The 72,089-nt window shown below is 29.1% G+C and overlaps 3 protein-coding genes across 9 annotated transcripts; all 3 read right to left on the minus strand.

Moving 5' to 3' along the window:
* Positions 1-20,663: 20,663 nt before the first annotated feature.
* On the minus strand, positions 20,664-25,312 carry LOC107409467 (uncharacterized). Of its 7 annotated transcripts, none has more exons than XM_048476170.2 (6): positions 24,877-25,312; positions 24,557-24,703; positions 22,601-22,857; positions 21,704-21,791; positions 21,096-21,162; positions 20,664-20,995 (listed from the first exon to the last, which is right to left on the minus strand). In XM_048476170.2, the coding sequence occupies exons 2-6, from the start codon at positions 24,610-24,612 to the stop codon at positions 20,942-20,944; spliced, it is 522 nt and encodes a 173-aa protein (XP_048332127.1). In that variant the 5' UTR covers positions 24,613-24,703; positions 24,877-25,312; the 3' UTR covers positions 20,664-20,941. The 7 variants fall into 7 exon arrangements, with proteins under 7 accessions (XP_048332127.1, XP_048332126.1, XP_048332124.1 ...); XM_048476169.2 differs by having other exon boundaries at positions 24,790-25,312; XM_048476167.2 differs by having other exon boundaries at positions 24,557-24,685; positions 24,790-25,311.
* Positions 25,313-38,524: 13,212 nt separating this feature from the next.
* Positions 38,525-41,558, minus strand: LOC107421206 (phospholipase D alpha 1). The gene is made up of 3 exons (XM_025074482.3): positions 41,472-41,558; positions 39,524-41,393; positions 38,525-39,172 (listed from the first exon to the last, which is right to left on the minus strand). Exons 2-3 carry the CDS (start codon positions 41,328-41,330, stop codon positions 38,919-38,921), a joined length of 2,061 nt encoding a protein of 686 aa, XP_024930250.3. The 5' UTR covers positions 41,331-41,393; positions 41,472-41,558; the 3' UTR covers positions 38,525-38,918.
* A 23,670-nt stretch (positions 41,559-65,228) lies between these two features.
* On the minus strand, positions 65,229-72,060 carry LOC107421205 (phospholipase D alpha 1). Its single transcript, XM_060817029.1, has 5 exons — positions 71,982-72,060; positions 71,750-71,879; positions 68,094-68,147; positions 66,064-67,933; positions 65,229-65,901 (listed from the first exon to the last, which is right to left on the minus strand). The coding sequence occupies exons 2-5, from the start codon at positions 71,834-71,836 to the stop codon at positions 65,471-65,473; spliced, it is 2,442 nt and encodes an 813-aa protein (XP_060673012.1). The 5' UTR covers positions 71,837-71,879; positions 71,982-72,060; the 3' UTR covers positions 65,229-65,470.
* Between the last annotated feature and the right edge of the window lie 29 nt (positions 72,061-72,089).

Here is a 72,089-nt window from a genome sequence, read left to right on the forward strand (position 1 = left end):
ACAAAAAAATATATATGTGATGAATGATTGTTATATGGATAATATTACGTAAAAATTATATGAAATAGTTTCTCATGAAATAGAGAGGATAAAGGATTGTGAGAGTTTTAATTGAATATTTGATATTTCTTACCGCATCTTTGCTAGAATTAGTTTATATGCAATTCTTTTTTCTTTTTAAAATTAGGGGTGTTTATCACCTTGAAACCCACCTATTTTGGTAATAGTTAATTTGATCCAATTGTTAATTAATTTGATAATTTTTTATCCAATTCAAATCAATTTTAATATTAAATCCAATCTGATTCAATTTAATAATAATTAATTTGAATTGGATTAGTTGGACAACTTAAAATTATTTTGAAATTAGAATTTGTACATCGTAGATTTTATAATTTTAAATTTTAGATATTTGAAACTTTAAAATTTCAGTTTTTATTCGTGTAAATAGCATTTTTTTCCTATTGAAATTTCTTAATATTTTAAAAGATAAAAATATTTATTTTTAAATTAGATAAGTAAAACAAAATTGGTTAAGCTATGTATCAATAATAATTAATTTTTAACTAAATAAAATAAATAAAAAAATTTCAATTATTTTTGAAATATAGTTTTTTAATTATTTATATTTAATCCATTTGGTATAGATCAATTTTATCAGATTTTATCTTTTAAAACTGATCCAATTCAAATTGATTATAAATTTTAAAATTTTGAAATCCATTCAATCTAATTGCTCTAAAATAACCAATTTAAAGAAATTGAATTAGATTGGTTTAATTGTTAATTGATTTTTTTGCACACCTCTATTTTTAATAAGTTGAAAAAGAAAATTTTATCATCAGCTTAAATTAAGGATTTAGTGACTATGCAATTAATGTAATGTTTATTAATAGGTTGTATTAAAATCATTTAGCTCATTTGAGGTTATAATTTGGCATGAATTTAAGAATGATATTTTTTATCATCATTAATGAATAATTATCGATAGAACTTACATTGTCAAATAACAAATTAAATATCTATCATTAAACAATAATAACAATTAGACAAAAGTGATGAGAAAACATCCCTAATAAATATTATTTAATGTTTTAAAATTAAAAATATTATATAAGAACACTAAATTTATACTATTTTTTTTTAGCTATTATATAAGAACACTAAATTTGTACTATTTTTTTATAGCTAAATAAATTTGCACTATTTTGTCAATTATATTGTCATATCAGCTACCAATTATACCGAAAATGATTACTATCACTATTATCATTAGGTTTTCATTGTAAAAGTCATTGAACATGGAAAGGAATGGATGTGGATGCAACCCATTCAGAAGCTGCCTGTGAATGCAAATGCAAAATTAGGCCTACAAGAAAAGAAAAGAGAGAGAGAGAGAGAGAGAGAGAGAGAGAGAGTCGTGTCCACTCATTCTAATTCTGATCCCACAGGAGATTTCTTTAGGGTTTAGGTGGGAGGGGACGCAATCCCACAATTTCTTGTCCCTCTTGGGCCATTATGTTTGTGCTGATGACCATATATTACATGGCATTATTAAATTTTTTTATTTTTATTTTCTACTTTTGTAAAAAAGGAGGGTTTATCTTCAAAGTAACTTTTGTATATAATTTTTGAAATCTGGCAATTATAAATGATTTTTTTTTTTCAAAATCCTTTTATATCAAAACCGTATAAGCGTGTATATATATATATATATATATATATATATATATATATATATTTTTTTTTTCTCTAGAGGATTATGATCGTATTATCCTTTTTTTAATATTTCTAATTTACTGTGTATATCTTATTTCGTATAGGTTTTAATTAAATGAAAGAAAGAAGGTATAGATAGTACATAAGCCATGAGATTTAAAGATGCATTAAAGATTTTATATCAATTTAGTGAGATGCTAAAACTTTAAGAAAGTAAAGTGAACTTTGTCATAACTTATATAAACTGCAAATATATTTTTAAATCTTAATCTTTAAAAATATTTAATGAATAACAAAAGAAAATCCAGATGAAAAATCTATTAAAGTGTCTTGATGAGAGATTGATTATATATATAGATATATAAAATAATTATCTAAGTCAGGATATCGTGATTTTATAAAATTAGGATACAGTTTGTAAGAAGTTAGACTGAAATAAAAATGATTGACTTGTTTTGATTGATTTTGAATTATGCAAAAAAGTTAAGCTAAAGTGAAAATAATTGATTTGTTTTGATTGATTTGAGGCATATTCTGACTTTATAAAATCAAGATATCTTGACTGGATCATAACTATGTATATATATTCATATGCAAGAATTCTCTAATAAGGAATTATTAACTTTATTTAATCAGGAAGTTTTATATGACAAGTGTTATTACATCCCATCTAGGGTTTTAAATTTGAATTCAAATATTAATTATCACTTTCTAAATTATTAAACTGTTGTCATATAAACATCATTAATTTAATTAAAACAGAGATTCTATAATAAAAAATTTACTTTATATATATATATATATATAATAGTTCTACAATGTGAATTGACCTTAATAGGGACCACATCTAAATCAACGATTTTTTTTTTTTAAAATATCAACTTTGCTGTTTACATTGTATATACCTACACAATCCAACATTTTTTTTTTCAAAAAATATTAACTTAAATATGGTTCCATTGTAGAATTTTTCTATATATAAAACTTGAATAAATTAGAATATCTTAATTTTAATAAAGTGTGTAAATACATATATCATTAGATCTATTGAAATGTATGGTGGGTTGTTCTTTATTGAGTCAGGGTACTTTGATGTACATATATTTGTCTGAAAGTCAAAGAAAGACAGTATGGTCAAAACTGGTTAGTTACATTCTTGGACCGTTTATCTCAATCTCAATTTAATTCCACCATTTTGAATGTTCTATTGATGAGTGCTTCAATTTTAAATTTAGTCCGTTTCAATTTAGACTTTACACTTTCAATTTCTTTAATTGAGTCCTTAAAGTTCTTTTTTTTTTTTTTTCCCCTCCACTATATATAGGTAAAAAATTGAAAACTATGATCAAAATAAATGTCTTATTATAAATCCAAAAACTATTATTACCTTAAAAAACTAAAGTTCCCTATTATAGGGATTAACTAATTGCGGTGTATAATTTGAAATAAAACTAAAATTGAGGATTTCAATTAACAAATTTGAAAATGAAGGCCTATATTGAAATCAAAAACAAATTGAAGCACTGAATTGAAAAAAATTTAAAATTGTTAATCCTTAAGGATTTTGTTTTGGCAATAATTGTTGCCCTTAATATAGTTTATCTATTAATTCGAGCATATATATCTAGCTACCCATACATATATATACACATTATTTGTGCTGATGCAAGTGCATGAATTTCCATGAAACTTTGCTTAATTATTACACTAATATTATACATATTCGTACATTCATGTGTAGATACTCTTTGCTGAAATACTTATAACTTTATGCTCTCTCTCCCTTCCTAGTTGTGATTTATTTAGTAGTAAACATATACCAACTTGCTAATTCCTCATGATTTCCAACTCTGCAACTCAGAAGGGGCATGTTATCTGATCCATCTTTGGAAGACTTGCTTCTCGCTGTATTTTCTTCGTACCTCCTATATAATTCCTACTTGCACATTTAATTAATAAACTAATTAATTGTTAGACCCAAAAAAAAATTATTTATTAATTATGAGAATCTCAAGTTGAACTCTAACACACATGCAATGGAGAAATCATCCATCTAGCAAAACATGAACAAGTGGGCCGGCCAGTTTCATTAGATTAATTAAGTAAAATTAAACAATAATCTTTGATTAATTACAAAACACTCATAAAAAGCAAGTCTAGTTTGTTTCTTAGTATTTTTGTTAGCTGCCAGCTTTCGGATTTGACAAGTTATAGTTGTGATTCCACGATTGTTCACTTGGCATTGTAATTCTCACACAAAGAACCTTATTATTTGGTCACCCTGCTCCAAGATATCATTGCTAATGGATTCAAAACCATCTAAATCTTATCTATATTGTGGAATTCCTTATGACCAAACTTATATGTATATAGTCAACAAGGTAGATTTATTTCCAAACTTGTGAATTTTTTTTTTATTTCTAGGATTGAGATAAGGATATTTGAAAAATCAGATTTATTTGTCTAATCCTAGGTTACTGTCAAGGGAACAACTTTAAACTTAATTTTGGCCCCTCCCAAAAAAAAAAAAAAAAACATTTGTTTACAAATTTTCTCTTGTACCTCTTCCTTTTATGGGTATTTGGAATTGTATATATATATATATACCTCTTCCTTTTATGGGCATTTGGAATTGTTACTATATATATATATATATATATATACACATACATATATTAGAAATTCTATGGTATGAATATACACACCATAGAAATTTATTGATACAGTTGAAAAAAAAATTATTTTTGCCAATAAACTCCAAAATCTATCGATGATTTATTATTATTTTTTTTTACAGTAATACTACAGGTACTAAAATGGTCACCAAATTTATTTATCAAATAACATGTGTTAACTTATTATTGGTTGAAATATTCGTATAATTTAAATATGAAAAAACGAACCCTTAAATGGATAGTTAAATTATAAAATTAAACCAATTAAATATTCTCATATTAATTACTACATTATTTGGTAAATAAATTTGATGATTAAGTATGGTATCATTGTATATGTTTCTATCTGCAAGTTTCTATGATATGGATATTCACACCATAAAAGCACTCTATATATACACAAGCTTGAACACATCAGCATATCTTAATTAGGTAGATTGATCATTTATACTGCATCCTACTAATACAAATTAATTTCTTGACTTTACAAATGATGTGATAATTGCTATATATATATATATATATAGAGGAATTTTCAGGTCATATTAGGACCTTGTAAAGACTTAAATTGCTTTTAAAAACTTAGATTTAAAAATGTATTTGACGATTATATAAGTTTATATAAAATTTATTTTTCCTTCTAAAATTTTAGTATTTCACTAGATTTATATAAATTTGATATACATTTTTAAATCTCAGCTTTTAAAATAATTCAAAAACTAATATAAAGACTTTGATGATAATTAAAGATTTAGTACATATATATATCCATATAGAAAAATGTTATTTGTTATCATTTGTAATTATATAAGTAGGATTCATATGTTATTTAACAATTTAACTAGTTGTCTAAAAGAATTTACTTTTTCAAAATAAAAAATTAATGCGTAATTAAATACAACAATTAAGTAATACCCATGTCAATAATAGTCCTATTATGTCATTGGTGACGAATGAAAAAACTCATATTATAAACATATAGAGAATTTTGATCTAATAGGTTATCTAACTCATTATTTATTGCATGATATTGATGTGAAACAATATTAAATGAAGGCAAAAAAGCATAGGCAAGAAAATTTTATATACCTTTTTCTTTTTTGAAAAAAACTATATTATCATCACACCATATGACAATTTAATAAAGTACCATTAAAAAATTCACTTTTCCGTACTAGATTTTTAGAATTAAAAATAAAAATAAAATTTTTAATGTTATAAATTAATATTATCATTTATTATTTGACTCGTAAATAGTCAACAATAAGGTAAACTAGGTAGCCTACTAAATCAATATATATATATATATATATAAATTTTGATATTTTGATCAACATTTAGATTGTTTTCAGAATTATAATTTAAAAATGTATTTGAAGTTTATATGAATTTAAAAAAATATTAGAACATTAGGAGGACAAAGTCAACCATATATGAACTCATATAAATTTTAATCTCATTTATTGAAGCAGTACAAAGATTGATAAGAAAAGTCCTAATTGAAAATCATCAAGACTATTATGACTTAAGAAATATATATATATATATATATATATATATATATATATATATATATATATATATATATATATATAGAGAGAGAGAGAGAGAGAGAGAGAGAGAGAGAGAGAGAGAGAGAGAGAGAGAGAGAGAGCAAGGGAAAAAGAGTTATATTCTTACTAAAACCACGATGGTGGAAAATTATCATAACATTTATTATTAATCTTTATATTGCTTCAAAAGTTGACATTTAAAAATATTTGAGTTTATATGAGTTTTGTATGTGACAGTCTCGCATCATATGGATCCATCTTGGAATCATGATCTCCCTTTCCTTTGACCAATGGATCCTCGAACCAAGCAGTTTTGCCTCCACCAAGCACTTTAAATAGCTCTTAAATACTAAAACCTTAGAAAGAAAAATTAAATCTTATATGGACTTATGTAACTGCCAAATGCATAATTAAGTGCTTGGTGTAATCCAAAAACTAATAAAAGAGACTTTAATGGTTTTCCATAACGGTTTTAATGTAAAAATTTCTATATATATATATATATATGAAAAGAGAAAGAGATAGAGAGAGAATCTTTAATCTAATTAAATCAATGATGCTTATGAGACAGATGTTTGTTAAACTAATTATCAATTGGTATTAGATTTTAAATTTAAAAATCTAGATGGAATTTGACTACTTTAGTACATATCATATAAATATCCCTGATTTAGTGAGTGGAGAACAATACTAGAGATACAAATAAATTTATCAACATGTTTACTAAGTAATCAGATATTATTATACTATTGGTTTATATAAAGTTATAATTATCTCTTAAATGGTTATTTTATTTATATTTAGGTTATATTAATATTTCAACAGATAAAACAAAACTAGGTCAACTTACCATATCATCTTGATAGATAGGGTTTTTGTACCTCTAGTTTACTCTAATTTTAACTTTAGAGATTCTCTCATTTAAAAGCGAGAGATTCTTGCACTGCTAAATTTATTTTATACAGTCCTATTTACATAAATTTACCAAAATACTCTTACAAATTAAATATTTTTTATTTTCAACTTTTTACTATTTCACCTTTTTCACAACTACCATGGCCAGTGGAGAAACGATGGCAACTGCTGTAAGGTGTATGGAAAATCCCAGCAAGGCATCGACAGCTTTCCCCCATCTATGGCTCCTAGTTTCTTCCACATTTTTATAATTTTCATTTTTCATATTTGTGCATATTTTCTTCCATGCCCATATGCCAACAGGCTGAAACAGCCTTTGATGATAGGTCTATGGGTGGCCTACTTTGAAGATTCCTACCAAAGCCTTGGCATCGACAGTCCTTTGTTGCCAATGGTTTGGTTGTTAGCAATGCCAATGGTTTGGTTGTTAGCAATGGGTGGTCAGTGGTATGTTGCCGCAGGCAGCTTGTGATCTTCTTGTTTATTATAATAATTTTTTTTGAACACCCTAGATTAAGAATTGAAAAGGAAAAAGATAATAGATTAAAAGGTATTTTAATAAATTAAATTTAAATAGAATTGTATAAAGTTTTTTTGAAATTGTAAAAAAAATCTCTCTTTAAAAATTCTTGTAGTGTATAAGTGATATATATAAGATTCAATGGTGCAAAAAAAATAATAATAATAATAATAATGTGGTTTAAAAATCGTTGTGTTCATGTACATCTATAAATTAAAAATTTATAAACATATATACCATAAGATAAATATATATATATATATATATATACATATAATAGATAAATATATCAGTCAATGTCTTATCTAATTTAAAAAGAAAAAAGATGCACATTTCTAATGGCATTGTATTTGTCATTGCAATGCCAAAATATAATACATTTATGTTTTTTTGTGCTGTTTAATGGCACATTGGAAAAAATGTCAAATTACTTTTTTGGTACCAACTTGACATAAAAAATGCAATTGGTATTTTTTTAGTAACTCCAGTACAACAAAACCTGTTGGATCTTCATGATTAAATAATATAATTTTTAATTTTTTTAAGCGTTGAAATTTAATGGAAGTGAGATTTAACCCACTGTTTTTTTTTTTCCACCATTTTTGCCAGTACTATTTTTTATCACATGCCATTAGATAAGCAATGTTAAAATTTAATATTAATATTGATATTTATTATTAAAAAATACAAATGTTAAAACTTAAAATATCAATAATAAAATAATATTTATTATATAATATACATATATAGTGTGTAAATATATTATTTTTTGTTGATTTTTTTTTTTTTTGGTAAATTATATTTTGTTGATTTTAATATATAGAAAGACGAGAAGAAAGAATTGCACAGGAAATCTTGTTTGTTTCCATGGAAATGAAAACATTATGGATGGCCATTGGCCCTTAAAGGTAGGTTCCTTTTCACTTAAAAAGAAACAAAAACAAAGGATATAATGACAAATGCAAGCTGGATTGGCCTTTGAGAATATACAAACCATAAAGTATAATGTAATAATCAAAATAATATAATTAACATGAGCATGCATTGGATTGCATTGTGTTCAATTACAGAGAAGAAGGGGATGTACCAAGTCAGTAGTCAAAGTTGTTTCATCACCGCGTGATAAAAATATGACCGCCTCACCACGTGATCTTTATATGAATGCCTCTGACTCAGGTGCTCCAATTCTAATATTTTATTCTTCAACTCTCTCTCTCTCTCTCTCTCTCTCTCTCTCTCTCTCTCTCTCTAATTGGCCACCTCATTTTTCCCTTATTTTTCTATCAATATTTCTTACTTATATTCTTTTTCTCTCTCCACCCATAAGTCTAATTACCTAATTTCAGAATACCCTTTTTTTTTTTTTTTTTTTTCTCTTTTTTGTTTCGATCATTGGATTATACGGAAAAAATTTTATATACAGCCGCTATACCAATAAATCACTCATAATCCAATATTCAACAAATCAAAGTAAATTATATATATATATATATATTTTTTTCAGAAAGCTGTTGTTGTTTGTCAATTTCAATTACAAATTAATTTGGCATTTTATAATGTTTTAGGTTTTTCAGCAAGCCAATCAATTTTAGTGTGCCACATCATTCTCGAAGCATTTTATAAACTGCAAGGTAAAAGCATTTAATATTTTACTTTTTACCCAATTTTGTTTCAATTTATCAACTTGAAAGGTTGATTCATTCATCCTATTGCTGCAATCTTGAATCAATTGTGGTTAAAATAATATTTGAAGAATGCTAAATTTTTACTTTAAAAAAAAAAAAAGAGTACATAATTTTTTATCATTAAGAAAAAAGATACCATTCATATAGTGAAAATGAAAAACTATTCATTTTTTGGGTAGTTGGGAGAAATAACTTTTAATTAACGTTGGATAAATTTAAGAAGAGTAATAATATGTATAAATAAACTTTATATTGATATAGTACACTTCGAGGACAGCAAACGGTGCTGATCATAACCTTAGGAGTTTACAGCAAAATAGGCAGGTGCAACTAGTTTAACTAGCTCAATAAATGTTAAGAGGTACAAAGTTTTTATTCTTTTCCTTTTTTTGTTTTGTGTGTTGTAAAATTTTAATTGAATCTTTTCCTTTTAACAGAATTGGGATCATATGCAGTAGTACGGATCATTATGCAGGTTCATTGATTCTTAAAGCCGACTTTAGGTTTGGAATTTTCAATTAAAAAGCATTATTATTATTCAAAGTCACTTTTGACCCACCTGGGTGTACCACGCCCATTATGTATTTTTATGGTCCAAGTATTCATATAACTTTCGCTAAAAGCATGAGGCAAAGATTAATTTAAGCTTAAAAACCATCCATTTGAAATTAATTTATGTTTACATTATTTATTTTCCAATATTATTACACCCACTGGGGTTCCATCCATGCATCTATGTACGTGCGTTTGCACATGGTTAATATTAAATTTAACCACATATATTATTTTATTGTTTTTATTAGGCTAATACGAGTTGGATTAATTAAGCCACCAAGTTGCAATTAAAAAAATAAAATAAAATGTTGGGGTTGGGGTTGGGGATCATTGAAAAAGTAGGTTGCCACCAAGTTGAAGTACTAATTCAGCACGCGCGAGTGCACACACACACACACACACGCACATATATATATATATATATATATATATATATATAAAGACTGATGTTAGGATGACTAATTCAGCATATATACATATATATGTATAAGCACAGCTCACTCACACACACACACACACACACACACACACACACACACACACAAATATATATATATATATATATATATATAAAATTCACGTTAGGATTAATTAACTTTTTAAAAATCAAGTCTTAAATTTTGATTTTTGATTCTTTTATATTTGAACTGGATTTTTTCATTTTTTAGTACCAATTGATAGAAGCAAAAGTTATGATTTTAAAAAAAATTAGATTGTAATATGACCTAAGACTAACAGAATATATATAATTTTAGAGATTTAATATGATAAGAATCTTGTGAAAGATTAATGGAGAAAGACTCAATTTTGCTCTTATTTGTCCATTTGCATCATCCAACCAATGATACATTATTTAAGAGTGCGAACATAACATCACTAGTACATCGAATTTTATTTAAGCAAAAAAAGAAAAAGAAAAAGAAAATAGTATATCGAAATTTATCAGAACTTCAAAGCTAAATATGTTTTGTGAGAGTAATATGAAAATATGTGATCTCCTACGGAGTTTTCGTGTTGCGTCTTTTTCTTTTTACTTACTCAAATGAAAAAAAAAAAAAAAGATACATCAATTAATTTTTTTTTATTTTTTAAAAATGAAGAAACCTAAACATAATTATTTCTCAATAGATTTTAAAATTTTTTTATTAAAATCTAACCGTATATTTAGTTAAGACTTTGTAAAAATCTTTGAAAATCTGAAAATTTTTAAATAGTTATCAATCTGGATGAATTTTGATGGATTTCATAGGATTTTGAAAGGGAAAATAAAAATAACAATGTCATTTTAGGATGAAAGTTTTAAATGTATTCAATTTAAGGTTGGATAAATTTTAAAAGAAATTATAAGTTTAGAGAGTATCCAATTTAGATTTTAAAGAAGTCTATATAAATTAAGAAGTATTTTATTCAAATTTTAATAAATTTTAAAAAATCCTATTAAATCCAATTGTGTAATCAATGAGGACTTTGTAAATGTTTTTGAAAAAATACTTACTAACCTGGATAAATTTTAAAAAATAATGAATTTTTAAAGAATTTCATGGGATTTTAAAAGAAAAATATGAAAACTTGTCATTCTAAAATCCTACCATCATTTCAAGGATTTCCAAAATATTTTTATAAATTCTATACAGAGTCTATATAATTTCAAAATCAATCAATCTCTTATTAAGACACTGTAATGGATTATTTGTCAGGACTTTACTTATCAGTCTCTTAATATTTTTATGGGCTAATATTTAAATATGTATTTAAGGTTTTATATAAGTCTAATAAAATACTAAATTTCTAATTGGGTAAAGTGAATAATGTTAAAACTCGTATAAATCCTAAATATATCTTTAAATTTAGTCATTGAAGAGATCCAAGGTTAATAAAAGAGGTTCCGATGGAAACTTCATTTGCCTTGATAACAGACTAACTATTTCATAACAATATATAAATTTTTTAAAATTTATAACTCCTTTTATATCTATTAAACAATTATTACGCAAAAATGAATTATCCTTAAGAGATATTCATGCTTTTATGGCCCATTTGTCATATTATATCAGATTATATTAAATTGGATTGGATTGGACCATTTTAAGTTTAGCCCAATCAAATTGCACCTAGCTAATGCTAAATAAGAATCTCATTGACTTGAATGGATTTTGAAAATGATGGATTTAATGAATTTCATGAGAATTTAAAAGGGAAAATATGAATAAAAATGTCATTATAGGATGAAAGATGTACATGTATTCAATTTGAAGTTGGATGGATTTTCAAAAGGCTTTAAAGTCTAGGGTATTCAATTAATTATATTGTAAAGAAATCTATACAATTCAATAGGTATTCTATTCAGATTTTATAGATTTTTAAAAAGTTTATTAAAATACAGATGTGTGTTCAGTTAGGAATGTATAAAAGTCTTTGAAAATCTAAAGGTATTCAAAAACTTATTAACCTTGATGAATTTTAAAAGATAATGGATTTAAAAAGGGAAATATGAATAAAAATATCATTATGAAATTCTGCCTCCATTCCAAGGATTTTCAAAATTTCTTATAAATTATATATAAAATCTATACAATTTCATTATAATTTATTAATTGTTTTAAAATTGCAAATCCTTTTAAATCTATTGAAACTATTATTACACAAAAATGAATTATCTCCAACATACAATCATGCTTCCATTGCCTATTTACCATATTACATTGATGAATTAGATTAGTTGGATCACTTTGAATCTAGCCCAATGAAATTGCACTTAGCTAAAGGCTGATTGAAAAGATTTAAAATAATGAAAAATCTAATCCAATCTAATATTGTTCCATTCACATATACGGGTCCTTTTAGTTAAGTTGCACTCTAATTTCAAGACATTTAAAAAGAAAAAATCCAATTGCACAATTTTTATTTATTTATTTATTTATGAACATCGATGTTAGCTTTAATCGAGAAAGAAGAAAGTGAACAAATTTTGAATGTTTTTTTTGGTAATAAACAAATTTTGAATGCTAAAAAAGTGTATGAGTAGATGGATGCATCGCCACCCCTAATCGGACTGAAAAGTCATATGAAATATGTGAATGTGTGTGGCGTGTTTCACATTTGATAATGGAAATTGGAATTAGATTCAAAGGAAGGCGTTTTGGCTGCATGCATTTCACATTTGATTTATAATGAGTGTCTTAAGTTTCAACCATGTTTTAACCACATTATAAGTCTTTTCATGAGATTCGTAACACCAATAATTTACCTCCAATTAATTATTATCATCCTTTCATCTTTTTTTAATTTTTACTTTTGTTCAATTCTTCAGACATTGAAAGTGCTTAATGGGGCATATGTTGTATAAGATAAGATGGGCCAGGGCAGCCCACCAACTATCAATATTCAATTTCTATGATTAACTTCACATAAAGTTACAAACATATAAGAAACTATTTCAGCGAAAAAAAAAAAAAAAAAGTCACAAACATGTGAGACACTAATAATTTCAAATACATACATACATACATACATACATGAGACACTAATAATTTCAAATATATACATACATATGTACATGCATATATACATACATACATATATATAGATATATATTTATATAAGAGACTAATAAGATTATAAGAATGGCCAAAGCAGATACTAATTAATTACTTTTCTATTTTACTTTATATTATGTATATAATTTTCATGATTTTGAGATTGGTCAAAAAGGTGTTTAATTATAAAAAGCTAAGGAACAAATAATTAGGTTTAGACTTGTGCCTTTTTTTTTTTTTTTTTATAAGAAAGCAAATATTAAAAGTTAATCAATACCTTTCCCATCGATCTGTTGATGAAGTTATATAGATTTTTCTATTTATGCATATTATATATATATATATACACAATTAAACTTAAATTAAGTCTTTAAAAAGGACTAATATTAGGATTTTCTTTTTCAACTTTTAAATTACATCAATATTTATTTTAAATAGGATTTTCGTATGTCAATAAATCCATATTTCATCATTTTTAAACTTTAATTCCTAACATTTGAGTTCATCAAAGGGTTAATAAAAAAATATCTAATATTAAAAATATCATGTCGTTCTTATGTGAGCTATATATATATATATTAGCAAATATATTATTATATATTATTATTGATAAATACAATTAAAAATATTAAAGTTACCCAATTAAGTAAACAAATTGTCCATACAATTAATTGAAACACCAAATGAATATTTCAAAATGAATACATACATATATATATATATATATATACATATATAGTCTTTCTATGGTCATGACGGTCCGCATCAGAACCAATGAAAATGCAATGTTTTTAGGACCAAGGAAAAGGCAAAAATTTTTGGAAAAAAAATGTCGCCTTTTTTCTCATACAGATAGGGAAAATGCGATTTTTTTTTCCCCCTAAAAAACATCGTCTTTTTCCTTGGTTTGCATCAAGACCGTCCTGACCATAGAATTATCCTATATATATATATATATATATATTTGTAGTTATAGGTATAGTCCAGATAGGTTCTAGCTTCAAAATTTTATCTAAGTGAAATCCTCTCAATTTTGTATTTTAATATTGAGATTGTGGAGTTGGGAAATTAAAATTACATAGAATAAAATGTTGAGTAAGATTTTGTGTATTGATAGTTTTTATGGTTCAAAACATTGAGTTATAAGTTATGTCCATCTCAATTTGTGCTAGAACATTAAGAACAAATCTCTATTCAGAATGGTAAGTAACTTAAAAATATTTTATTATTATTAGGTAATTAAACCCAAATTGTTTCACATAGTATTTTTTGAGTAAATTCAAGTTTTTATTTTCCTTAATTTTCATGTTTTTACTTGAATTTATGCTTTAGGTATTTTGAGTTTGGTTCAAAAATGATTTTTACAAAGTTTTTGAAAGTCAAAATACCATAGTTGACCAAGTTTGACTCGTTGTTCAAATAATAATGATTGTTGTTTGAATAATCATTCGCCATGTGTCAATTGAAGACTGATGAATTTAATGTTGTTTGAACAATGAACTTGTCATGTGTCATTTTAACATTGATGGATTTAATATTGTTCGAACAATATATTATCATTGTTTGAACAACATTCGAATACGTGTCATTTTAGTAATTGTTACATATCTTTGTTTGAACAAAAAATCAGGTTGTTCGAACAATGTGTTGATTTTTTTTTTTTAATTTAATCCTAATCTTTTCACAAGATTTTTATTAAAGAAAAGTCTTAAAGTCTTTCATTGTCCGCTACAACTTAGATATTACCAATTTGCAGTGTTAGAGACACATAGATCCAATCCGAACACTATTTATTGATTGTGTTCATTATGAGTTGATTCGATTCACATTTAGGTGAGATTTCTATTTGAATTTTTCTTTGGGTTTCTTGACTTTCATTTTACCACCTAATGAGGGAAACACTTAGAATTTTCCCATATGTTTAACACGTCTAAACATTTTTGCTTACCATACTTATGTGTTACTCTCTAAAATTTGTTGCAACAAGGCTTGGAGAAGTTAAGCCTTTGTGAGGGAGGCCTTGAAGATGGAGTTGTAGTGTCATTCTTACTAGTGGTTGTTGTGGTAATATGGGCTTAAGGCCACTGCATTTTGAAATAGAAGATTAAGTCATCTATTATCATAGTGGATAGTAATGTTGATATTGTTTCTTGACTTTCATTTTAGCACCTAATGAGAGAAACCTATAGAATTTTCCCACATGTTTGACATGCTAAACACTTTTCCTTACCATACTTATGTATTACGCTTTGAAATCTATTACGAAAAGACTTGGAGGAGTTAAGCCCTTATGAGGGAGGCTTTAAAGATGGAGCCGTGGTATCATCCTTATGAGAAATGGTCAGTATGGCGATCACTTGATCACTTTACATTGTTTAGAAATGCATTTATGGTTTACTTGATCACTTATAAATGCATATATGGTTTATTGGATCTTTATTGGACTCATTTTTCTCAAATATAGTTTTAGTATATGTTAGGTCTAAAATATTGATGATTTTATGTCATATTTATAGCTTAATATTTGTTAGTTTGTGTTAATTTGTTATGAAAAAATACTTAATTATATATTTTTCTTAATCTAGGTGAAGGAGGAAGAATTTCAAGAAAACAACCATCAAATGAATTCCTTGAGTCGAATTATGATGGGAAGCAAGAGTATAACTCAAATGAACTAAGCATTAAAAATATTCCGAAAAGATATCTTGAAAATTCTATAAAGATTTTGCCGGGAATTTCATTGTGGACGTGGATGTCATATGAATCCTCATGATCTGACGATTCCAAATGTCACATTAGTTTTGGATTTCGAGGTGCGAGCAAAAAAAATATTATCATTTAAAGTTTGGAATTTATAAAAAGAATATTTTAGTTAAATCTTCACTATTGATTAAAAGAGAGGATCAAGGCAATCTAAAAGCAATAAGTGGCGATAATTGGTTAATTTATCATTAATGAGGCACATGTCATGTCTCATGCTTCATTAATGATAAATTAGACTAATTAGCTATTTTTTTTATAAGGAATTAGAGAAAAGGAAAGTATTGGGGAGCAAGTAATATCAAGTTTACTTTTTAAACATGAAATTCATCAAACCCTCTTGATGGATTAAAAAAGGTATCGTGTAAGAGTCCCACATTGAAAATTAAAAGAGAAGAATATTCCCAAGGTCCTATATATAGCCCCCACTTCATTGAAGGAAAATACATAAGTTTAGAGAGCTATTTAGGAGTTTTTAGGAGGTTTAAATAGAAACAAATCAAATTTGGAAGTTTTTTAAATTCTCTTAAGAGTTTTAGGGTTTTAAATTTTAGAGTTTTGGGAAATGAATTAGAGAGTTTGGAGAAAAAGACTGTGATTTGGAAAGCTCTTAGAGGAGGATTTCTTCAATAGTTTTTATTCTTTTATATTTTCCCTTTAATTGTGAGCTTTATTATTTTTAATAATTATGGATGTTGATTTTTTTTTTCCATGAACTAATTTTCATAGCTGGGGCTATGATGTAGCCCTAACTATGAAGGTTTAATTACTTTAACATATGTTAAGTTTTGTTTAATTAGTAATATATTTTGTTAATAAATCATTGATATGCTTAATGTTTTCATAGGCCGGAAGGAATGAATGATTTTAATAATATTTGAGCTTGAAAAATGATAATATTATGGATCTACAATGATTTACATGAATGCATAATTGATTGGAAAATAATTATGTCTTATGCCATATTATTTGCTTAATCTATACTTAATGAATTTGCATGATTTAATTTATAGGCCGAAAGGAATAAGTTAGGTCGTGTGCAAATTATCAATTGTAAGTGGAAACTACTTTTGATTAATTTTGTGATTAAGTGTGGTAAATAAAATTACTAATTAATTAAATTCACATATTTAAGAAATTAAATTGGAATATTTAGTGGTGAAATCAAATGCCTAGTATTCATAATTATTAAATTCTCTCTTTACTTGAAATTCATTTAATTTTAATTGATTGATTTTGATTAATTTAGTTTATTTAATTTTCAATTGTCATCCTAATTTTTAGTTCAAATATTGACAAAATCTAATTATCTTTAGTACTTAATTCTTAATCCTTTGGATACGACAACCCTATTTCTCCACTATATTACTTGAAAACAATTCATGCACTTATGAGTTGATTTTACACATCAATATATCACCAAATTCGTAATAACCTATTAATTAATTTTTTAAATATCAACTTTTGAAGTAATTTAATGGCCAACTAATAAAGAATGACCTAATACTAAAGCTTTCAAATTGATTTAATTTGAACTTGATTATATATGTGTATATGTTTGATATAATAAAGGATTTAATGAAGTAGGTTACAATCATCTACAACTATCAGATCATATAAATTATACAGATCTAACGACTATGAATGCTATTCCTCACAGATCCTTTTCATAATTCTCCACTTTATCAAAACTGTAAATATGTATATATGTATATATTTTCTAGTTTACATCAAATCAATGCTATATATATATATATATATATATTTTCTAGTTTATATTAAATCAATAGTTACATTTATAGATTACTTTAAAATTTAAAATTTAAAAATGCATTGGTTTATTAAATTAGTAAAAAAAAAAAAAAAATCCTAGATAAGCAAAGATAACATGCTTATTTAAATTTCACAATCGAAATGATTTAATGATTAACAAAAAACCAATGGTAAAACTATCTAGGCGATTTTATGTGAGTTTGCATATGAATTCTTGATGACCACCAATGCATATTTCAATTTCATCATTGAAACAATCCAATGATTAACAAAAAAACCAATTATAAAGCTAACTAGGCAATTTTTATGTGAGTTTGCATATCGTATACATATAAAAGTATATAATATGGGAACATATGTCATGTCAATTGCTACATAGAAAAAAGTTTCTTGAACAACTTTAAAAAAATTGAATAAACCACAAATAGTTATTAATATTGAGTCTCACATACATTTCAGGGGTTGCTCTTTTCCTTGCTAGAGTAGCCTTTTTTTTTTTTTTTCAACAAAATAAAAGTCAATTTTAATCTTTCACTTAGTTTGAGTTCAATTGTTTGTTTATATTGGAGATAATCTAGATGACAGTGATTATTACACTTAATTCGATCAAGTCTGGAACTAAAAATATGTCCATTCCTTAATATTATTATATTCCAAAAGAAAAAAAAAGTTGATTAGGTATATATATAAACTAAAAAGGAGGGGATCTCATCAAAACCTAATCGAATTAAAGGGCTACTTTTTTTTTTCCCCACTTATCGTAATTTGATTTATTTTAAGTGATAATACATTTTCATAGACTTTTTAAAATTCATTAAAACTATTAAGAGTTTGTCTTTTTTTTTTTTTTTGGTTTTATTTTCAACAAAATAAAAATCAATTTAAATCTCACTTGGGTTGAATTAGTTCAATATTATATTTTGCTTGATAAAGCTGATTAGGATTATTTTCATTGGAGATAATTTAGATGATAATAACCATAAGGTTAATTCAGTCAAGTATGGAGCTAAAGTATGTCCATCCTCTGATATTATCATATTCCAAAAGAAAAAAAAAAGAAAAAAAGGTTAGATTAGGTATATATAGCCTGAAATGAAGGGGACCTCATCAAAACCTAGTCGAACTAAGAGGCTGTTTGTTTGGGTTTTTTTTTTTTTTTTTTTTTTTTTTTTTTTTTTTCACTTATATCTTAATTTGACTTATCTTAAGTGATAATGCATTTTATCTTTCTTTGTTTTTTAATCTTAATACTTAACAAAATAATTTTTTATCCTTTATATTTATCCTATTCTAAAAAGCAAAAACTTCTCATTTTGTCTTAATTCTTAAATGTTTGAGTGCCTTTCTGAAATTTTGCCAAAAATTACCCTTGCTGAAATTTTATTTCCTAAACAAATTGTGACTCTGTCTCATTTGCTCTCGCTCTCCTCTGAATTCTGCTGTCTCTCGCCCTCCTCTTGGCCACAAATCTCACTGTTGCTGATTGTTGTTTCTCATCATCATAACCGTCTATAATTGTTTGTCATCTTCTGTAGCCTCCAATCTCTTCTGTAGCCTTCAATTTATTTAGTTTTGTTTGAAAAATATAAAAACGAATACAATACATTATGATTCAGTATAATTTATACAATTTTATTGTGTAGTATATATCAAACACCATATAATAATAATAATAATACAGTACAAATTATTATAATACAGATTAATACAACACAACTAACACAATACAAATTAATATAATACAGCATACCAAATATATCCTAAAAGTTTTAATCAGGTTGAGGTAAGGGAAAAAAAAAAAATATAGACCACTAAGATGGTTTGTCAATCAGTCACCCCACTAAGGAAATGATTTGTGTACTTATTTTTTATCATTAGAATTACTTGAATTTAAAACTTCACGTAGAAAAGACTGTGAATATTATAACTATGCTGTTTTAGGAGGGACAAAAAATTTCTTGCTTATGTATATTTATGATACTTTATAATTAAAAATTTGTAATTATATTCCTAAAATTAAATGGAATTAGACAAGACGGGGTAGGGAATCCATTGCCCGGCCCACTAGAGATTGCTCAGTCCTTACCCTGCTCTTAAATAGAATGGTCTGGACAAAGTTAATGTCATATTCGATCAGGACCCAAGTCATAACCAAAATAGAGGGTTTGAGGACCACGCTAGCTAAAAGTCTCGCCAGCCGAATAAAGAGAAAGCCCTTTTTTTTTTTCTTTTTTTTTTTAATAGATAATTTCATCTTTAATTTTAATACACAATATACATGTATATTTTAATTTTTTTTGTAGCATTCAAGTCCTAAAATTTTAATTACTAAACAAATACAAGAGAATAAAATTGTTTCTCTATAAACTGAATCTCAAAAAACTTATTCATGAGAGTTAATATGCCTTTAAACTTGCACTAACGAAACATAACCTTCAAGAATTTCATTTTTTATTTCTTGAAAAAACAAATTTCTTTTAAGAATTACATTCTTAACATTCTTTGGTATGAGCTTCGTGATGGCATGAAGTATGGCAATAACACAAAGCAGGTTGCTTTTTTTTTTTATTTTTTTAAACCTAAATCTTTGGCATATGGAAATTTGGACTCTGGATTGTCCAAGAGAGAGTGCCTGGAGACAGCTGAAAAAGAGTTATAAGTGCTGTGATCAATCTTTCATACAGAAACTGGTGTTGGCCTGAGCTCGAGCAGTTGGGAATATTATAAAAAAGCATTTAGGAAAAAATACGAGTTATTGTTTTGTTTACAAAACAGCATTTTCTTCGGTCTTTTGCAAGAAAATGAATTGTTCGTAGTTTTGCTGCAACACCATGCTTCACTTAAAACACTTTCAACCTTCTATGTTTATTTTGTAATCATTTATTAGAGCAAAATTTGCTGCTTAAGAAGCCTATACCATTTATCACCAATATCATTGAAGGGGTTTACTTTCTTTACTTAAAGCCTTCTAGTGATAAAAAGCAAAACCAAAATTATAACAATAATAATAAATACAATATACTCTCACTGAAATCTTTTTGAATGACCAGTGAGCGATAAGTTTACACCTGAGTAGGCGGCACAAATGCATTTTCTGATTTCAACCAGAGGAGCCTAATAGAAATGAAACTGGACAAATGATGACCAAGCGAAATTGGTACCAATACATATCCATTTAGAACCCAAGGACTTACATGGTGAGAGAAAGAGAGACTTAAAATCATTTTAAAGTTTTCGAGGTTTTGGTTGCTCAATCATACAAACCCTCCTGATCCCAAACATCGACGAGAAAGTCAACCATCTCCTGTTAAAAATATGTTTGAAACATCAAGAAACCGAAGGCTAACATGTCTAATAAGTAGCAAAATAGTGCAGCAAACAACCTGGAGGCAGAGCAAACTTACAGCAAGAGGGATGGGTTGAGGAAAATACTTGCTGGTTCCAAGTAAACTCTCATATGTAGCGTTCCAACTGTAGTACAGAATGGAAAATCATATACAAATACAGTAGGCTCTGATAGAAGACGAGAAAGCTGATACTTGAAAAGATTTTTGTGCACTTGCTCATTCAACAATATAACCAGTGCAATGGAGAATTTTCTATAAAATTCAAAAAAGGAAACAAGAAAGAAGAAAAACGAAGAAGAAGATGAAACCTTCATCACTATCAATCTATAATAATTGGGAAAAGGTGATAACATACTAGAAACTGGTCAAGCACAAAATCTGGGCAAATAATATTGCCTACAAACCATGTCTTATTCAATAACCCAACGCATGCATCTTGGTACCTCAGGAAGTTGAGCAACAAAATTAACAATAGATGAAAATGATTATTATCCAGCTTCTGAGAAAATACCATCACCAATAACCTAAAATATTCATCTTGAAAACTCATGAGGTGCAACAATGAAAATTGACATTTGGGGGGAGGGGGAAAAAGAAATGAAATTGTCAACTAAGATTGACCACTTTGTACAGTTAAAAAAGGTAAATAAATAAATAAAAATAACCTCATCCTGGGTTTTCGATTTTGTGGCCGTTTCTGAGAATTTTTATTTCCTACCCATTGTTGCCTTGTTTGGTTCCATAGAAGAAGACCTGAATCCATTGATTTTGTTAGATGCACTGGACGAAATGTATGCAGCAGTTTTGAAGGAGCACCAAAAACATATTATTCATTTCTGATGCAACAACTTAGTAATGCTTGACAAGGCAGAAGCCATTTCTCGTTATTTTGATATTTTAAACTACTTCTGCATTTTATTTTATTTTACTTCTTTGGTTTGTTTCAAGCTTACTTCACCATGAAGGATTATACTAAACGCATTGCTTAATAAAAAGGTTTTTCTTCACAGAGCTTAAAGATTCTAGGTTATTATTTTGAGATAACTTTTGTAAAAGTTCAATGTACAGAATATAGTCTGAAGTTCTGAAACTTAAAGCTTTATCTCAATTTGGAGGTTTATTCCAGTCAGACTTCTACACCAATTTCTCTCCTTCTGTAAGACTAGACAACGATTAAATTGGCTACTTCTGCACAAATAGAAAATGCAGATTTTGAGCAAGAAAGGGGTGAAAAAAAAATGTAAAAACATGGTCCTTTGTTCATGTTATTGAAGAGAAAAAATTGGCAAATATCAACACTGCTCAAACCTTACAACAGGCACGCAGCTCTTTCTCCTACAAGGTTTGGTTTTTGAACCATGTCTAATAAAAGCTATAAGCCTATAACTAATAATGAAAACCGATGCTAAGTGCAGGTTTTTGTCAATTTGAAAGCTAAAAGTAGGTGACCTCAAGGATAGAAGGATGACATAGCCAAATCCAATGCAACACACAAAAACCAGTTTAATTGGCAAGACAAGTTAATAGCCAAAAAAGATGAGATGCCAGTAACATAAACTTGCCATGATTTACAAATTCGGGAGGGTTGAGAGTGCTGGTAGAAGTACTCTGGGGATCAAGGGCCTGGTTTGATGTGCTAATTAATGAGATACTTCTTTGGGACTGGAGTGCACTGTTGTCCATATCAAGAGTGCTAGAGCTCCAGATATCCTCCGATACGCTAGATTTTCTCACTGCTCGACCTTGAATTTTCAGTCCCTTTGATGGCTCATCCACCGCAATAATTAGTGTGGGTTTGGTAAAGCATCCAAGACAGCCTCTGCTCTGTTTTGAATCAGGTTTGACCACAAAAATGATTAACACCCCTTATCAACTTAATCTACTAATTCAAGCGCGAGACTATGTTACAGGATTGTAAAAAGAGAACAAGAAGTAGTAAATAATATAAAATGATAGTAACTACAAAAGACAGAGTATTCACTTCAGACAATGCAAGAAGCAGAAAAAATAAATGAAATAACCAAGCGACATGCATTTTACCAAAGTCAAATAAGTGCTTAAATTCCACCAAAGATCAATTAACATTTTTCTCCTTGGAAATATTTATTTATTTATTTATTTTTATACAGAAACAATAACATAAACTGCTGATAATACACAACTTCAGAGAAAAGTTCAAACAACTGATCACCATATGAAATAGATGAAACGAACAAACTCTAATCAGTAATCACATTGTTGTGACATCAGACTTTATGCTCATTTGGAAATATAAAATCAAATAATATTTTTCAATATAAACCCAAAAAAAAAAAATTTCTATGGAAAGAGTAATATGAACTGCTGATAATACACAACTTCAGAAAAAAGTTCAAACTGCTAAGCCATATGAAATACATGAAATGAACAAACTCCAATGACATGGTCATCACATCATATTTTATGCTCATTTGGTAAGAAGTGTGAAAACTTACAACCATAAATTCCCATTGTATTAAAGATACTAACAGATATCATTCATAATTCCCAGGCTTCTGGTAAACTTATCCACAAGCCTTATGCAGAGAAAAAAGGTTCTGGAAAATTTCCTTATAAAGCACAAGAAAATCCAGGTCCCTAATATTACTAGACATTAACCAGAAAGAAAAATAGCAACGTATATTTGTTTTCTCTTACACTGAAAACTCCCCTCCATTTATCCTCGACCTTCTCCACAATTAGACGCACAAGAGCTCGAAAATAAGCTCCAGAAAACACTAAAAATGAGCAGCAAGGTTTCTTCCCAAAGCATCTCTCCGTTTGGGACAACAAACAACATTTAGAATACATAGCGCCTCTAGAATTCCATCCAAAACCAAACATGAATGCTATAACCAAACACCTAAGACTTGAAGCAAAGAATGACAAAATAAAAAAAGCCCCAAATATCTCCCTGTACACTTACACACGCTCGCTTAAGAAACAAGCAAACAGAAGTACGAAGCTTCCAAACCAAGCTAAAGAAACACAAGCTACAGAAGAAAATCTTAAGCCCATGTTTGGCTCCCTAGAAAGTTAACTAATCGTAAATACAGATTAGATGTTTGAATATTTTATTTCTCGTTCCCAGAAAGAGATAAGTTCCCCCGACTTCATTTAAATGGTTACAAAATCATAGAAGATATCAGACTTTTGTTTCTTTTGAGAGTCTGGATAACGAGAAAGCCTATTATTTTTTATTCTTTACTAAGCTACGAATCATATAAAAACTCATATTCCCCCCCCCCCCCCCAAAAAAAAAAAAAAAAAATCATATAATAACTTAAGGAAATCGAATATGAGAAACCCAGTTCAAATTTTCCTAATAAAAAGAAAAAACAGATTCACCCAAAAAAAAAAAAAAAAAGGAATAAAACCAGATTAAAGATCTTATATTTTATTTCATTTTCCTTTATTTTCTCCGTTACCAAACACATCCAAGAACACCGGAAAAAAATAAATAGATAAAATACCCGAAGAAGAAACCAAAATAAACTCACCCCATGCATGCGACAATACCAGAGACCCAAGACGGAATGTAAGTACTGCTTTGCATTTAAAGTTGCCAAACCAAAGACCTCCCAAACAAAACCCTAAATTCAGGAAGGAGAGCAACACCCCTGAAACTCCTGCACATAAACGGAAAACTGAAACCCAATAAACACCCAATGCGTAAAACAGAAGAAAAAGCAGGGAAATTCATACTCTATAATTAAATCAAACAAATACCAACCATTTTCCGTCGAAAATTTCCAAAGAAAAACTTTTTTTTTTCTTTTATTTTATTTTATTACAAATATATGAAAGATCTGCTAAAAACCTGAAAAGTAGCATGATTGGAAATCAGGTACTTTTCCTGAGCTTTCCAAAACAGTGACAGTTTTCCCTTTGGTTTCTCATTGAGCCAGCCAAAGGGTGCTGTCTCTAACACACTCTCTATCTCTGTCTCTCTTTTTCCTCTTATTTTAGTATCTTTTTCATGACTCTGTGATTTACAGGGAGATGAAAAAACAGGAAAGATGGTTATTGCTGTCAGGCACGTTTGTTTTGGTAGGTTACAAGTTACAACAACCGCTGTGATTTGTTCTGATTTGTTTTGGGGACTCTTGGGGATGTGGGAATTTTGGACGGTGAAATATTATTAAGGATATTAATTGAAGGTTTTGCAACTCCTATTTTTGGGTCATTCTTTCTCATAATTTTGATTGTCTTTGCTACTGTTTTCCGTTCCATATACCGACTTAATGATGAAAGATTGACAGTATTGATGGTGAGCATTTTTATTTAGGAGAGAGATTTATGTACCACATTGCCCACCAAAAAAAAAAAAAGAAAAAAAAAAAAAGGAAGAAGGATATTATGTACCAAAAAGTCTATTTATGATGTCATATTTTTTTTAAAAAAATTAAGGTAAATATAAAAAGACCAACCTCAATTTTGTAATTTATGTATATTTACTTCTTTAGTCCATTTCTAAAGTTTACAATTTACCCTTTTATCTTTCGACGCAACACACAATAAGGTAAATGATGTAAAAGCAGACCTAATTGTGTAAAAATCTTGATGAATTTACCTTTGTTTTGATTTTAGATAAGAGTGATTCAAACTCTAATTTTTTAACTAGTAGTTTTATTATTAAATTATTTTTAAAAATAAATAAAAATGAAAATTCGCAAACCCTTATTAAATGAAAATTTAGGAAATTTATATGATTTTTGATCAGGTGATGGTGAAACTTAAATCTCTCTTTTTTCTTTATCAAAATTATAGTTTCTTATCAATTTATCCATTAGTTTTTGGATTTAATCAAATCCATCCTTTTTTTTAATATATCAATAAGTGTTTTTCAATCTACTTAACATAAAAATATTTATCAATCTAAATTATAAACTTAATTAATTTGAATATAAGATATTAAATTTATAAACATTTTGCACAATAATGAAAATTATAAACTTAAATAGGTCAATTAATAGATATTAGCATAATTATGCGCTAAGTTACCAATATTCATGCTTTTGAATTTACTATTTAACATTTTATTTTCTTAATATTGGACATATATATTTTGATTCTATTTTTTTTTTGTATTTTAATAATTTATTTTTGTGGGTGTCTTTCATTTGGCTAAAAAAAGAATACATCGTCTAACGTTGTTCCTTGGTTTTATTTTTATTTTTTATTTTTAGAAAAAAAACATTGTTCCTTGCATTAATCCATCATATAATAAGACCCCATATGATGTAAAAAATTATAGTAAATAGTTATAGAATTCAACTGAGAATTCTTTCGTATAGTTAAATATTTAAATTATCTGTGTAAAAAATATTTAAATTTATTAATATTTGCAATGGATAAGAATTTTTAATTTTTTAAGCATAAAGAATTGCTTAAACCCATAACTTTGATTCTACTTATGATATTCCTGGCTTGGCCCTTAAACAGGTGTACACAAACATTAAAAATAAAAACACAAACAGTGATGAGGTCACCAAAAAATGACAAAAAGATATTAAAGTCTTCTTGATTTTTAAAAGAAATGTTTCATTAATGTGAGGGTTTGTTCCTAGTTAGTAGTTGGTACAAATATATTCTTAAGATTTTCAAATTTCAAAATCCTTATTCATTATTATTCTTTCATGGTTTAATAGCCAGTGAAGTGGAGAATATAAGATATACCAATTGAATTAAAGATAGGGACGAGGAGTTGAGACTAGCAGAGTGAATCTATTTTTTATTTTATTTTATTTTTCATGTAAATAAATGAAACTAGTTTTGACTCTTAAAGTTTTTGATAAGAGATTAAAAAAGCATATATATTTCATAAATTGTCATGAAAAGCACATTTCTAGTGTATGAATTGAAAGTTAGAAACAAAATAATGACTTTTACGTAATTTACTTTTTAAAGAGAAAGGGGTAATGGATGCCTACTAAAATGAAAAAAGTCTTTGTTTTAGATAAGAGTAGTTGTGGTTTTGTTGCTTTACCTAAATTTGATGTGGGCCAGAAACTATTTATTGGAATTTGATTGGGTGTACCTACTTACTTGAGCGATACTATTCACAGTACGGAAATTTCTTTCCACCCTACGGAGATGAATATTTAAAAATATTTGCAACTACAGTAAAATTTTAAATATTTAAAATTTTCATTGAAATTTTTAAATTTTAAATCATTATAAAAAATTTACGGTGCTAAATAAAAATAAACAAATTTTTTATAATATTTATTGAAATTTTTAAAAATTTATCAAAATTTTTATAGAAATTTTATTAAAATGTTCCTATCAAATTTTTAATAATTTAATTAAAAAATTAATAATATTTATTGAATTTTTAAAAATTTTTATATAAATTTTTAAAATTTATATAAATTTTAAAAATATATATAAATTTTTTAATAAAAAATTGATAAATATTATTAATGTTTAATAAATTATTTTATTAAATTAAATTTAATGATAATTTGTTTTAGCTTTAAATTATCTTTCAAATATTTTATGATATAATAAAATGGAATAAATTAAATTGAGTAATCTTAATAGGTTTTATATATTGATAATATATATATATATATATATATTATGATAAACATAAAAAATAGTTACATTTAATGCACAATCCTTATGGTCGATATATTAATAATTCTTTAAAAAATTATTAATAAGATACAGCTTTTAATAATTATTTTTTATATTCACATCTCCAAATACAAGTAATAGATCAATAATTTTAACTATCTAAAAATTTATGAGTATTGAGATAATATTTATGAAATATAATTAATTATAATAATTATTTTATCATAATTAATAAGCAATTTTATCAAATATATATATATATATATATATATATATTTTTTTTTACATTTTTTATTAATAATAATTTATTTATGATAATTACCGTTTATTATAAATTGAATTGAATAAGAGAAATATAATATCTATTTAATATTTTTGTAATTTTTATAATCATTTGATAATTGATTAATTAAATAAGCTAATTTTAAAGTTTCAAAATTTTTTTTACTTTTTTAAGTAAATTTTTATAATTTTTTTATAAATTTTTATTAATATTTGATATTTTTCTATATTTTTATTGAAATTTCTATATTTTAAATTTTTGATATTTTCATTGATTCCAAATTTTTGAATCTTGCTTATAGGTATTTAAAGATGCTTTGTAGGTACTTTGATTAAGAGTTTTGCTATAATGGGCTTTTTAATATGAGTTTCAAAATCTTTATGGTGAACATTTTTTTCTCATTTACCCAAAAAAAAAAAAAAAAGTGGAGAAAATCGCCAGCTGAATGGTGGGCAAAATACATTAATACATCCCTAAAAATATTGTTTTGATTATTCAACACGAAAACAACATTTAAAATAAAAAAATTTTCAGATTTGGCTTTATAAGTTAATCGGTATATTTTTTCATCTCAATTGCTGATTTTCATGTTAAATGAAAGATGAATATATTAAAGCAAAATAAAAAAAATACGAAGAAAAAAAAAATCGTGTTTTGTTTTGATTTTTTTTTTCTTTTAATTAAATGACAATGAAGCTCAAAATATGTATTTGTAGCTCACAATAAAAAGCCCACTATGGCAAACCTCTAATCTGACATAGTGTCCCTCAAATTTAAAAATATGGCAATTTAGTTCGAAATTATGTTTTTGTTTTTATTTTTTGTTTTTTGATTTTTGTTTTTGTTTTGTTTTGTTTTGTTTTGTTTTGTCTTTTGTCTTTTTTTTTTTTTTTTAAATTAAGTGACAGTGAAGCTCACAATAAAAAGCCCACTATGCCAGACCTTTAATTTGAGATAGCTGTATATGTGGCTCTGAAATTTGAAAATATGGCAAGTTAGTTCAACCATATTTTAATCAATAAAAAGTAATAAAATGCAAGTTTTATATATATTAAAATTAGAGATCTAGCTTACCGAAAATTAAAATTAAAGAATTTAAATTGGTACAAATTACATTTTACTATTAATAATCTTTTTTAGCCAAAAAGTTCAATTGAATAAAATTGCGACAACTTGACAGTTCAGAATTTTTATTTGCGACATTTTAAATTTAAGGGCTAAAAATGTAATCACCCCAATTTTGACATATTCAAATATAATTAAATAATGAGCAATTTTCATTTAGAATCTTTTGATTTTGTTTTAATTATATTTAAATTCCTATATTTTTAAAAAATCATCATTAATATTTTTTAATTTTTTATATTTATCAAAACAGACCTAACACTTTAGTTATAGAATTTTTTTCTTATTTATAAAAGATTGATGTTTTATAATTAAATAATTTTGTGACAATACAATTTTAACCTTTAATAGTTAAAATTTACTGGTAAAAAATAACAGATAAATCTGCCTTAATAATTTATTAAACAAAAGGGAAGTTAATGATGATTTTAAAAGCACGAAAGTATGAAAAAATTGAAAAGATCTAAATGAAATTTTCTTCCTAAACAATTTATTTATTATGTTCAATTAAAGACTTGATCTTCTTATCCAAATAAATACACGTATATAGTTTATTATAGATAAGATCAAATTCACAACATTACGTAAGAGCATAATGCCAAATATCATTTTGGAAAAGCTAATTTTGCTTCAAAGTAGATAGGTTCACCTTGTAAACATGTTAAGTGATAAAGCGTCCACTTTGGAGCAAAATTAGCCGTTCCCAAAATAATATATGGCATTAGGATATTTCCTTATGGAGTAAACTTGATTTTCTATATAACAAAACCATATATATATATATATATATATATATTTATTTATATGTATACGGTTAATATCTTATAAGAACATTTTGATAAACTTTCCATCAGAAAATCTGTTATCAGCTCTTTAATCTATTGAAGGACTAAGATTTAGAAATTTCTTTATGCTCCAAATGGATTGAATGATGTACTAAAATCTTAGAAGAGCAAAATGAACTATATTTGAGCTCGTTTAAATTTGAAAATAATTTTACATCTCAACGCGTGAAGCAATCCGAAGATTGAGAAGTGATGTTCTTATAGAAAAACCATTAAGACATTCTAATAGGAAAATTCTTATATATATATATATATATATACAAGAATTCCCTAATTAGGGAATCCGTAATTTTATTAAATTAGTGATTCCTATATAATAAGTGTTAAGGGTTGGCACATCCTATTTAGGAAGTTAAATTCAAATATTATTTATTATCTTTTTCGATGGTAAAGTTATCTTGTAAGTATCTTTGATTTAATTAAATCGGGAGTTCCCTGAAAGACTTACTCTTATATGATTTTGATACAATAATAGCATTATGGAGGCTTATAATAAGGACATCCCATGTAGCAAGACATATCATTCATATTGATTATTGATTAAATTTTAAAAAATTCAATTAACCTCTTATAATAATTACTAATGAATATAATGCAAATTAGAATTACTGTTACTTTCTTAATTAAAGTTTATTTAAAGAATTTTGCTATTTATCACTATTGATGACGATCACCAGTTTATGAAGAAAATTTTAAATGGGACATTTGATTCTATTATTATTATTATTATTTTTCTTTTACTAAAGCCTAAAAATAAATATTTTAATAATAACCATTTAAATTGCTATTTAGCATATAGATCCCATTGATGATTGTTCACTAACAATAACAAGTAGCATTTTTCTTATTCAAAAGCAATTAAAACATATTTAAACGAGGTGACATCGTTTAAATGATTGTGTAAGATTGTGTCCACTAAAGGTACATTTTTTATGCGGAATAGATGTAGCAATAAAATAATTATTTATAAGGTTAATTATTTTTATATTTGGTATATTTTAAATTTCAAAAATACCTATTTCATAGAAATAAATATTTTTCCATTTTAAGAATTACTATTCCTCTCAAAATGTTCAGAATTGTTAGCCTTTCATTTGAAGAATAAATATCCCTATTATATTTAAAATATATTCAAATAGAGATTTATTATCTTAAACTAAAAATATATAAATTACTATAAAATTTGATTTTTGATTAATTTTTACCAAGTTTGATATTTTTGTAATTTTTTTTAATATTTTATAAAGATTAAATATTGAACCTAATTTAAAATAATAACTAAATATATCAATAATAATATCTATTCCCTTTACATATATATATATATATATTACATTTCTATAAATAGATATTCCTATTTTATTAGGAATAATCATTCTATTTACTAAACATATTCTAAGATTTTCGCTGTATCCTTACTCTATCATAATTGTGTTTCTATATATACATATATATATAATTAGATTTAAATCAAATTCTTAATATTATGAGTAATGCAAAACTATCATTTTTGATTCTTTAATTACATCAAAAGTTGATTTTTAGATTATATTTATTAATTACCAGATCTCGATAGAGTTTATTTTTTTTAAATAGAATTTTAATATATCATTAAACTCATATTTGATCACTTTTTAAATTTTAAATTTTAACCATTGATATTATATTAGGACAAATAAAGAAAAGATATATCGGCACTAATGTATCCCAAATTGTTAATTTAATATTTTACATTCTAAATTTTTTTTTTTGACATTTTACATTCTAAATTATTGGCTTCCTTGCGCCATTAGTCTTTTTTGCTATTTCCAGCTACTCCAAATGTGAGTAGCACATGAGTGTAAAACATGTGCACTTTATGTCGTTTTACCATCTCTTTTGGATTGAGGGAGAAGAAAGATCAGTCCCTTGTTCAATTTCTAGTTTCAAGAAATTGAAAATTGAAGAAATTCCATCATTTCAATTACCATTCTCCATGGCCTCGCTAATAGTCTTAGAGGGCCCAATTTCTGTCCCTTTATTTTTCTTCTTACTTCCTTCTTGTTTCCACACCTTTGAAAAATGGAGCAAAAGTGCCAACTAGCACAACGATGCATCTCCATCCACCTTCACACTACTTCATTTTAAAAACCAACCAGTACCATTAAAATTTAGCTCGAATTCCAACAAAATAAGAAATGCCAAACCAAAAGAAATAATAATAATAATAATAATAAAGTAGATAAAAATAATTTATATCAGTAAAAGAGATAGAGGATATATATCCCAGTTTGAATTCAACTGTTTCCTACAACCTTTATGGTTTCAATTTCAACACCATACAAGTTGAGTTGCACAATTTGAGTTTCCATGAAAGAGCCTAAGAAAGCAATGGAGCTTAGGGATCTCACAGGCAAAATCATGATGATTTAGAGAAATTATATTTTCCGTTTATTTTATTTTGTCACCGGCAAATGTTTGCAATTATGGAGCCCTAATTTTCTAACTCAAGAGATCAAGAAAAAATTAAAATAAAAAACGAAGAAAAAGACATTAATTGTCCCTGTTATAAGGATACATGAGTAGCACGTGTTTAGCCTGAAAAATATTTTGACAGAAATTAACAATGGTGCAAGGAAAGGATTAGTTTAAGGTGTAAAATAATTAAAAAAAAAGAAGAAAATTTAAAATGTAAAATGTAACATAATTTAGAATGTAATAATATCAATATTTTTTTAAAAAAAAATATAATACTAAATTAGATCGTTATGATATAAATCTTATTATATATCAGTGTTCTAAGAGGTGGAAAAAAATGTCATTTAGGTAAGTTTAGGCATGATACTTTTAGATAACGTCTCGTTAGTAGTAAGGTTTAGAAAAAGATGGTCAATGCTGTATTGACCGTCTAATGCGAACCTAGGGGCTAAAAGGCGTGAACCTTTTTGTTCAAAGTTTTTTTTTTTCTAAAATTATTTTTAAAAAAATATTAAAAATAATTCATAAAAAATTAAAAAAAAAATTTTCAAAAATAGAAATTTTTTTAAGATTAAGCTTTTTTTCTTAAACCAAAAAAAAAAAAAAATGAAAATGAAGAATAAGAAAAAGAAAAGTAATAAATTAGAGACTCTACTAATAAGTGATGCTAATAATACATAATCATGTATTGTCGAAAGTTATGATGATGATGAAAATGATGATGAGATGGAGAATAATATGCTACCATCTAAAAAAGATTCTAAAAATGCTCAAGTTGAAATTAAGGAACCTAAGGAAAATGATTTTGTATCGGATGGCCAGAAAGATGAATTGGATGAAGATGTAGATATTGAATTGGAGTCCGATAAATAATTAAACAAGAGATAGATTATGGTAATAGGTAAAATATATATTAATTTAAGAATTATTAGATACTTATAAATTTGTGACATATATGTTTTGAAACTAATCTGTTGTTGAAAACTTGGAAAACATGAATTTACATAAATCTATTATGATCAATTATATACTAATTCATGTTTATTGCATATACAAAAGTAATATACACTTATTTATATTTTGATATTTAAAATATAAATTATTTTATTTATTTAGTAACTTTATAATAATTAAAATAATAATATAATTGTAAAACGCTTTTTTAAACCTAGGCTTATAAGGTTTAAAGCTTGACTTTATCGTTTTACGTCTTTTAGAACACTACTATATATATATATATATATATTGAAAAAATAGTATTAGACATCGTTTTTCAAAGCAAGACAATAATATTTTGCCACATAATAGAAATGTTTCTTATTGACCACAATAGTAAACTACAACTAATCTTACAAGAAACTTTAATTTTGTGATACTGAAACTGTCACGCCCTCGGTAGATTGAGACTTTGATTTCATCAACCTGATATAATTTTTATGTGAGGAAGTCATTTCCAAAACGGAAACAAGCAAAGCTCTGCCACAATTTGGGGATGACGTCTGTCCAGGACAGCTTTTACCCACATTGCCTTTTGATAATCAAATTAGAACAGCTCAATAAACAGAAGATGCTAGAATAGAATCATCATGCTTTAGAGAATTAATTTACAATTTGTTTAAGTTAATTTTATTATGATCAAGTGAAATGTGGCTTTATATATGCTTAGAGACCACGAAAGATGCTGGGGTAAAATCAAGGCCTTTGGTTGGCTCTTTTCCGTTGATCATTATTCTTCCAAGAAAATAAAAGTGATTTTGCTACTTTGATTATTTTGAGAAAACATAAAAGAAAAACGAAAGTAACCAGTAAACTTTTGTCACTGTAATACACCCCTTCTATAACTTTTTTTGAGACCCGTTATGACATAAAAGATTTATTTGGTATTATATTATAGCATATTGAAATAAAATTGCGTTGGAATAAATTGTATAATATTAATATTAATATATTAAAAAATTGCTGCTGGTCGCAGCAACCATGTCCCAAAAACACCGCTTGGACATGCAGCCAAACCAAGAACTAAATCCTGTTTGCTAGAAACCCCATATTGAAGATCAGTGCCGACCCACATGGTTAAAGATAGTAAAAAGAGGGATCAGATGTAGAGTCTTACTGTGTAGATGAGTTCGAGACCGTTCTTCTTTGGAGATTGTTAAGGGAGACGAGACCATTTGGTTGGCTCTTTTCCTTTGATCATTATTGTTCTCCAAAAAAAAAAAAAAAAAAAATGATTTTGCTACTTTAATCATTCGGAGAAAACTTTGAAAGAAAAAGAGTATCTAGTGAACTTAGTCATAGTACTACAGGCTTCCATAGCTTTTTTGGGACCCCACTGTGACATAAGTGGAGTCATTCAATTCACTGTCTCTTGCTAATAAAGGTCATATCTAACATTACCTAATATCTTCTACATGTACATGTTCTCAGTGAACATTATTATTGAGGTTGCTGTCAAATTAAATGCCTTTTCAGTTACTTATATTGATTGTGAATATAGAACTTATTTAACTAGATTTATGTGTGAAATGATAATTTAAATATTTTATATTAAAAAGTTTATTTTTAAAATTTTTTAAAAAAATAATAAAATCAAATATATTAATTAAAATTTATCATATAAAATAAGAAATTGTTATCACTAATAATAAACTTGTAGAACTCCTCTCGATTTTTTCTTTTGAATTTGCTTTTGCAAACAAAAACTGTAGAGCAGCTTCCTTTGGTTGTATTTCTTCCTTATTTAAGATTCATTGATTTCTCCTTTTTTTTCTCTTAATTTTAACTTGGTATAATTAAAGCCTATTTTGGGTTTTATATTGTGGATCTTGAAGGGACATCTTTGTCCCCATCAAATTATTAATGAATTTTTCAACGGCCAAACGCTGCAAAACAAGTCATGTGAACGTCCGAATCTCATTAATTATGGATAAAAAATAAGAGACAAGAAGGAAAAAAAAAAAAAAAAAAGGGAGTCTTACACGTGTCAAGGGTTGGACATAGATTCTCAAAGTCGCCAAATCTATCATACCATGTCAGGTTAATTTTAACCTGAATGAAATTATCTCCAATTTGCAGGAGCTAGATCTCTCATTTCTTGTTTATTCGCACAAGTAGACTAGTAACAGTGAAATATATTTGCGAGGTTTGGTAATGTGTTTTGTGTTTTTTATTTCTATTTGAGAAACGAAGCATATATATATATATATATATATATATATATAATATACAATAAAATCTTTATAAATAAATATTAGATGAATAAATAATTTTACTAAATAAATAAAATAATTTGATCCTAATTTGGATCAATGTATTAAATATATAAGATAATAATTTTTTTTTTAAAAATCTTTTAAGATTCATTAAATATATAAATTAATACTTGATTAAAGATGTTTAAAAAGTATTTATAGGTACAGAAGATGACAAGAAAAGGAAATAATATTTAAAATAAAAATTGATCAATTAATCTATAATGAAAGGTAGTTGTACATAAGTAGAACTCAACTAACTAGTCAACTTAACAAAAGTATTTTTTGCATTTATCAATAAGATTCTTTTCATTGTAGATTTGATCAAACTTAATTGATGTTTTTCTTTATCAATATATAATATATGGGTTAATTACACTGGATACTTTTGAAATTTTCTTCAATTATAATCGGATACCTTTCATGTTTCCATAATTACATTGCACATTTTTAAGGTTTCTCTTAATTACAATCGGATATTTTTATGTTTCCATAATTACATTACACACCCTCGAAGTTTTTCCTTTAATTACAATAAGATACTTTCATGTTTCCATAATTACATCTGTCTCCCTTCTATAAAATTTTATCCATCATACTCTCTCTCTTATGTGGCAATTAAAATTTTATTAATTGTCCTTCATATATATTAATTAAATGTGGATTTTGATTGATTTGAAAAATAAAATTTTTTTAATTTGAAAAGGTTAAGCCCAACGGATAGTAAGTACAATAATAACTATCAATTTTTAACAGCACCCTCTGAAATATTTAAAACATAATTTTTATGCCCCCCAATACACATATCACAAGTTTGGCCATTCCTCTTTGGCCATTCATTTTCAAAAACAAGTTTTGAAAACAATTTTTTTTGAAAAAAATAGAAAACATAAAAATTATGTTTTAAACATTTCAGAGGGTGCCGTTAAAAATTGGTAGTTATTCTTATACTTACAATTCGTTGGGCTTCAACCTTTTCAAATTAAAAAAATTTTATTTTTCAAATTAATCAAAATTCACATTTAATTAATATATATAAGGGACAATTAATAAAATTTTAACCGCTACATAAAAAAGAGAATACAATGCTTGAAATTTTATCAAAAGGGAGGCGGATATAATTATGAAAACATGAAGGTATCCGGTTGTAATTAAGAAAAAAACCTCGAAGGTGTGTAATGTAATTATGGAAACATAAAGGTATCCTGTTGTAATTAAAAAAAACTTCAAAGGTGTGTAATATAATTATGGAGACATGGAAGGTATCCGATTGTAATTAAGAAAAACTTCAAGGGTGTCCGGTGTAATTAACCCATAATATATTGTTCATAAAATTATTTCTCAAAAATAGTATAAAATTCTTTTTAAGTTAATAAATTTTATTTATTGATTAATCAATAACTAAATATCCTTTTAAATGAATAATTTTTCTATGGGACAATTACCTAAACATACCTTGTAGTTTGAAAAATTTTCAGAGCTATTCTTGTATTTTACTTTTTTTTTTTTTCATATATATCCTTCTAGTTTCATTTTTTTTTCTTTTCAAACTATTCGTTTTAAATATATATTAAATAATCAACGTAAGTAAAACCCACCATCTTACTATTAAAAAAAAGAAAAAAAGAAAAACCACCATGAGAACTAAAACTTTTATCTAAGGTTCACCATCAAGCTCCACATATGATTGCTTAATTGAAGCTGCATGTTTCCTACAACCATATTCAAATCCCACTCTCTAAGTGAATAAAAAATTCCATCAGAACTAAAACTTTGTTACCAAATATTCATCATCAAGCCCCAGATTTGATTGCTTAGTTTTAGCTGCTTATTCCTTACAATGATTTCCAAGGGATCCACTCTCTTGGTTTGTACCATGCATTGAGTTCTTTGCATCCTTTACTACAATCCATGTCTCTAAGGTATCTTGGACCTCAATGGCTTATTTCTTCAATCTGTCATCGCCAAGATACAAAAAGGCATAAATAATTTAAGACAAGTTTTAAATGCTAAAAGGCTTGAAGGAGAAGGCAACTGGAAATTAGTAAGATGAAGAGTTCCGCTAATGGTGTCTGTATGGCTAGCGTCCAATAAATCTGTGGATTAGAGATACCTTGTCTGCACGTTAAAAAATCTAGCATATTCAAAATTTGTCTGGTAATGGTTTCCATTATTTTACTTAAGTAAAAATAATTGTTTTCTTTTTATTAGGGGTCTTGTAGTCTTTTAACTTATTAATTTTGGATTAAAATACCTATTTTATCTTCCAAAAGGAATAATTTAAAATGAAAATAAAACTAGAGTGATGTATATGAAAAAAAACTAAAACATAAGAGTAAGTCTGAAAAATAATCAAATTACAAGGTTAACCTTATGTAATTATCCCTTTTTCAATCTATGGAGAAGCTTTAGGGGGGGGGGGGGGGGGGGGGGGGGGTTGGAGAACTTTATCAAAATGAGCCTCAGTAGCTATGTGAGAATTATCATTTAAAGTATAAACCAATTATACAAAAGTAAAATAGAAAGCAAAAATATAAGCCTTCTACAAGGTTGCCATATTAAAGTCCTACAAGGTTTTGAATCTTGGACCTGCAATTTATTTTTGAATTACCGTTTTTCCTAAGAAAATTGAACTTGGTTAATATACTTTAGTGGCTCTACCTCTATAAGACTATAAACAAATAAGATTATGATACAAATTTAAATATTAGAGGAAGTGACCGCAAAATTGGTGCTCGGGTACTTTTTTCCTGGACAATGACTCCTATGTCAATCACAATTATTGCATTTGGTAATTAAGTGGCGACTGAAATTAAAGAAAGGAATTATATACATAAACAAAATATAGGAAGAAGATGAATATGTATAAAAAAGATACAGAAATTAAGCTTGGTTAAGGGAAATGATATGGAATACAACGTTAAATTCAATAACAATTTGCCTTGTATATATGTTCCGTACATATTTGATAAATAGATGTATTGGGAAATTCTCTTTTCTGGATCTTGGAAGTTAATAGTTACGGGAACACATCATACCAACATTAATGTGACAGTTCATACTAAATCATACATCTCTTCCTGCAAGTTATTTACTCCCACAATCTTGGATAAGAGAAGCTAGGTACAGGCTAAGTGTATTTCTAGGTTGTGAGGATTGGTGGAAGGTAATCAGATTTGGTGCCAAGGACTCGAGCATTTGTATCAGGGAAGAACTTGAACCCTGGCAATTCTTCAACAGCTCCACTCCTAGATACTTCAATGGGGTAGCGAAGCAAATGTCCTGGCAGGTCCACAATAGTTGTGCCCGAGTAAATATTTCAGTTTCTTTGAGCAATCTGGTTCACTTTTCTGATACATTCCACTGTCTGTGGATATTTGAAGGATTCATCATAAACCTGAAGGTGTTCGAACCAGAGCGCCAATCGAAATCCGTGTATCTGACCTCTTGCTGGTGTATCTCCTGCTAAATGATGTGGTTGGTATCCTCCCATAGCAATCTCCGTGTCCCTTGCACCGTCCATCGATCTCTGGTTTATGTTGGCCGATCCAATGGTTATGTATTCATCATCAACTGCAATGGGGAAAAAGAAAATATCCACAAACAGCTTCAATCTCAGTTAGAGTTCCAAGTTGCCACTAATCTCAAAAAGCTTTAAAAAATGGCTAAAAAAATATGAATATGTTAAACTATATGCATCAAACTATCAGAAACGGATACTAGAAACATAGCAATAAACGAACACTTTCACCTATACAGCATATCGTCCCTATAGAGAGACATTCTATAGACAGTTTAGTTGTAAAGTTAATTGTTTTCTCGGATAATACCGAAGTAGAACATTTCTTTGCATGTTAAGCTTAAGTAGTGAGAGAGACTTTGTAATAAATCCAAATAAAAACTGTGAAGTTAGTGATGAATTACCTATCATCATTTTAGAATGAACATAGATCATGAAACGCCGGGATTTTTGAGCTCTACTATAATCGGAATCTTGTTCTGGTGCCTCTGGAGGTATATATTCACCTGGAATCTCTGTCTCCCGGTTACCAAGGCAAAAAAATGTCAGATAATCCATGGGGTTTTCAGCCAATCCTTTTCTTTGAAGTGCTTGTATGATGTCAGAATACATCATTGCAATTGTCCTCCTTTGCCAATCTAACATAGCTTGAACTTGAGCACTTTCAGGAATACCGTCAGGCCACATTGGGATAACAATGTAGACAGTAAACCTCTCCCCTGCTTCAATCTTGCTGACAATTTTCAGTGAAAGCTCTTTTGGTAGTAGATGCAGAGCATTGATATCTGCGTCGTTGATATCGGTCGATTTCCATCCATATGAACTTCCTAGGAAGTACTGATTTTCGATGTAGATGAAATCTTTGGCTCGGCGAATGGCTTGGATGTACGCATCCTGAATGCTTCTATCAATGATGACATTTTTCCCACTGACAAGACCGTAATTTGCAGCATCCCTTGGGTTCTGAGGAAAGCCTGAAGCAGCTCCATTGTCGATGGATCGAAAAAGCTGGACATTCCAGGTTTCGGGATCATTAGCCGTGGTAACAGGTAATGGATAAGTAGTGATCTTGTCAAGCTGGTTTGGTGGAATTAGTAACTTATCGCCTACTTGTTTAATCCATCTCTGCTCGAAGTTGTACAAGACATCCCAAGCAGCAGGACCTTCGAGCCGACAATGAATATCATGCCAAGGCTCTCTCGGACCGCCTTTTTTGATCGACGAGCCTGTGAAATTTGGCTGATGGAAATCTTCATGGTGAATAGTTCCCAAGGTTTTGAGTAGCGGATGATCTTGTGTATCATATCTTCCGTGACAAAGATCAATACCACCAATAAAACTCACAATCCTCCTCTCTGCTTCTGACCCTCCCTGCAATCCTTCACAATCAACCGTAACAGTTTTCTGATGGTGAGTAAACATTGTAGAAATCTGAAATCCCTGCACTATGCTTCTTCCATCGTCTGGATTCCGGGGGCACAACACGCAGTGCACCTTGGTTTTCCGGAAGTAAGCTTTGGTTTCTTCATCATGAGTACCCATTAGTCCATCTTTCTTCCATTGTTCAGTTGAAGTTCTATCATCCCAAACGAGCATAAGAACTTTGACACCTTCGTCTGCTTTCTTCTTGAGAAGCTCACCAAGTGTGAGATTGCTTCCTGGCTTTTGTAAACCATTCGGATCTCTTATTAGAGTTACTTGAGTGTATACAGACCAACCATTGATGTAAATTAAGTGTTTTGCATTTGAAATTGCATCGAAAATGTCCACCCAGCATTTGTGGTTTTGATAAGCTTCTCCAGGACGTAAAAAAATCGAAGGCTTGAAATCATCAGCAACATGGGCATCTTGGTAAAGTGTAACTCTGCAACCTGTTCTTTGTTTGAAGAATGTCCATGGAACTCCGTCATATTGAGGACTTGCAATTCCTCTAGACCAATTGGGATCTTGTGTTACACTGAGAAATTTCAACTTTACATGGATTTTAGAATTGCCATGTATTGGATTGTGCTGTTCATCAAGGATCTCAACCCATCTGTCGACCTCGTTGCCGTTGATGATTTGCTCAACTGGTACATAAGCTCTTCCAAGTAGTGTTGCCCCAACAAGATCACCATCTTTGATAGTGAATATAATGTGTGAGATATAATGGGCGCAGTATATGCGGAAGGACTCGTTCCACTTCGGATTGGTTGGTTGATTGTCTAACATTCTTGTTCGTCCAACTCTAGCCTTGTCTAGATCAACCGATGCATAGAGGTTTGATCCAACAATCTCCATGAAATGAATTTTGATCAGTTAGGAGGTTTTGTTAAAGGAAATATAATACAAAGTAATAAATAAATGAACTACCTCAGGTCGGCAAAGAAATGCTCTCTTGATATGAACTATAAATTTCTTGAGGGTCTTTTATGTATCCATGGGACATATATATAAAAGAAAAAAAAAAAGGGAAAAAAAAAAACTGTTATTTAAGTTGTATAAACGCAATTCAGCTTCAAACTATGATAAATACTAAATAATTCTAATATTGTCTACTATTTTTTTTTTTTCCTAGCATGTTCGATGTACAATACTTTAAATTAGTAATAATTATCATTCTCATATTCCTAGAACTGACATGAGATACTAAACATCATTAGTTAATTATAAATATTTATGTTCTGCTTGGCTGCTATTGTATTAAGCACCGTGAAAGTGGTAGTACACACAAAGAGCCTGGTGAACTTCATGAATCTTGACTAATGATTAATGAGGAGACATGTAAGATAGTTTATTAGAATTATTAATATGTTGGACGATAGGGTTCAGATAGGCATCTATTTGCGTTGATAGACGGTTAGGCATCCAATATAAAGTGTGTCACATTGCTCATCACAGAAAAATTACTACGATTGTAATCAAAAGCAGACTTCCCTAATGAAGAGTTCAAGTATCTTAAAAAGGCGCTTATTACTCCTATATAATATATTGCTATGGGATTTTTTTTCCCCCTTCTTTTTGGGATAAATTAATGGTTCTGTAACCCTCACTTTCACGAAAACCTTTTAGGATTGCCAACATGATGGGTAATGGGAAAAAAAAAACAAAAAAGCTATAAATATTTTGAAGTTAGAATGGCTGGTATACTGATCGGGAGAAACATACCGATGAGAAAAATAATGTGATAAAAGTAGATGGAGTGCACAATTAAAATATTGCAATATCCTGCAGCATTAATATTGAAATGAAGCATACCATAGTTTTCTTTTCGAGTAAGAAGAAAATTGCTTACCCAATCATGCGATAAAAAAAGAATAATTAGAATTAGAAATATATATATATATATATATATATGAATTAGATATGGGACGAATTTCATTTATATTTTTTTAATTTTATCATTATTTTATTTATAACTCATATTTTTGAAATATTATCACAAACCTCCACTTAGTTTATATATATATATATATATATATGTATATATATAAATGTTTTTTTGTCAGTTGTTGCTAGTTAATTTTAATAATTAAAAGAAAAATAAAGTTAAAAATATGTATTATATGTTTGAATAGCATTATAAAAATATACAATACATATTTTTAATTTTATTTTTTCTTTAATTATTAAAATTAACTAGTAAAAATTGATAAATTAATCTTCTTTTATAATTTTAAAAAATTAAAAAGAATTAAATGCTAGTTTTTCAGAAGCATGAAGTTTAAGTGAAATGATGGCAAAATTAATGTATAATATATATACATATAGTTTCTATGGGGAAAATATCCATACCATAAAATAGTGCAAATGCAGACATAAAAGACTATTGTCGGCAATAGTTTTTATTTTTTATTGTCAACAATAGTTAACGGCCCTAACAATAGTTTCCATTTCCAACTGTATCTATATAAGTTATTGTATAGATATTTGCATCATGGAATTTCTCTTTTTATATATATGTTTATATGAATGAAAAAGAAATGGTAAAATTATTATAGCACTCTTTAATTTGCTATTTTTTCAATACTACACTTCTATTATGAAAAATATCAGTATAATACCTTTATATTTTACATTCGTTTCAATATAACACCATTTTTTAAAACTCTTTCTGACAGAGTTAGAATTTGAACCATATACTCTTCTTTTGATTTTTTTTTTTAAATTTCTAAGAACTTAAAAAAAAAAAAAAAAAAAACAAAAGCACATACACATGCTTCAAAAATAGCTAAATCTTTATAATACTTATGCTAAAATCCATTCTCCCTAATTTTTAAAATCAAAATAAAAAATAACAAGTAACTATAATTGTCTCAAACAAAATTTCAAGAGCTATAGTTTATCCACATTTGAAACTATTTTTTTCCAAAAAAAAAAAAAGTAATTGATTATGGGTTTGATTATATTACTTTTATTCTTTAATTTTCATTATTTTTTATTTATAGAAAAGGTTAAAAAACTTCATTAAATGAAGGGCAAATTGGTCAAATTTGAATTTAAAAAAAATGATATTATATTGAAAAGAAAGTGAAATATAAGAGAATTGTAGAGATATTTTTTTATAATAGAAATGCAATATTAAAAAAATAGCAAAATGGAAAAGATTATAATGTTACTTATTTAAAAAAAAAAAAAAAAAGAGGAGAAAATCCAAGTTGTAGCTTGAAAAGGACTAGTTAAACTGGAATATTTATTAGAGCGTGGCATAGAAAATTATCAATAATTGATCTATTTATTACACGTGTATGTTGTTTGCTGGACATATTGTGTTTACGTGAATTCAAAGGATTTTTCTTAGTTGATCTTATTTTAATAGCTTTTAGTTTCCAAAAGTTGTTTTTTTGACTTTCAAGTTTAAAACATTTAATTTAAATTTTTAAATTTCAATTTATTACATTTTGATTCTATATATATATATATATATACACATATATTGTCTAATGGCAACTAGCAGTCGGAGGATACTAAAATCCAATTCTTTGAAACTAAATGTTTTAAATCGTAACAAATTACAATTAAAGGAATTAAATTACAACAACTTATATTTTAACATTTGATTACATGGGAGTTACATGAGATGAAGTCATTCATCACCATTAGCCAAACGACGAATTGAACCGAAATGCTACACATTAAAAGTTCAAAGTCTAAAATTACAAAATTTTAAATTTGAAAGTTAAAAATGTAATTTTACAAAACTAAAGAGTATTAAAAATGTAATAAACCCTAAAATATATTGTTATATAAAGTAAAGATATAATAATAATGTAAATCTAGAGTTGCTTGGAGGTGAATTTCCAAAATCAATAAGGAAGATTAGATTTTCGTCAAATATCGAAGAGATGAATTTTTTGCAGAAAAAGAAAGGAAAATATAATTTTTTTCCATAACAACAGAAAGTAACATACAAATTAGCTCCTAATTAATTTGTTTTACATCGACTTTCTTGTGTACATGTAAAGCTTTCTTTAACATCGACATTCTTTGCACTACAATATCTATAGTAAACAATCCCTTAATTGGTCATAAAATTACAATAAGAAGAAAAACCTATAAACGGAAAATTTATGAAATCCTTATAAAAAGTGTTCAAATTGTATATAATTACACGTACCTTGCTACTTCGTAAATTGATACCAGTGATTAGCTTATCAACTTCATATATGGTAGCTATGAGCGTACCATGAAGCAACTGTGGCATTTTCTGTTGTTCAATTAACTCTTTCAAGTCTTCTGCAATCAGTCAGTTTAAGAGTAATAAGCACAAGAGATAGATTTATAAATGTCTAAAATAAATCACAAAACAAGCTGGTTGATGTATATAAATAAATATACATGCACTATATATGTATGCATTTGAAGAACGATTTCAAATGATGGAAAATGTAGCCAACTTTGATAGTGATGAATGAACAAGATGATGCTAAAATGGCATGGAATATATAAATGCTTTGAGAAAAAGATAGTTGGTAGGTATTTTAGAAGAATACCATGGAGTATTTTGTTTGAAGGAAGGGATAAACTTCTTCAAAGGCTTTTGGAATCAAGATTTTTGAGTTTCATGATTCTAAAAGTTAAGAAGTCGGTAGGTATTTTAGAAGAATACCATGGAGTATTTTGTTTGAAGGAAGGGATAAACTTCTTCAAAGGCTTTTGGAATCAAGATTTTTGAGTTTCATGATTCTAAAAGTTAAGAAGTCGTTAGGTATTTGAGAAGAATACCCTGGAGTATTTTGTTTGAAGGGATAAACTTCTTCAAAGGCAGGAATCAATTCTAGCTTATTGATTCCTGCGTTTGAAGAAGTTTATCCCTTCCTTCAAACAAAATACTTCATGGTATTCTTCTAAAATACCTAACGACTTCTAAAGTTTTAGAATCATGAAACTCAAAAATCTTAATTCCAAAAGAACATCTAGTGTAGGACTATGTAGCTTCTCAGCTCATTCACTTTCTTTATTATCATTTTGCATCAAATCTTGAGTAAGCTTTTACAAGTTTTAGACTTACTCATAAATAACACTTTAGTACTTGTATTTGCAAGATTAGAAGCTGTTGATAGTTTCTCTTACTTTATCAAGCTTTCTTCAACTACATCAATGTTAAAATGATATTCAATATCAATGTACTTCATATTCTCATGAAAAACTGGATTGTTGCATAAATGAATTGAACTTTGACTATGCAAATAAATATTACTTCTCTTTTTAGCAACTTCATCTCTTTTGATAACCCTTTTAGCTAGCCACAATGCTTCTTTTATAGTTGTTGTAGTTACCATGTATTTTGCCTCAGTAGATGACAAAGCAACAACCAATTGAAGTTCAGATTTCTAGCTTGTACTATTACACATATAGTAAACATATAAGCTGTTGTGGACCTTCTTTTGTCTCTATCTCCACCATGGTCAACATCAACATATCTAATCATCAAAACTCCTTTCTTGCTTAATTGTATGCTAAACCAACATCCGCTGTCCCATTCAAATATTTTAGCAACCATTTAAGAGCCTTCTAATATTCTCTGCGAGGACTAGTTATATATTTACTTAAAACACTTACAGCATAAGCAAGGTATGTGTTAGGTCTAAAATATTGATGATCTTATGCCATATTTATAGCTTAATATTTGTTAGTTTGTGTTAATTTGTTATGGAAAGATACTTAATTATGTATTTTTCTTAATCAAGGTGAAAGAGGAAGAATTTTAAAAAAATAACCATAAAAATGGTTTCCTTGGGTCGAATTATGGTGGGAAGCAAGATTTGAGCTTGAAAGGGACTAAGCATTAAAAAGATTCCAAAAAGATACCAAAAAAATACCTTAAAGATTCCATAAAGAGTCTATCGGGAATTTTATGATGGAAGTGGATGTCATATGAATCGTCACGATTTGAGGATTTCAACTGTTTTGCTATTTTTGAATTTCGAAGTGCGAGCAAAAAGTTATCATAATTTAAAATTTGGAATTTATAAAACGGAATATTCTAGTTAAATATTCACCATTGATCAAAATAGGGAATCAAGGCAATTTGAGGGTCAAGACAAAGACAAGTGGCAATAATTGGTTAATTTATCATTAATGAGGCATATGCCATGTCACATGTTTCATTAAGGGTAAATTAGACTAATTAACTATTTTTTTAGGAGGAATTAGATAAAAGGAAAGTAGTAGAGAGCAAGTAATATCAAGTTTTCTTTTTACACATGAAATTCATTCAACCCTCTTCATGGCCTAAAAAAGATATCTTCCAAGACTCCCACATTGAAAATAAAGAGAGAAAAAGGTTTCCAAGGTCCTATATATATAGCCCCCACCATATTGAAGGGAGATATACAAGTTCAAAGAGTTATTTAAGAGTTTTTTGGAGGCTTAAATAGAAACAAACCAAATTTTGGGAGTTTCTAAGGTTCTCTTAAAGGTTCTAGGGTTTTAAAGTTTTAGAGTTTTAGAAGATCCATTGGAGAGTTTGGAGGGGGCATAGAGACGTGGGCTTGCTTGGAGAAGAAGGCTACGACTTGGAGAGCTCTTGGAGGAGAATTTCTTCAATAGTTTTTATTCTCTTCTCTTTTCTCTTTAATTGTGAATCTTATTATTTTTAATAATTATGGATATTGAATTTATTTTTTCCATGAACTAATTTTCATAGCTAGGGCTATAATGTAGCCCTAATTATGAAGGTTTAATTACTTTAATATATGTTGAGTTTTATTTAATTAGTAATATGTTTTGTTAATAAATCATTGGTATGCTTAATGCTTTTATTTTCCTTCATTATAAAAAAAAATAATAATAATAATAATAAAAATTATTTTTGTGGTGTTTTCTTAAGTACTTTAATGAGCCAATGATAAGACTATGATTGAAAATAAATTGGTTTTTAGATAGTGGATTTGTTTTTGTGTATGCTTAAATACTTGAAGTTATATTCACATGTTGTTACTTTCAATAAATTTTGAGCATATAATCAATAATGCATAATTTAGATTGTGTTTTGAAGAATGTTTGCATGAATTAGAGTACTTTATTATTAATTGAACTCTAGAACTTGCTTGATTATTGCTTGAGGCGAAATCCTAGGTGAATGCATGATTAAGAACATAATTTAGGGCATCTTTGTTTAAGTTTGAGCCTTTCAAGCCTACCTAAGACATTATCTTACACTAGTACCTTATTTGAGCCGTTAGGATGCATAAAGATGTATTAGAGCCTTTTGTTCATTAAACCACATTTACTTACCCTTTTTGAGCCTTAAATTTCTTTTTCCTACCTTGAACATACTATAAAGAGAGCTTTAATTGAATTGATATGAATATATGCTTATGAGCTTGTTTGAGTGTTGAAAAAGAAAAAAAAAAGAAAAAAATGAAAAGTGAAGTTTGGAGGTTAAGTATTTGGTGAATTTGGCTATAGCATGTATTTGTGTGTAAATTGGAGTTTGAATGTGCAATAAGAAGAAAAATAAGTTGGGGGTTTAGTGGAAAAGAAAGAAAAAGAATAAATAAATAAAGAAAGAATATGTGTGATTTGAAGAAAATAATACAATAAAAAGGAGAAATAGGAGATTTGTGAGTTTATATTGAAGTTAAAAGAAGAAAAGAAGTTCTAAGAAATAAACAAATTTTACAAGCAATTTATTCATTGATATTTAATTTTAGCTTTCTTTCTTTGATTGATTATATCCTATCCTTTTCTTTCTTTAGCCATATCCATTACCCTTAATTATAGAAACCATGAAGTCCTAATGATTTAAGGTGGTGCATTAGCCTACATTAGTGGAGAGTGATAATTAAGTCAAGCATATGGTAGTTCATACTTTATTATCAATCTCTAATTGTTGTAAATTTATTAAAATGCATGATATTAACTGTATAAATTGATTTCCACACACACACATTGGAAGTATCATATATGTTGGATGGAAGATAAGGTATTGAGTTACATAATTACTTTGAAACCATTTGAAAAGTCATATGTTATACAATCTTTGAGGAACCTCATTGAAGTATCTTATGTTCTTTAAAAGATTGATTTTTCATATTCTTCTTCTTTGCTAGGGACTAGCAAATCTTAAGTTTGGGTGTATTTGTTAGCTCTAAAATATTGATGCTTTTATGCTATATTTATAGCTTAATATTTGTTAGTTTGTGTTAATTTGTTATGGAAAGATACTTAATTATGTATTTTTCTTAATCAAGGTGAAAGAGGAAGAATTTTAATAAAACAACCATAAAAATGGTTTCCTTGGGTCAAATTATGGTGAGAAGCAAGATTTGAGCTTGAACGGATTAAGCATTAAAAAGATTTCAAAAAGATACCAAAAAGATACTTTAAAGATTCCATAAAGATTTTATCGGGAATTTCATAATGGAAGTGGATGTCATATGAATCGTCACGATTTGAGGATTTCAAATGTTTTGTTATTTTTGAATTTCGAAATGCGAGCAAAAAGTTATCATCATTTAAAGTTTGGAATTTATAAAAAGGAATATTCTAGTTAAATATTTACCATTGATCAAAAGAGGGAATCAAGGCAATTTGAGGGTCAAGATAAAGACAAGTGGCAATAATTGGTTAATTTATCATTAATGAGGCATATGTCATGTCACATGTTTCATTAAGGGTAAATTAGACTAATTAACTATTTTTTTAGGAGGAATTAGATAAAAGGAAAGTAGTAGAGAGCAAGTAATATCAAGTTTTCTTTTTACACATGAAATTCATTCAACCCTCTTCATGTTCTAAAAAAGATATCTTCCAAGACTCCCACATTGAAAATAAAGAGAGAAAAAGGTTTCCAAGGTCCTATATATATAGCCCCCACCATATTGAAGGGAGATATACAAGTTCAAAGAGTTATTTAAGAGCTTTTTGGAGGCTTAAATAGAAACAAACCAAATTTTGGGAGTTTCTAAGGTTCTCTTAAAGGTTCTAGGGTTTTAAAGTTTTAGAGTTTTAGAAGATCCATTGGAGAGTTTGGAGGGGGCATAGAGACATGGGCTTGCTTGGAGAAGAAGGCTACGACTTGGAGAGCTCTTGGAGGAGAATTTCCTCAATAGTTTTTATTCTCTTCTCTTTTCTCTTTAATTGTGAATCTTATTATTTTTAATAATTATGGATGTTGAATTTATTTTTTCCATGAACTAATTTTCATAGCTAGGCTATGATGTAGCCCTAATTATGAATGTTTAATTACTTTAATATATGTTGAGTTTTATTTAATTAGTAATATGTTTTGTTAATAAATCATTGGTATGCTTAATACATTCATAGGCCGGAAGGAATGAATGATTTTAATAATATTTGAGTTTGGAAAAGGATAATATTATGAATCTCCAATTATTTACATGAATGCATAATTGATTGGAAAATAGTTATGTCTCATGCCATATTATTTGCTTAATCTATGCTTGATGAATTCGCATAATTTAATTTATAGGTCGGAAGGAATAAATTAGGTTATGTAAATATTATTAATTGTGAGTGGAAACTACTTTTGATTAATTTTGTGATTAAGTGTGGTGAACAAAATTATTAGTTAATTAAATTCACATATTTAAGTAATTAAATTGGAATAGTTAGTGGTGAAATCAAATGCCCTAGTATTCATAATTATTCAATTATCTCTCTTACTTGAAATTGATCTAATTTTAATTTCTTGTTTTTGTTTAATTTAGATTATTTAATTTCAATTGTCATCTTAATTGCTAGTTCAAATATTACCAAAACCTAATTATTTTTTGTATCTAATTCTTAATCCCTTGGGTACGACAATCCTATTTTTCCACTTTATTACTTGAAAACGATTCGTGCATTTATGAGTTGATTTTACACATCAGTATGGTCTTGTAGAAATCATAATGTACATAATAGACTCCACTGCATTGGAATAAAGCCTATATCTCGTACCTTCTCTTTCCTCTTCAATGGTATGACATAACTTTGCAGATAAATTATAATGGTTTGCAAGATATATATTAATAGGTCGTGTATCTTCCATTGAGAAATTTGTTAACAACTTTGAATAAATCACTTTTAATTCAAGAATAGTTGTCTTGCACTTCTGTTTCTTTGAATATTGATGCCCAAAATCTTGCTAGCGGGTCCTAACTTCTTCACATCAAATTTAGATTTCAGCCGTATAGAGATCTGTACTTTGAAGCTTGTTTTAAGCCGTATTGATACCACTACTTTGAAGCTTGTTTTAAGCCGTATAGAGATCTGTTGAGCAAGCAAACAAGTACTTTATTTGAATTCTTCACTTTAAAACATTTAGGTTGTTTCATAAAGATGGTTTAATCCAATTCACTATGGAAAAAAAAGGCTATTTTAACATCTAGATGCTCTAATTCCCAATTGAAGTGAGATACCAATGCGATAATTTCTCTAATTGTGGTATACTTCACCACAGGAGAGAGTATGTCATTATAATCTACTCCTTTACTTGTGTGAACCCTTTGCTGGCCAATCTTGCTTTATATCTCATTGGTTCAACAATTGAAACTCTTTCTTTTACTTTATATATCCATTTTGCACCATTCTTTGATTTGAAGGTTTAGGAACCAATTTCCATATTTGGTTCTTGTGTAAAAATTGCATCTGTACTATCATGATGTCATGCCATTCTTTTAATTGACTGCTTTTCATAGATTCATGGTAAGTTTTCGGTTTATTTTCTAAAATTTCTTGAAATGAGATTAAAGTAAACATGTTATAATTCGAAAGGTCACTATAGTCTTTACAAATCTTTATGAAATGATTGGTCTTCAAACTTGATATGGTGACCCAACACCTTGATAATCTACTACTTTATCTTGAGATTCTGATTGTTCATCTTGCTAAAGTTCTAATTCTAATTATGGCATTTCTTTGGTTGTATTTTGTGTACATGGCACCGCCTTAAACTGTATAGTCTTCTTACCAAGTGGCTTTTCTAAACTTGTAAACTTATCACTCAAACAAAGCATGTTATCTTTATCAAATATAACATCCTTACTTATAATAGTTTTATATCCTTTTAGATCCTTTACTCACATCATATACCCTTTAACTCTGTCAGGATATCATAAGAACACACAATTTTGTCATTTAGGTTCAAGCTTCCTTTTATTTTGGCGTACATAAGTTACACAATGAAAGACTTGAAGCTGAGAGTAATCAGGTCGTTTAATACTCCTCCTTTCTTTAGGAGTTTTAAACTCAATGGTTGTGGAAGGACATCTATTAACTATATAAGCAACTATCATCATAATTTCTTTCCAAAAACTCTTGGGAAGACCAGAACTTATTGACATGCACCTCACTTTATTTATTATAGTTCTATTCATCCTTTTAGCAATTTCATTTTGCTGAGGAGAATAATTGACTGTTTTATGCCTTAGAATTCCATTATGTTTGCAAAAACTATTATCAAACTTAGTAATACAAAATTTTAAACCATTATCAGTCCACAGAACTTTCAGTTTCTTTCCAGTTTGATTTCTAAATAAAGCATACCACTATTGGAATTTAAGAAAAGCTTTTCTTTTATGTTTTAACAAATAAACCCATACTTTTCTAGAAAAATCATTAACCATGGAGAGAAAATACTTTTTACCTTCTTGAGTTTGAGTAGTTTTTAGGCCCTAAAGATCTACATGTTAAAATTTTGGAGGTTAAAATACTAATTTTAAACAATGTTTGAATATTATTGGAAAGATGCTGAGATGTTGTCAGAATGTTCTATAACGTTTCAATTTTTGGTTGCTGGATCTAGTGTTGATTGAAGATAGCATATAGACATGTTCCATTTTCTAGTTTGATTTTTTTTAACCATTATTCAAACAAACTTTTATGTTGTTTTAACAACATTTGGAGATTAAAAAAAAAAAAAAAAAAAAAACCTATTCCTTCCAGATTCAAGGTTGGTGAAGATGGTTTTGAGCCTCCATTGTTAATCCTCCTGAATTTTTATTGACTTTGTGAGCTTTAGATCAAAAAAATCAATTCCAAATAAATTTTCATTAATTATGTTGATCTTTGATTGATTTTCCTTCTTTATTATGTGTTCTTATGTGTGATTCTATCTTTATTTTGTTTTGTTTTTGTGTATTTTTTTTTTCACTTTCCCCACTTGGGTGTTCTCCCATAGGTTTTCTCATCTTAAAATTGTTTCAAGCACTTTTATTCTACCACACCTGAGTTGATACTCTCCAAGATTTGTTGGGATAAGATCTTGGAAGAGAAGCCTCTTGCACGGAGGAATGTTATGATAATGTTGGAGTGGTCTTTACGAGGAAGACTATCAGAATAGTAGAAAAGTAGAGCCCTTGCAAAGGAGGCTTTGAAGACGAACCTATGACATCATCTTTGTAAGGAATGGTAGCGTTAGTGGTTGTGCTTAGGGCCATTGCATCCATAACTAAGAAATCAAATGATCCCATTGTCACAGTGGCTAGGAACATTGGTATTGTTACTTGCACTTAAGATAAAACTATATGATTGTATGGTTTGTCTTTCTTAGTGGACTTTAAATTAGAAATGGTGGCTTGTACTTATGGTTTTTCCTATTTAGGGTTTCCATGTAAAAATTTGTGTGCTTAATTATCTACTTTTCTACCTTTAACATTTCTGCATTACTATTTTCATCATATATCCGTTGTGGGAGAACTAAGTCTTCATTGTGTACTGTATTTATTACTTTTGATTATCTGTTTGTGAATGACTGAGTCCTTGATTGTTGGCATATTTATATACTGTGAATCTATAGTTTAAGGGTCTGGTGATATAAAAGGAGTAGATTAGGTTATTGTAGGTTAATATTGACAATCATTATCAATGTGGGGTCCATCCTTCTCCCAAAGCGCAGCCCATTATAGTCTTTTTTTCCCCCCTATGTTTACTTAATGGCTAAGTTTACTTAGTTGCCAAGTTGTTTTGTAAAAAATGCAACCTTAGAACTTTATAAATAGGTCTCTAGTTTTTCTGTCTTGTATCATATCACACAGATTACATATAACACAATTTTTTTTATTATGAAACACTTTTTTTTTTTAGACTCTAGAGAAAGTTTTTAGATAAGTTTTTTTGTGTATTAATTTCAAGAGAAATAGTACATCTTTTTCTTCTCAATATATATATATATATTTGTGTTTTGTCTTTCTTTATTTTCTATATTAGTTTTCTGTATTTTTTATGATTAGAGAATCATAACAAATGTTATCGGAGCCAATATCTAAAAATAGGGTTTGTTGCCAACGAGCTCCAAGCCACCGAGCCGAGGTGTGACACGTTCCTAGTCACGTCATCAGCTAAGTCATCTGCCACATGGTGACATGTCATCCAGTTTGCCACATCATTTTCCATGTCAGCGATAACTTAAATCTTTCAAAAATTAGATAAATGGCCTTATATTTTTGGTATTTGCAAGTTTTCTTAGAACTTTTAATATTTAAAGTTTGGTCCAAAGCTTTTAGAAATTATTTGCAATTTCGTCCAAAGCTTTAAGAAATTGTACTTTGGTCCTAAATTTTTTGAGATTCAGATTTTGACTTAAAAATAGTCAAACCCAATATTTTTAACCATTTCAGATGAATTGGTTGGCTCTGTTTTTCCAAATTTAGCACCAATTTTTATTTATTTTTTTAATCAAGCTATTATAAAGTAAGATATCAATAGAGAAATCATATTCAGGAGCTATAATCAAGCTTACAACCACCAACTATACACTTTGAAAACCTTGGATAGAAGATCTTCTAAATTGCAAGGATTTGTTTGACCCCTTGGATACCAAAAGAAAGAATCTCGATTCCATAAAAGAAGTAGAATGGAAGAAGCTGAATAGAAAAACAACCAATTAAATTCGACAATGGATTGATGACAGAATCTTCCATCATATTGCATAGGAGATAGACTCATACGTCCTTTGGAAGAAATTGGAGGACATATACCAAGCTAAGATTGCTTAAAATAAAGCCTTGTTGATGAGATGTTCCGTGAATTTGAAGTTAAAGAATGAAACTTCTATAGCTGATTGCATTAGTGTATTTCAGAACTTGATAAATCAATTATCTACAATGGAGTTACAATTAAGGAATGAAGAATAGACACTTCTACTTCTTAGCTCTCTTCCAGACAGCTGGGAGACGCTGGTAGTCTCTGTTACAAATTCGGCTCTTAATGGCAAACTTACCATGAATATGGTAACTGATGCCTTATTAATGAAGATGCGAGGAGAAGGGACATATGCAACGATTAATCACACGCCTTTATTAAACAGAAATGGAAGATATAACAATAAGGTAGTTAAGACAGGGGGAGAAGTAGATCCACAAATGGAAGGAGGCCAACATATAATTGTCATTATTATGGCCTAGAAGGTTATTTAAAATAATACTGTAGGAAGATGTTGCGAGAGCAAGGACAAAAAAACAATTAGCTAAAAAAGGATGGTGAAACTTTAGTTACTATCATAGGGGAATTGATTTGTTGTTCCACACATGAAGAAACATACCTTTACATTTCAAGCCAAGAAGCCAAGTAAGTAGTTGATACTGTGGCATCCTACCACATTACTTTGCGGTTGAGTTTTTCAAAATATATAAAGTAGGCGACTTAGGCACAATGAAGATGGGAAATGCCAGTTTCACGAAGATTGTTGGAACTGATGATATTCAGATAAAGACTAATGTTGGACATAAAATTGCTTTGAAGGATGTTTGACATGCTCCAAACCTTTAACTCAATCTGCTCTCAAGAATAGCCTTTGAGAAGGAAGGTTTCGACAGCCACTTTTACAATGACACATGGAAAATGACAAAATGTGCTATGGTTGTCGCTCGAGAACATATTTATGGAACACTTTACAAGATTCATGTGAAGATTTATGCAGACAACCTTAACATTACAGAAAGAAAGATATCTTAAAATCTGTGACACCAGAGACTCGATGAGTAAGAAAGGATTGTCTGCCTTGATGAAAACGAAGCTTATCACTATTTTTAAAGATGCTATGCTTGATCCTTGTAATTGGTAAGAAACACAGTGTCATTTAAATTGCTTAGTCTCATGTATTCTGATGTTTGTTGTCCTTCAGAGGTTGAATCTTTAGGTGGCAACATATATTTTCGGGATATTGGCAGCTATACACCCTAAACTTTATAGGGGTTGGCACATTGCACCGTAAGCTATTTTTCCTGGCATTATGCTTCCTAAACTTATATTTTCCTTACACCATTGGTTCTTTTGTCAAAAATGTTTAACGGAATGACCATATGTTGTGCATGTGATCATCAAGCGAGGGTAGATCAGGTCATTTTACTGTTTTCAACTTAGAAATTAGGGCTTAAAAAATGGAGTCTTAGCCCTAATTGTGAAATGGACGAGTTAAGTTGTAGACAGGTGACAAAGGGATTGTAGGATTCGAGAAAGTTGATGAAGTAGCTCAAGCTGCAGAAAAGAGCACCTCGTGGACACACTGCAACTCAAGCTGCAGCAAATGAATGAATTTTCATTGAAGAATATTAACAAACAAAGAAATTGATGGAGGAAATTTTCTGCCACTGTGGAATGCCAGCCGTGGAAAGAACTTCATGGACTAACATTAACCCAGGAAGGAGATTTTATGGGTGTCCAAAATATAAGGTATATTATCATTCATGTTTACGCATTTATGAAAGATATTTAAAAATTTTGTAAACATTTTTTTAAATAGATGTAGAAGAAATAGAGAGAAAAAAAACAAAGATCATATTGTCATATCCTAAAGATATTGCATCTTTGATATTGTTGAGTGAAATGTCGATTTGAGATCATTATGCAGCAGGAAATTTGGTTTCTTAATTCCATTACTACTAACTATTTCTTAAATTTTTTGGCTTATGTTTGCAGAAAAATGTGAGAAAAGGATGTGGATTCTTCCAATGGTATGATCCACCAATGTGTCAGCATTTAACAAGGGTTGTACCTGGACTACTAAGAGATATTACAAGATTGGAGGAAAATAAGGCCATATTGAAGAAAATAATTTGTGTTGGATTTGTTGTATGTGTATTGTTGGTGTATATAATGATGACAAATGGAGAATGTAATAGCTGCCAATATCCCTAATGAATTATATAATAGAGTTGATGAAGACGATAACATATATTAGTATGCTTGTATCAACTTTGTATGTAGTATCTATATATATATAATTAGATGAATGTTTTCTTGTATTTATTCAGCCTTGTGAATATGTTTACCAGCTTGTTTATATTTTTAGTCTGTTTGTCCATTTTGTAAATGTAATCTGGCCAAGAATTTGTATTGAACAATATAATAAAATTTATTAAGGCATGTAGTGATAAATACATCGTAAAATATATGTCCAAGTATTTAAATATATGATAACCTTTTTACAAATCCAAAATATATGAATACAATACCATCGTGCCCAATTTATGGCACCACGCATATAAACTACCATAAACAGGACATAAATAACCTGGTCATATAGTAGTCACAAAAGGTCAACTTCACAATTCAACAACATATACTACCCTAAATAGTCATATAGTAGCTACATTTTACAAAATAGACAAAAACCAAGTTGTATTAACAACATAAATAAACAGCCATTGGTTGTCCTAGGTGGTTTCTTAACCTGCATGCACAAAGTAGAACTCAGTAAGTTGTGCTCCTTGTGGTCCTCATTGCCTCAGATTGGGCTGCTGAGCTATTTGATGCCTGAAACCAAATATAAACATATAAATTGACAAGATAATGCCATTGTTGATATTGAAATTAAAGGAATTGAACATAATTACCTGAAACTTTGATGTGCTTCTGGATACTCTACACAACCTCATATTATGCCTTTTCTGCCCACATTTACTACATGTTATGACGACCCCTTTTCTCCCTAACTTCTTCATGTTAACAGGTTGTTACTCGTCTAGTTCTTTTCTTCTTACATTTCTTGGCCTACCTAGTTGTTTTCTAAACATTGGTGGGTATAAAAGGGGTATTATAGTATTAAGCCACAAATCTGAACCACTCATTGGATTGACAATGGGACTGTAAGTTTTGAGATATGTATTTTTTTGTATCAATGATGTACAAACGATTCAAGTTTCATATTTCTATTAAAAATAGCTGAAATTGGATGGGAACAAGGTATACCTGTTAAATCCTAGTACATACAGGAGCATGTGTTTGCTCTTAAATGAATAACATATTGACTGCCCGAGGCAACTGTAACCTGAAATTTCATCTTACTAACCCATACTGCTATACATTGCCTACTATCAACCTTTAAAGACTCTAGCTTCTTGAAAATCCTTGATCCAACCTCTCCATTCCACTTGGCAACTACCTCACATTTGAATGCCATTTTTCTCATTATCTTACACCTAATCTCCTCCAACAAAGTTAGAATAGGCTTATCCCTTGCCCCCATTATTGATCCATTGAATGCTTCACATAGATTGTTCAGAAGGATATCACATTTTGGCCAAGTGCAAAAATGTGACCTAGACCAATATGTAGAAGGTTTTTCATTCAGCCACTTAAATGCATCAGGTGACAATTTTGTTAGCTTTTCCATCTCAGTTTGAAAATGAGCCATTGTTCCTGCCTTGGTAGCAAACCACAACCTTTGCTTCAAAGCTAAACCTTTGAATGTAAGGGAAAAATTCTTGTACAAGTGCCTAACACAGTGTTTGTGTTCAGATTCAGGTAGTAACTCTTCCAACGTATTAACCAAGCCCTTCTGCTTATCAGAAATGAATGTCATCCCATGAGAGTTCCTTATCTCAAGATCTTCTATCAAAAATTCAAGAAACCAACTCCAGGTGTTCTTATTCTCTGATTCTACCAATGCGTATGTAATTGGAAACATTGCATTGTCACCATCAATGCCAACAGCTGCCAGTAATTGACATTGATGGTGACCTTTTATATGGCAACCATCAATGCCAACTACTGGCCTACATCCTTCTTTATAGCCTTGTTTGCGGGCTCCCAAGCATATATAAATCCTCTGAAACTTGCTTACATTATCTTTGAACTCACTTTTTATCACCACAGTACTGTTTGGGTTAGTTTTCCTCAACTCCTCACAATAGTCCCATCGTCTCTTGTATAGTAGCAAGGGTCTTTTTTCTTGCCCTGTAATACTGCCATTCACTCACCTCCGTATTATACTATTACTTCACTGTTGTTAAGAAAGAGTTTAACTTCCAGTTGGGGTCAGCTCTGAAGTTATTTATAAACTTCTTAGCTAGATGAGTAGATGTGACATTTGAATTCCTAAATAACTTACCACATCTGTCTATATGTATATTATTCAATGTTTTAATCTGAAAGGTCCTTTTATCTTTCAATATTGAAGCATACACAAACCACTCACATCTGGAGTTAGAACACACAGCTCTAACTTTATCACTGTAATTCTTTTTAAACTTTATTTGTCTCTATTCAATCATTTCATATTCCCTAACTGCTTTTCTAAAGTCATCTGCACAATTAAACAACATGCCAACCTCAAACTTAGGATCTCTCATATCTGCCTGAGAATTAAACTCAGGAAAATACCTATTAATGTCTTCTTCATCACTAGATGGCCTGCTCATCAATACATCATCATCATATTCATGATCAGACTCAACGTGGACTTCATTAGTGTAAATAGTGAGATTTCTAGTAGATTGAACACCTACAAACTCAACATTATTGTCTACATTATCCTTAAACATAACTTCATCATCTGACAACTCATAATCAGATTGTTGAAAATCAGAATCATCATCTCCAATAACATGATCACTCTCTTCACCTCCACTAACATGATCATTTCATGGTTGAGCCTCATTGTCACCAACATTGCCTTGATCACTCTTTTCACCTCCACTCACATGTTTATCAAAATCAGAAAAATCATTGCCACCAACATTGCCCTGATCACTCTCTTCACCTTCACTAACATGCAAGTTAAAATCAGGAATATCATTTTCTGATTGGAGAGGGGTATCTACACCTGAGTCTTGGGATTGGTGTGGATTAGTTTGGGATTTAGGTTCTTCTTAGGAATCATATAGAAGTAAGAACATTGATTTTTTGTCTCAATTAACTTTGCAAACTTATCAAAGCTAAAGTAACACATAGTATCAGCATGATAGTAGTAAAAAAAACCAACACTCTCTCCTAAGTACATTGTCTTATCCATTATGTTAAACAAATCACCATCATGCTGAGCTTTTAAGGTAAAGTACCCTAGCCCAGTAGCTGCAATCATATTTTAAAACACAAACAAATAAATAAAAAGATATGCAGTGACATAGATGCTAGACAAGAAAACATAGTTGTAAACAACTGCATTCTTACTACTAGTTACATTATTTGGCATATTGCTTAAAGTTAAAGTATTAATAATTAATTCAAGCGTACTACACATACACCAACCATAATGCAGTTAACATCATTTTTTTAATTCAATTTACATACATACAAATACAGACTTCCTAAAATAACCCAAACCTAGGACTACACCCCATCCAGAAAAATTCATATTTGGGACCACGCCTCACCCACAAACCTAACAACAAGTCAATTTAATACATAATGTGTGTCTATGGTGGGGAACAAGGTTTTTACTAAAGATGGAATATGGGACCCAGAACTAACACAACGCTATGTCATTTTCACTTTTCAAACCGTATATATGAAAATTTCAGAGCATAAAACCTATATCCCAAACAAAGATGCCAAAAAACCTACAACCCAAACAAAGAAGCATAAAATTTAAAATTTTAGAGCCATTTACGATATTTGGGGATTTCATTTTGCACATTCTTCATCTGTCAACTTTGCTTTTGAGATAAGCTCAGCTCCTTCAATTTTTGTTTACTTAAAAGTATTCTCAAAATTTTGTTCATACTGCTTAAATTTCTTTCACCAAACTCTTAACTCTAATCAAATGCAACTCAATCAGGTCATTTGATGAGTCCTTAAGATGATTTTACCACCCAAAAATCCTTCTTTGAGGAGATTGGTCTCTGATCCTTAATCACACACACGAGAGGCACGTGATGAGGATAGTTAAATGACTTGATCTACCCTCACTTGATGATCATGTGCATAGCACATGGTCATTCCATTAAGCATTTTTTACAGAAGAACCATCGGTGCAAGGGAAATACAAGATTGGGGTGCATAATGCCAGGAAATAGGGTGCAATGTGTCAACATCGATAAAGTTTGGGGTGCATAGCTACTAATACCTCTATATTTTCTGATTTTTATTGATGATGCTTTTCGAAAGATGTGGGTTTATTTCCTGAAGATGAAGGACTAAATTTTAGTTTATTTCAAAGTGTTCCCTGCCATAGTAGAGTGTGAAAGATGAAAAAAGCTGAAGTGTCTTTATTCAGACAATGGAGGTGAGTATACTTTCAAAACGTTTAATGCTTACTGTAGAGGATATGGTATTGGCAAGAGAATATGATCTTTTACACTCCATAACATAATAGTGTGGCTGAGAGAATCGAATGATTATGGAGAAGATCAAAAGTATGATCAATATGGCTAAGTTGCCAAAACTATTCTGGGGAGAAGCTGTTCGTGCTACCTACTATTTGATTATCAAATCATCATCAGTATTATTGCATTTTGAAATTTCGGAGAAAGTATAGTCTGTAAGAATCCCTCCTATTCTCATTTAAGAGTATTTAAATGTTTAGTCTTTTCATATGTATCCAAGGAACTCAAATAGAAGCTCGATGCAATGACTACTCCATGCATCTTTATTGGGATGGAGATGAAGAATTCAAATACAAACTATGGGATCTAAAGATAAAGAATGTTATTAGAAGAAGGGATGTAGTATTCTATGAAAACCAGACTATAGAAGACATTAAAAAGCCCATGAAATCTTCTAGTACTAGTGCCTATGATTTTGTTCCTGATCCAACATAAGCATAAATCATCACAGATGATGACGAGGTGCATATAGAACTACCAAAAGCATAATAGGAGAGAGGAAAGGATGTTGAGCAAGGAGAGACTCAAACAGCAAAAGCTGTAGGACCATCACAATGGTCAAATGATAGTACACTCTTTGACGATCTAAATGAGGTCATATTCCATCAAAGAGATATCCAGAATCTCAATATATTCTACTTACCGAAAAGGGGGAGCTAGGGAGTTTTTAGGAAGTAATTCCCATCAAGATAGAGGAAAATGGTTGCATGCAATGCAAAGTGAGATGGATCTGTGCAAAAGAATCATATTTAGGAGTTGGTTAAGCTTCCAAAAGGAAAGAAGGCATTAAAGAATAAATGGGTGTTCAAGCTCAAGAAAGATGATAGTGGACGGGCGGTGAAGCATAAAGCTTGATTGGTGGTCAAAGGTTTCCTTCAGAAGAAAATAATTAACTTTGATGAGATTTTCTTACCATGGTGAAGATGATTTCAATATGAGTTATTCTCAATCTAGTAGCAGTTTAGACCTAGAACTTGAACAGATGGATGTGAAAATAGCGTTCCTTCATTGTGATTTATATGAGAAGATTTATATAGAGTAGCTAGAAGGTTTAGAGGTTTAAGAGAAAGAGAGCCTTGTTTGCAAGTTAAAGAAGAGCTTGTACGGTCTCAAGCAAGCACCTAGACAGTGGTACAAGAAGTTTGACTCTTTTATGGTGAGTTAAGGATACAAGAAAACTGATGCAGACCAGTATGCTTATATTTAGAGATTTCCGGATAGAAACTTGATTGCACTTTTGCTATATGTCGATGACATGTTGATCATCGGATAAGATTCAACGAAAATTATTCAGCTGAAAAAGGAACTTTCAAGGTCATTTGATATGAAGGACTTGGGACTAGCTCAACAAATTTTAGGAACGCAAATGCCTGAGATAGGAAGAACCACAGGTTATGGCTATCTTAGGAGAAGTATGTTGAATGAGTTATAAAGAGATCTTCCATGGATAAGGCCAAACTAGTCATCATTCCACTAGCAAACTATTTTAAGTTAAGCAAAAGATCGTATCCCTCATCCAAAGTAGAGATAGAGGAGATGGCTTTAGAGCCTTATTCTTCAACGGTGGAAAGTCGGATATATGCAATGATGTGTACCAAACCAAACATTGGTATTGTGAGTAGACTTCTTTCAAATGCTTTCTAAACACTAGGAAGCGGTCAAGCAGATCTTAGGTATCTTAAAGATACATCGAAAGTATGCTATGCTATGAGGAAGTTGATCGAGTTTTAGAAGGCTATATAGATGCAGATATGGCCCAAGACCTTGATAGTAGGAAATCTACTTCAGGTTATCTTTATACTTTTATTGGAGGAGCTGTGTCATGACAGTCAAGATTGCCAAAGTGTGTAGCTTTATCTACGACAAAAGTAAAATACATTGCCACAGTGGAAACAGGTAAGGAAATGTTGTGGTTAAAGCGTTTACTCCATGAACTGGTCATCAAGCAGAAGGATTATAAAATACATTATGATAACCACAGTGCTATGGATTTGAGCAAGAACTCAATATATCATTCCCAGACAAAGCATATTGATATCTGCTATCATTGGAAAGCGATGTGATAAAGTATAAATTGCTTAAATTGGTAAAGATTATTACAAAAGAGAATCTAGCAAATATGTTTACAAAGGTTGTCATATCAGAGAAGTTAAAGCTATATAGAGACAAAACTGGTATAGATGGTAAGTGACCATCAAGTTTTGAAATACGGTTGGAGGGGGAGAATTATGGGGTCCAGTCTTCTCCTAAAGCCTAACCCATTAATTTTTTTTCCCTAAGTTTATTTAACAGTTAAGTTTACTTAGTAACTAAGTTGTTTTGTAAATAGGCAACCTTAGAACTTTATAAATTGGTGTCAAGTTTTTCATTCTTATATCACACAGATTACACAAAAAAAAAAAAAAGAAAGAAAACGAAAAAAAAGTTTTTTTTAGACTACAAAGAGAGTTTTTAGAGAATTTTTTTTTTTTATGTATTAATTTCAAGAAAAATGATATATACTTTTCTTCTCAGTATGTATCTATTTTTTGTTTTGTCTTTCTTTATTTTCCATGTTGGTTTTTTGTGTTTTTCGTGACTAGAGGATCACAACAATCAGACAATCAAATTTTAAAATACCAAATGACCTAATGATCCCCTCTTTTAGGTCCATTTTTACACTTTTAGTTTTGAGACCAAGAAAAAAGTTAGGGTGAAATTACCCGTTCTTAGGGTGAAATTACACATTTGATTGTATTCCTTAATCCATAGATCATTACTGTTCAAACAAGGGTTAAAAAAAATGGTGATTTTGCTACATTAACTGTTTGGAGAAAACTTAAATGAAAAAGTACCTAATAAACTTTGTCATTGTAGTAGAGTCTTCTATAACTTGTTAGGGACCCAGTTGTGACATAAATGGTGTCATTCAGCTCGGGATCTATTACTAGTAAGGGCATGTCTAACAGTACGTAATATGTCCTACAGGTATATTTTCCTAATGAGCAACATTATTGACGCTGCTATGAAATTAAATGCCTTTTGAGCCTTTGATGTTGATAATGAAGATAGAGAACCCATTTTCGATTTCTTCTTTTGGATTTGCTTTACAAACTCAAATGTAAAGCAGCTTCTTGTGATTGTTTTTCTTCCTTATTTGAGATTCAATAATTTTTCTTTCTTTTTCTCTTAATTTATGGTAAAAGTTGAAAGTCCAACTTGGTATAATTAAAAGCTATTTTGGGATTTATATTCTGAACCTTGAAGAGATGTCGTCTTTATCCCCATTAAATTATTAATGAATTTTTGCAATTTCAAACTCAGCGAAACAATTCATGCGAACGTCCTAGTCTCATCAATAATGGGTAAAAAATGAGAGACAGGAGGGAGAAAAAAAAAAAAAAAAAAAAAAAAAAACAGTCTTATATGTGTCAAGGTTTGAAGATAGATTCTCGAAGTCACCAAAGCTATTATACCATCTTAAATTACTTTTAACTTGAATGAAATTATCTCCAGTTCGTTGAAGGAAACTAGCAATAACGAATTATATTTTAGAGGTTTGCTAACATTGTGTTTTTGGCTTTGCATTTTTCTCTTTTATTTGAGAAACAAATATGATATACAGGGAAAAGAAATTTTTTTATCAAAATAAGTGTCGTTAGCTTGCGAGAAGCCTAACTAACACTTAAAATATAATCCAATTATACAAACTTAAGTAAGATCGAAAACCAAAAATATAAGCTTTTTACAAGGTTGATTCTATATTAAAGCACTGCAAAGATTTTAATCTTAGACCTGAAACTCATTTCAAATTACCATTTTTCCTGAAAAGCTTGAAACTTTGTTAATATACTTTAGTTAAATTCATTGTGTACCGTCCTATAATTTAACCAAATAAGATAATGACAAGGTTGTGATACAAACTTAAAAATTATAAGATGTGACCACTTAAAGATTGAATTCGACTACAAAGCTGGTGCTGGGATACTTTTTTCTTCGACAATGACTCCTATGTCAATCATAATAATTTCGTTTGGTAATTAAGTGGCAATTGAAATTAATGAAATGAAATATTAACATATAAAAAAAAAATAAAAAAAGATTGGAAGAAGATTAATATATAAAAGATATAGAAATTGAGTATGGTTAAGGGAAATGACATGGAGCACAACTTTGAATTCAGTAACAATTTGCTTGTGTATGTCCTGTACATATATAGATATATATATATAAAGAAATTTTCTTATCCGAGATCCTAGAAATTAAAAAACTTGCATCTACACATCACACAAATGATGGTGTGATGGTTCATACCAAATTAATCATCACAGAAACGTTCCTGCAAGTTATCAACTTCCATCTTGAATAAGAGAATCTAAATACAGGCTAAGTATATTTCTAGGTTGTGAGGATTGGTGGAAGGTAATCAGATTTGGTGCCAAGGACTCTAGCTTTTGTATCCGGGAAGAACTCGAACCCCGGCAATACTTCAACAGCTCCACTCCTAGATACTTCAATGGGGTAGCGAAGCAAATACCCTGGCAGGTCCACAACAGTTGTGCCCGAGTAAATATTCCAGTTTTTTTGAGCAATCTGGTTCACTGTTCTGATACATTCCACAGTTTGTGGATATTTGAAGGATTCATCATAAACCTGAAGGTGTTCGAACCAGAGCGCCAATCGAAATCCGTGTATCTGACCTCTTGCTGGTCTATCTCCTGCTAAATGATGTGGTTGGTATCCTCCCATAGCAATCTCAGAGTCCCTTGCACCGTCCATCGATCTCTGGTTTATGTTGGCCGATCCAATGATTATGTATTCATCATCAACTGCAATGGAGAAAAAGAAAATATTTGTAAACAGCTTCAATCACAATTCTGAGTTTGAATTTGCCATTAATCCCAAAAGTTTAAAAAATAGTTGAGAAATATGCTAAACTATATGCATGTTAAGCGAAAATAGTAAATCCAAATGAAAGCTGTGTTGATTACCTATCATCATTTTAGAATGAACATAGATCATGAAACGCCGGGATTTCTGAGCTCTACTATAATCGGAATCTTGTTCCGGTGCTTCCGGAGGTACATATTCACCTGGAATCTGTTTCTTCCGATTACCAAGGCAAAAAAATGTTAGATAATCCATGGGGTTTTCATCCAAACCTTTTCTTTGAAGTGCTTGTATGATATCAGAATACATCATTCCAATTGTCCTCCTCTGCCAGTCTAATATAGCTTGAACAGAAGCACTAGCAGGAAGTCCTTCAGGCCACATTGGGATAACAATGTAGACAGTAAACCTCTCCCCTGCTTCAATCTTGCTAACAATTTTCAGTGAAAGCTCTTTTGGTATTAGATGCAGAGCATTGATATCTGCGTCGTTGATATCGGTCGATTTCCATCCATATGAACTTCCTAGGAAGTACTGATTTTCGATGTAGATGAAATCTTTGGCTCGGCGAATGGCTTGGATGTACGCATCCTGAATGCTTCTATCAATGATGACATTTTTCCCACTGACAAGACCGTAATCTGCAGCATCCCTTGGGTTCTGAGGAAAGCCTGAAACAGCTCCATCGTCGATGGATCGAAAAAGCTGGACATTCCAGGTTTCGGGATCATTAGCTGTGGTAACAGGTAATGGATGAGTAATGATCTTGTCAAGCTGGTTTGGTGGAATTAGTATCTTATCGCCTACTTGTTTAATCCATCTCTGCTCGAAGTTGTACAAGACATCCCAAGCAACAGGACCTTCGAGCCGACAATGAATATCATGCCAAGGCTCTCTCGGACCGCCTTTGTTGATCGATGAGCCGGTGAAATTTGGCTGATGGAAATCTTTATGGTGAATATTTCCCAAAGTTTCGAATAGCGGATGATCTTGTGTATCATACCTTCCATCACAAAGATCAATGCCACCAACAAAACTCACAATCCTCCTCTCTGCTTCTGACCCTCCCTGCAACCCTTCACAATCAACAATAACACTCTTCTGATGGTGAGTGAACATTGTCGAAATCTCAAATCCCTGCACTATGCTTCTTCCATCGTCTGGATTCCGGGGGCACAACATGCAGTGCACGTTGGTGTTCCGGAAGTAATTTTCGGTTTCTTCATCATGAGTTGCCATTAATCCATCTTTCTTAAATTGTTCATTTGAAGTTCTGTCATCCCAAACAAGCATAAGAACTTTGACATCTTCGTCTGCTTTCTTCTTGAGAAGCTCACCAAGTGTGAGATTGCTTCCTGGCTTTTGCAGACCTTTTGGATCTCTTATTAGAGTTATTTCAGTATTTACAGACCAGCCAGTGATGTAAATCAAGTGTTTTGCATTTGAAATTGCCTCGAAAATGTCCACCCAGCAATTCTGGTGTTGATAAGCTTCTCCAGGACGTAAAAAAATCCAAGGCTTGAAATCATCAGCAACATGGGCATCTTGGTAAAGTGTAACTCTGCAACCTGTTCTTTGTTTGAAGAATGTCCATGGAACTCCGTCATATTGAGGACTTGCAATTCCTCTAGACCAATTGGGATCTTGTGTTACACTGAGAAATTTCAACTTTACATGGATTTTAGAATTGCCATGTATTGGATTGTGCTCTTCATCAAGGATCTCAACCCATCTGTCGACCTCATTACCGTTGATGATCTGTTCAACTGGTACATAAGCTCTTCCAAGTAGTGTTGCCCCAACAACATCATCATCTTTGATAGTGAATATGATATGTGAGATATAATGGGCGCAGGATATGCGGAAGGACTCGTTCCACTTTGGATTGTTTGGTTGATTGTCTAACATTCTTGTTCGTCCAACTCTAGCCTTGTCTAGATCAACTGATGCATAGAGTTTTGATCCAACAACCTGCATGAAATAATTTTTTTTTTTTTTAATAAATTAGATGGTTTCACATGTAAAAATAATTAAGAAAATGTAATGCAACATATAATTTAATTGACAATGTTGGAAGGAAAAATAAAACTTGATATTATTAAAAAAAAAAGAAATATAGTAAATGAATTACCTCAGGCCGACAAAGAAGTGCTCTCTTAATTTGAGCTACAAATTTTTTGGGAGTCTTTTGTGTATCCATGAAATAGAAATTTCAAAAGAAATATAAATTTCAAAGTAAGAAGAAAAGAGAAAAAATAAAAATAAAAAATAAAAAGAACAGAAAGGTTAGATAAATAAAATAAAACAAACAAACAAAGAACAGAAAGGTTAAAAATAATTCATAAAGAAAGTAAATAAAATAAAAAAAGTGTTATAAATGAATTTAAGAATCAAATTATGGTAGATACTAAGTAGTTTGAATTTGGTCAATAGCATCCAATGTAAAATGCTATAATAATAATTATCATTTTCAAAATTTTAGTACTCACTTGAGTTTTCTAGTATATATACTCAAAACATCATTCATAGAAAATAGTACCAAGAAAGTTGTTGTTCTCCAGGTTGATGTACATATACATGTACATGTTACCCGAGTGAATGGTGATGTACAAATGTTAAACAAAACTAATTTCAAGCAAAACGTCTAAGGACTTTTCTTCTCTTCGGTACACAAAGAGCATGGTGATTGGTGGACTTCATGAATCATGACTCATCAAGAGCCATGTAGGATTAAGGGTCCATAATCAAATCAAGTAGATTAAACTGATCAAATGAATTAATTCCGTTTGATTTTTCCTCGAAAATCAAATCGGTTAAAGTAAGACAATTTTTAAATCTAATCAAATCAAACCTACATGTATATTATTTAAAATTTGGTAAATTTTTTTAATATTAATTAATTATTCAATTTAAATTATATAATATATATATATATATATATATATATATATATATTTTATAAAAAATGACTTTCGGCTGAAAATGGCCAACAGTGGGCTAAAGTTGAAATTGACTAAACTTCATGGTCAGTTTGGTTTGCTTTTCTTAAATGGTTAAATTCGGTTCAAGTTAGTTTGCAAAAAATCAATCAAAAACCGATTGAACCGGACAGATGTCCACCTTTATGTGGAACGATGTGTTAGAATTATGTTGGACAATATTGTTTAGATGAGTTTGGATCTTGTGTCCTATTCTGCCTCTTCTAGCAATGATACGATGTCTTATTTAAAAAAACGTTAACAAAAAAATAAAATCAACCAAGTGAAAAAAAAAAAAAAAGGAAGAAGAAGAAAAAAAGTTACTTTTTATAGATAAAGTAGAATTCTATCAGTAAACAAAAGATTCTCATCCCATTCAAATAGGTATCTATTAGCATTGGTAGGCAGTTAAATGTCCAATATGAGGTGCACTAGCATCATAGAAAAATTACTAGAATTATAACCAAAAGCCAACTTCCCTAATGAAGAGTCAAAAATATATATGGCTTAAAAAGGTAATTATTACTCCCATTGCTATGGGATAAATTAATGGTTCTGTGACACACACTTTCATCAAACCTTTTAAGACTGCCTACATGGTGCGTAATAAGGAAAAAAGCCCAAAAAAAAAAAAAAAAGGTACAACGGTTGTAGACAATGGTGACTGAATGGGAGCATTGAACAGGAAAAGGATCTGATTAGTTCATGAAGTGCACAATATAAATTATTTCAACATATCATGCAGCATTATTGAAATGAAGCGTAGCAGAGTTGGCTTTTTGTGTAACAAGAAAATTACTTACCCAATCCTGCAATAAGAAAATAATTACATTTAGGAATAAATATATAAATTATATATTATAATATATATATATATATATATGCATGTTAGCTCACAGATCATATGTACTGAATTATTTTTTAAAAAAAGCACGCATAAATGAATATATATTATATGAACGAAACCAAATATTTAAGTTCAGAGCTTTAGAAGGACAAGTAAAACTGGAATATTAATTAGAGCTTGCATCTTAATTAAAGATATACAGATATACAAGTACTCAAAATATGCAAGAAAAAAAAAAAATTATCAGTGATTCATCCATTTATCACCCATGTACATTATTTACTAGACATTGTGTTTATGTGAATACAAGGCTAAATATCATTTTTTTTTTTTTTTGACATACAGGTTGCTTATTAATACCAAACTAGAAACAGTTGCAGTCTTTTGTTCGCCAAGTTTGATAGTTTGCAAGCTACGCCTTGTAATATCAATTAGTTGCATTTTGATGGAATGTCCCTTTTTTGTTTTTGTTTTTTTTAATTGATGATAATTAACAGTTGAAAGGTATTTAAATGCAAATCTTTGAATTGAAAGAAGCCTAAATCCAATAAATTAAAACCAAAAGGTTTAAATTACAACAAATTGTATTTAATTAATATGGGTCACTTGTGAGTTATATGATAAACAGTTCTCAAATTTAGTCAAAAAATGCAACTAAACTAAAATGAAACAAATTAAAATTTAAAGTGCTAAATTGTGAAATTTAATTTAAACCTGCGAGCCGAAAACATAATTTAGCAAAACTATAAAGTGTATTAAAAATGCAATAAGCCTTAGTAAATATTGTAAATATTGTTATATAAAGTAAGGAAAAAAATAGTAGTCCACTAAATTATTTATTAAGTATACATGTTTCATTATTTGATTAGTTAATATATTATTATAAGCTCAACATAGATAAGTCAATTTTTAAAATGATAAGTATAGCCAAAAATAAACTAATTAAATAATATTATATGTATATTTAATGAATAACTTTGTAAACTAGATGGTGCCTCTAGTATTATTCAAAATAATAATATAATTGTAGAGTTGTTCAATGATGAATTTTAAAAATCAGTACGGTATATTATATATTTACATTAAATATCAGAATAGATAGATGAAATTTTTACAGAAAAAAAAGGAAAAGATAATTTCATTTCATAATAATGGAAAGTAACATATGAATTAGCTCCTAATTTTTTTTAAATGTTAAATTACCACTGATTTAAAAGTTTAAGCTATCTAAAGGAAGATTTAATTTGTATATTTAGCTATGTATAAAATTACATTCATTTCTCTGGCATATATTGTTGTAAATCTTTTGCACCTATTTGGCCACAATATTTAAAAAATATTATTATTATTATTATTATTTTATTTTTGTATTTAAATACTAAAAATTGTTCTCTAAAATCAAATATAGGTGTTCAACCCATGTTTTCCGAAAACTGGTTTGAAGAACAAATTTTATAACTTCAAAAACAGAAACAACTTTTTAAAGTTGTTTTTAAAAGCTGCTAAAATATAAAAGAATAATTTGTTTGTTTGGAGGCCCTCACAAATCTCATGCATGTGAGTCTCCAACCACTTCCGTGCTCCATATGGGATATCCGGATTCGACTTGATTAAGCTGTGGCAAAATTGTATTTTTTTGGGGGGAAAAAACAATTTGTCAAATACTTTTTAGTTTCGTAGAACAATATTTCATTCACTATTTTAAGAACCATTTCCAAAAACCAAAAAACAACAAAATATGTCCAAACAGGTTTTTTCCAACATTCTTTACTCTACAATTGTACAATTAACAATCCCTTAAAATTACAGGTTCAAGAGGCAAAATCAGTATAAGATCTTCTTAGCAAAAAAACAAACAAGCATTAAAAATGACGGAAAAAAGAAAAAAAGAAACGGTAAACCAAAAATATATTTGTGTTTGATCCTTATAAAAAGTTGAAATTACATATAATTTACACGTACCTTGCTGCAGCATAAATTGATTCCAGTGCGTAGCTTATCAACTTTATATATGGTAGCCATGAGCGTACCATGAAGCAACTGCGGCATTTTTTGTTGTTCAAATAACTCTTTCAAGTCTTCTGAAATCAGTCTGTTTAAGAGTAATGCACACAAGATATTTATATATGTCTACCATAAATCAAAAAACAAGCGGATTAATACATATAATAAAATATAACATATATACACGTACTATATATGCGTTTGAAGAAGGATTTCAGATGACGGAAAATGTAGCCAACTTTAAGAGAGACGAATGAAGCAAGAAGGTGCAAAAATGGCATGGAATATATAAATGCTT

The sequence above is a fragment of the Ziziphus jujuba genome, chromosome 5 (genome assembly GCF_031755915.1).
Source record: "Ziziphus jujuba cultivar Dongzao chromosome 5, ASM3175591v1".
NCBI lineage: Eukaryota > Viridiplantae > Streptophyta > Magnoliopsida > Rosales > Rhamnaceae > Ziziphus > Ziziphus jujuba.

What these genes read in the sequence shown, in the direction of transcription:
- LOC107409467 (XM_048476165.2), bottom strand. Translation starts at nt 23,900, where the DNA reads ATGTTTGGTTTTGGATGGAATTCTAGAGGCGCTATGTATTCTAAATGT. An exon ending in TCCCGAATTTGTAAATCATG is followed by an intron (nt 21,792 to 22,600) that starts GCAAGTTTATGT and finishes CAATGGATTCAG; the next exon opens with GTCTTCTTCTATGGAACCAA. An exon ending in CTCAACCCATCCCTCTTGCT is followed by an intron (nt 20,996 to 21,095) that starts GTAAGTTTGCTC and finishes TATTTTTAACAG; the next exon opens with GAGATGGTTGACTTTCTCGT.
- LOC107421206 (XM_025074482.3), bottom strand. Translation starts at nt 41,330, where the DNA reads ATGTTAGACAATCAACCAACCAATCCGAAGTGGAACGAGTCCTTCCGC. An exon ending in TCATTCTAAAATGATGATAG is followed by an intron (nt 39,173 to 39,523) that starts GTAATTCATCAC and finishes TCCCCATTGCAG; the next exon opens with TTGATGATGAATACATAACC.
- LOC107421205 (XM_060817029.1), bottom strand. Translation starts at nt 71,836, where the DNA reads ATGCCGCAGTTGCTTCATGGTACGCTCATGGCTACCATATATAAAGTT. An exon ending in CACTTCTTTGTCGGCCTGAG is followed by an intron (nt 67,934 to 68,093) that starts GTAATTCATTTA and finishes TATTTCATGCAG; the next exon opens with GTTGTTGGATCAAAACTCTA. An exon ending in TCATTCTAAAATGATGATAG is followed by an intron (nt 65,902 to 66,063) that starts GTAATCAACACA and finishes TCTCCATTGCAG; the next exon opens with TTGATGATGAATACATAATC.